This window comes from Numenius arquata, chromosome 2, assembly GCF_964106895.1.
Source record: "Numenius arquata chromosome 2, bNumArq3.hap1.1, whole genome shotgun sequence".
In the NCBI taxonomy this organism is placed as follows: Eukaryota; Metazoa; Chordata; class Aves; order Charadriiformes; family Scolopacidae; genus Numenius; species Numenius arquata.
In genome coordinates this window covers 104,804,765-104,876,853 of record NC_133577.1, presented here as the reverse complement: position 1 = coordinate 104,876,853, position 72,089 = coordinate 104,804,765, and the positions used below count along the sequence as shown (strand labels likewise).

General features: G+C 39.9%; 1 protein-coding gene across 1 annotated transcript; it reads right to left on the bottom strand.

The window, feature by feature from the left end:
• Nucleotides 1-27,335: 27,335 nt before the first annotated feature.
• On the bottom strand, nucleotides 27,336-55,793 carry TES (testin LIM domain protein). The gene is made up of 7 exons (XM_074168307.1): nucleotides 55,612-55,793; nucleotides 44,456-44,541; nucleotides 35,934-36,186; nucleotides 34,441-34,776; nucleotides 30,708-30,923; nucleotides 29,983-30,141; nucleotides 27,336-28,816 (listed from the first exon to the last, which is right to left on the bottom strand). Exons 1-7 carry the CDS (start codon nucleotides 55,636-55,638, stop codon nucleotides 28,625-28,627), a joined length of 1,269 nt encoding a protein of 422 aa, XP_074024408.1. The 5' UTR covers nucleotides 55,639-55,793; the 3' UTR covers nucleotides 27,336-28,624.
• Nucleotides 55,794-72,089: the final 16,296 nt, after the last annotated feature.

Below are 72,089 nucleotides of genomic sequence, written 5' to 3'. Positions count from 1 at the left end.
TAACCCATGCATTAGTTAGGAGAAGAGAACTGTTCTTCCTTTCCCAGTTCTTCTTGTAGTCCCCAACCACATCATTCCCATTGCCATTCTTATTCTATGGATGAACAAATCTGACATTTTTTCTAATATCTGTGTGCATTTTTCAGTTACTACATAAATAGGGCTTCTCCAGTGAACTGTGGTTAAGGCATTCTGCTGGCTCACAGGCTGAGCTTTTCCCACAGGGATGTTTAAGTTAGATGAAATGAGAAGATGATGTTAGGTGAACGGCTATTCTCTTCTGCCTGCTTTGAGTTCAGTCCTGGCTACAAGTGCACTCTGGTAAGTGCTCATGTCCTCGCTGTGGCTCACATTCCGGCTCTTTGGGTCGCTGACTCAGGCTTGCCAGCTGAGTCAAGGTGTAGGAATGGTTAGTGAAGGCTGCCAGCTGGACTAGTAGGAAAAACACTTGGGCTTGAGTTTTACAACAAAACGGCAAAGCAGTTGAGCTCAGATGGCCTGACCTTTCTTGTCCTCGAATAAAAGTCTCAGCTGTTGCACTTTCCTTTTGTATACATGTTCATCAAGGTTTGAGTCTCTGCTGTTCTGAAACAGAGCTGACCTGGGCAAGGACATGGTGAGACTGGGAAAAAGTCTCCCTCCACCAAAAAAAATCTGTGATTCCCACAATGCAGTGTCCTTTCCTGTCAGAATATTTACTTCCACTATCCATGTTGCCTCCTTTTGATCAGCACCTCATTCTGCTCTTTCCCATGCAATATGTAGGGCTGGGGACATGAGCATATGCCCCAGACTATCTGTTCATGGTTTTATTACCATTTAAAGGTTACTGAAATAAAGCACATAAAGAACAAAATTCTTCAGAGTGGCAAAAGTCCATCAGTGTCATTTTTCAGCTGGGGAGGATTTCTGTAAAGTACTTGTGACAAGGCTCATTCCTCAGAATACTCTTCATAACAGGGTGAAGGCTCTGGCATTTCATCCACAATCCATCTCCAGTGATTTGTCTGCAAAGAGAACACTTTCAGACAGGCCTGTATGAATCTTATCTTGGTCAGCATCAGCAAATAAACCCATGGCTTTTTCAGCTAAAACACAGAAGCCTTTATCCCTTATGCTGAAGAGCTGGTAAATTCGTAATTTTTCTAGACTCACATCCTCTGTTATTTGGAAGCAGTTACACACACACACATACCAGTGGCTTACACAAATGAAACAAAATTATTGAAACATGATTCCTGTTCATCAGGAATTCTAGATTATTTCCCTGATTTTGGCATAGGAACAAGGTTTATAGCGGGCAGAGGCTGAGTACTCATAACAGACTGCATAAACTATACATTAGTCTTCAAGCCTGTCACGATGCTGTTAAAACTGACCACATTATACAGCCAAAAGATGTTCCTTTATCTTGCAGAACATATTTTACATGTAGATGGTCTTCTGATGGGTTTATACAATGTTTTGCACATGCAACATTTGGGCCAATCAATTATATTGCTCCAAGGCTGAGACAAATATTTAGAGATCTTGCTGGGTTATTGCTTTTGGAAAATCAGGTACTTCCCAATGGCAATCCGGTTTGGTTGCAGGGAATGCACAAAAAATCCTGTTATCCTGAAGTCAGTAAGGAAAAAGAGGGGCCAGTTCTCTCTCTTCACATTGAGCAGCTACTCTAAAAGAAGCCTCTTCTGGCCTTTTCCTCCATGACACTCTCTCATTGCTTGTCTGCTTCTCTGATCCTGGCTATTTCTACTGTATAGACGTGGGTTTTGAACATACAGTTCACCAGTTGATGCCAACACTTGCCCCGTGGAAGGCTATAGCCAAGCTTCTTCCCCTGTCAGTAGTTTGCACTTGAGAGCTTGTTCTCATTCTGACAGGTGCTTCTCAGAGTGAAGAGCAGAAATATGTTGAGGTTCTGATTGATGCCATCAGACAGTAAAAAAAATATTGTTGGATAAGTGAACCAGCTGTTTTTTCCATGCTGCTATAATCTGTAGGTGGACACATACCCTTGAAAATTATATGAGGGATCAAATCTGCAGAAAACCAGTATCAAGTAGAAAAATCACTTGGCAGGATTCAGCCCAATAATAAATAACAATAGCAACGGTAATACATAACACTATTTTATTCTATTAATAACTGACATTGTCATTATATTATTCTAAGCTGGATTTAATTAGCTGCACTTTCTCTTCTTCTCTTGTGTATTGCTTAAGGCAAATTGGTCATACTTCATATCTACCGTTGCTGCTCCTTCTGTTTGCTTTATGATTTCCGTTTTCTTTCTGTGCCACTGCCTTCTCCTTGTGCCAGGCCCTAATCTGAACCTTATTAATAATTTTTTTTTTTTCCTGCCATATAATCCAACAGTATTGGAACAAATCTCTGCTGCTTTTTTTCCAGTGTGGTCAGTTCTTTCTTTTGCTTTTTCAGCGTTAGTTCTTTGGCAATGTCCTTTCAAATGAACCCTTGGGATATCTTTCCTGTTTTCCTGTTTTCTCAGACATAGACTTTCCTTTGAATTCTTACTATTCTTTTCCACTGTCTTCACCTTCATCTACAGCCCTATTCTTACCCCAAATGGGCTTTCATTCTCATCCCACTACTGTTATGGTACAAAAAAATTAATTACATGTGATGGTTGCATAAATCAGTAGTTTATCTAGTTTGGCATCATGCTGATCTCTACATGCGTATAAACGTGCTTCTCTGATAAAACATTCTTTGCAGTTATTTTTTTTAAGAACACCTTAAGGACATACAGTTTTTCCCTCCTGCTGGAGCCCGCAGCTAAGATGTGACAACCCTTTATTTTGTCACCCTTCTTTTCAATTCCATCACAGTGTTGCAATTTTGTGATTTAGAGCATATTCAGAAATCTAAGGTTATCCTGTTTCCATTTCAGTTGCTCAAGCCAGGAATCTGATATGCCACACTGTATTTTTCCCTTTCTGTCCCATTTTCATTTGCCAAGCGTCCCGAAGGAAGCAGCTTATCTCGACATACTGCTCAAAGGCAAGCGAGAAACGGAGGCGCCAAGAGTAAGAAACTTCAAGGCTTTATGCTGGCTTTATCCTTCTCCTGAGAGAGGCCAGAATGTAGTGGTAACTTTGTGGCAGATAATCACACAATGCTCAGAGAGCACTTTTCTCATCGACGTTGGCTGTAATATCCACAGTAGCAGGGCTGTTGCTGCCACCGTGCACCTTGCCCTCTCTCAAAGAGCACGTCTTGAAGGTAGCTCCCAGAGTCTCTACACCAGCACTGCATAAAGCTTGAAGATCTTAGAAGCCTGTCACCTTTACAACCTCTCTTGGCTTGGGGAAGACCGTGCACCATCAGGCAATCATTTCACTGCTAGCAGTAGATTTTATACTCCTACCACTTCTGTTGTGAATATTACTCCAAACTCTCCTCTCTGATCAATCGGTTTTATTAAGGCTTCTGGGGCCTTGCTACACCTCGTACACAGAGATGCACTTCACAGTTCTGCAGAAAGAAGGCCGTATTCCAGCTAAGTGTTTTTTGGCAGAATTACAACTTCTCTTTTTTGGGAGGTGGCAAGTGGGGTTGCTGGAGGTTCTTTTCGGTGTTTTTTTTTGCTGTTGTTGTTTTGGTTTTGCTTTTTTTTTTGTGTGTGTGTGTTTGGTTTTTTTTTTGTTTTGTTTTGTTTTGTTCTGGTTTGGGGTTTTTTTGTTTGTTTTTAATATATATCTATATCTGCTGCAGTGACCCTCAAACTTGCTGCAAAGAAATCATTAGGCTCCTTGTATTAACCATGAGGCTGCTTGTCTTTGGGCCTCATAAACTGAACTCACTCTTCAGCCTCCCTTGGTCCACAGTGTTCTCCTGCTCTTTTCATTTAGAGGCCAGATGCACGCATTGCATTCTGTTTGCTTCTTCTTGGTGGAAGCTGGGGTCCTGTCAACCATGGAAACCCAGTAGTAATCAGGCGCCAAATTCATGCACATGGCTCAAAACTCTCGAGCCTTGTGCATTATCTGGGTTTACAGCGTACCTCTTTAGAGGCTTACGATACCTGAAACAAATAGTAGCCTCAAAATTTCTAAAACCTATACTTTATTCCTCACTCCAGATAACATAGAAGTATGTCACCACGCACACAAAGTTGTAAGACTGGGCGCAACCTTCTTCGTTACTGGCACTTTTGGCTTCTGCTTCTTCACACTCCTAGGTCTTTTCTAAGTTCAAGGCAGATTCCTCTACATGTCTGTCATCCTGCCTCTGCAAACGTATCCCTCTGCCAGGCCCTGGGTCTCTATCTCTCCCAGCGCCATTTCCATTGATGGAGTTCAGGGCACAGCCCCACTCCTTCAAAGGCTCACAGCCGTGTCATGCTTCAGCCTGCTCTCTAACGAGCTCTCCTGAGCAGCCCGAGCCCAAACGTGTCTCCAGACATTTAATGTGGGGAGGTGGAAATAATTTTTAACTTTCAGAAGAGACATGGAAAAATTGAGTCCAGAGACTGAGATCTAGAAGGAAAGAAGAACAAAATAATGGAAGCCAGAAGAAGATTTCAGTTATTTCTCTTCAGGTCAGCTCCTCAGCAGTAAACCCATAGTTTATTTCCCATGCCATAGGTCTCCATATACAGCCAAGAAGATGAAATTTGAAATGAATTTAACAATCATCATTTTATTTCAGCCAGTGAATCATTTTTATTTGCCTAGTTATTGTTATGGCTCCCTTCACCATTGTATATGTAAACCTCTCAAATAATTATGGGTTTGTCATCAAAATACTTCTCCAAGGCAGAGAATTATTATGAGCTTATTGTAACTGGAAAATTGAGGTGCAGAAAAATTAGCTACTTGCTCAAGGTCAGGTAAGGAGTTTCAAACAGAGACTCAGTCCCAGTTCACTGACTTCTCTCCCCCATTTGTACAGATTTTTATATATATATATGTATATATATGTGCTTTTGTGATTTTGAGAATTTTATAACTGTTAAATGACTAATTAATAGCACTTCATTCATTTATTAAAAAAAATAGAACATTTAGTACTGCCGACAGACATACTGAATTGGGATTCTTGGCATATGAGTCACAAATTGCATGTATTATTCCGAGGTTTCATAGACAGCGATATGACTGCAGTTTATAACCCTGCTCTCCCAAGGGACACACACTAATTTGTTCTGATGGAATCACCAGGAAAAAAAAAAAAAGTAGGTATTTATATCCAAACTAATGCTAGGAAGACAGGTGGTTTCGGTATCTGAACTTACTCTAACTTTTTGTGACTGTATAGACAAAATATCTCACTGTCCTCTGCATACTTCTTTATATTTCATTACATATCCAATTGTCATTTTTGCGACAATAGTTGAATGTGAAAGGTTGCAATTCTAGTAAAATAGTGTAATGATCTACTTTGTAACCCCAGTGTTTTCCATTTCACTACAGACCAAACATTAAAAAAATATAAAGTACTTTTAATAGACAATAGGTTCTCTAGAAAGGTGAATCAAACCAAACGTAGCAAATGTATGGAACAGTGCAAATAATACTTTTTTTGTTCAAAGGCTGAATTACAAAATCTAATGGAAAAAATGCTATCCTTAACATATTCATTTTTAAAATGGTAATAAAAGTGAAATTAATTTAAAATATTTGAACTGAACAGAACAATGCATAATTTATAGCATTTCAAATAAAAGCAAACAAAATTTAGTGAAAAATAGGATACCATTTTCCAGTTTAGCGCTGCTAGCCTTACTCTCCAAGGTTACAACATTCAATTACAGGGCAGTAGAGAACACAGGAGTACCTTCTCTAACTAGTTTTAAGTAGCGATTGCAACTGTGTCAGTCTGAAACAGGTTGAAGCTATTCTGCTTTTTATCTCCATGTATGATCTAAAATGGTTTGCAGGTATCCACATCTTCCCTGCTCATCATTAAGCGTTTGAGTACAGTGTTCTCTTTCTTTTTCTGACTGGGACACCCTCACCAAAATTATTTCTAATCAGGTGACTAGATAATTAACCTAATCTATGGTGATGATCTAGTTTTTCTTTTTAATAAATAAAGGTCAAATTTAGGGGCTCAGCTCCACCCTAGGTTTTGGTGCAGAGGGCCCAAATGCAGTGAGGTACCTGCCAGGCTGACAGCATCAATACTTATCTGTGGACTGACAACTTCTTTCATCCATAAGCAACTGAGATTTCTTCCTCATTTCATTTTCAGTTCACTTTAGATGACTCTCCTTCCATGTAATTTCTGAGTATTAACCAGGGACCCTGAGGATGCGTGGCTGAGGATGCAGGAGAGTTAATTCTAGGAACAAAATATAACACTGCTGAATTAAGGAATGACAAAAATCTTCCTTATCTCTCTGAAGACAATTTCTGTTGGGTTGTGATGTGACTTGGTAGCAAGAGATGTACTGAAACCCAAAAGTCTTAGAACATTAGATAGTTTCAATGAGTTACTAAAATATGCAATTAAGGAATGAGTGAAATTTCATTTGGTGAAATTCTGTCCTAGTCACTGTGACCGGGAATTTTGTCAACAACTTTAGCAGACTAGCAAACTTATCTGTTTAAAGAAAGGAAAAGAATGAACAGACAAACCCATATCTTTTTTGTAACACATTTTTCTTACATAATTTTCAAAATACCAAGCAACCATTTAATTTCATCCAGCTTCCACAGGCCTCTTGGAGTGTACCTATAGAAGACCCATATTCAAACATTAATCTTTAACTCAACCTCCTCTGGCTTTCTCTGAACCAGCCTCCTCAGGTTTTCCTGTTGAAAAGCCTCCTCCTGCTGTCCAAGTGCACGTCACCGGGGCTCCGGGAGGAACCTCTGGTTACGGCATGTTCTGAAGGCAGCTCACCCAGAACAGGGCGGGAGGGAGGAGCGGGGGGTGTTTATTTCCATAGTGGCGAACTTCCCAAATGAAGAACCTAATTATTCAATTCCCACACTGAGTTTATGCCTGTGAATACAGTAAATGTATGTCAGTAGCTGTGATAGAGAGGGTTCGTGGTTCTGAGGAGCAGATGCTGGGGTGGTCCCTGCTCCCCAGGAGCACCTGTTGGACTGGGGTCTGCTGTTGAGTAACGCTTCCGCAGTACAAAGGGAGGTTATATTATTGGGTACATTTTAATTCTTGCTGGTATTAGTCATAGCCTCGGTGACTCATCAATCTGGCTCACAAAGTAAAAGCAGATTTACCCTTTATAGGGTTTGGCAGTTGGCAGATGATTGTTTCCCCTCTGTGAATCAGACTTTTATTTATTTAGTGTAATCAAGAAGGAACTGTCTGTTTTGTGACCTTCTAGGTTAGTGAAAGGGAACAAAGGATTTCTCTTTATTATTATTATTTTTTGGCATCACACAGTTAGCAGAACAATGCAAAACTATGATAAAGGATCATACTCTGGTTGGCTGACTGCTTGGACTGTAGCTGCATGTCACATTATTATTCCAGTTGCTCTGAAAAATTCTTTTACGTGAGCAGAAATAACCATTTTAATACAAATAAAGTAGAATCCATACTCTTCAGAATCAGTTGGGGAAATTTACTCCCCTCCAGCAGATACCTAGATAGCCGTTTAACATGTAAGACACTGGAAGTTCCTCGAATAATTTTGCTAAGCTAGACAAAAACAGTAAGAGAATTTTGCAACATGCCTGGGTATTGGACAGAATACATCCTGCCAGATTACAGACATATCTCATGCAAATTACAGGGAAAAAAAAAAATCAGATGGCAGGCAGGGACTGTGGTAAGCAGCTTAAGGACAGCAATCTGGGTAACAGACCTAAAATACATATAAAGATTGCTCAATGATGGTGAAACTGAAAGAAATTATAAAAAGCTAAGAGTAACTAAGCAGAAATAATTAATTGGTTACTGCTTGTTATCCAGATAAGGAGAAAATGCCATTTGGAAAGTTCATGCAGTTCCTAAACTTTGTATTTTGTTTCAAGAAAATGGCTTCACCAGCACGAAGCACACTAATTCACTCCCTGCTCCTGGCACTCTGTAGGCATTTTGCTGAGACCTGTAAATGATCTGCAATATGTTCAGAGAGTGCCAACAAACATTATTCATGACTACAGCTGCATTTGTTGCACAGTTTTTGAAGCTGGTTATTTCTAAATGTTTTTCCCTTCTATGTTTAGCTAATGAAAGGTTTTTAATGCAGTGAAAAGACATGGTGCTCCGTGAAGCTAAGGTAGATTGAACTGTGCTGAATGAAACATCACCTACGGTGAGGGAAAAAAAGAGGGCTGTTTTTTTTTTTTTATCAAGTTTATTTCAAGCGATTTTCATTAGCGTCCCCTGTGGAAAGTTACAGCAGGACCCAGTGTCCCTGTGGGGTGGGCAGGGTGCATGAGGCTGTCCCTGCAATGGAGGGGGGCCACCAGCCTCCCCAGTGGTGATGTGGGGGCTCTGAACATTGCATCCCTGAGGAGAGGGCTTCTTCCTTGCTGCCTTTCTGTGCTGCCACACTGTAAAGGTCATAAATATGCTGTTTTACTAAGAGCCTTGGTGGAAGAAGAGTATATTTGGAATAAAAACTAGAAAAACCCTAGTTCATCAAGTTACATACTTAAAAAGGTATATTGCAGAGTAATCTATGCTTCTTTTAAATCAACACCTCCTAGGAGTGCGTTAGGTACAAATAAAGCATGACTGCCTAATCAGTTTAGCGGGGCTGGGGTCATTATTGTGAAAGCTCCCATGAACAATTTCTTTATTAAGCAGATCTAACTAAGATTAAATTACCAAATCGAGAGTGTTTTCCAGCAAAGAGTATGCTTTGCTTAGCAGCATATTCTCAATGTATCAAATAATCAAGGCATAGTGCATGTTACTCTTCATTGGGATCTATAAGGACAGGATAAACAGTCGTCTGTGGGAGACGGGTTCAGTGGAAGGTAAGTGATCTCTTAAGGTCTCTTTCACCCTTATATGTTTATCTGTTAAAGGAAAGATAAAATGATGGAAAACCATGTCAGTGGATCTAAATGCAGAGAGGCATAATTTGAGCTGAAAAAAGATTGATTCTGTTGAAGCCCGTGGGAGATCTCTGAATATACCACAATTCACGCTCAAAGCTTTTTGACTTAAAGAAGTGCTTATCTTGAAGAATGTACTTAGACCACATTCCCAAATTTTTTATTCTGACACTGATAATAGTGACACATCACTGTGATAGTGTGGCTTCATCTGAAATACTCTCAAAGCAAATGTTATGGAATTTCGTAGTGTGGGCTATGAGATAACCTCTTGCAGGTAAAACTATCAAGAATACAACTAGGTCGAGGAGAAAATTACTTGTGGACACACAAGTGCTCTTTGTTCTTTTCCTACTAAGCATAATGCTCCTGAGACCAGCAGCTGTTGACAATATAAGAGTAAAAATAATACACAGTATTAGTTCCCTGTTGTGTTGGGCACTATGTAAAGACAGAGAAATTGAAGTTAGAAATAGTAATGATTTTATTATGGCTTTTTTTTTTTATTATGGATTTTTAGTGTTCTTCATCAAGCCTTTTTTTCCCCCCCCCATTTTCTTGTGCTATGTGAGTCTCAACTATTGCTTAAAAAAAACAAAACAAAACAAAAACCCACCAAAAAACCCCCTCAAAAAAACTCTGCAGGAAAACTTTGAGTCCAAAATCAGACACAGAGCAGAAAGAAGACAGACTTTTTTTTCCTTTTTTATTTCTTAAGTGACACAATTTTAAAGTCAACCTCAAAGTTTATTTGCGCTTGCTCTGGATTTGAGGGACTATCAATACTAAGAAAAAAGCAGACCCTCTGCCAGACAAACTATTCTGCCTACATATACAAGATAAGCAAGGGGTGGGGGAAGTTAACTATTGTTAAGAACATGGAAATTAAGCATAAGGAGATTAAATTGCCAGCACTTTCAACACTTGGTTATGCAGATAAGGTCAGTGCCCAAGAGGGCCCGGGGGCAGCCTGCAGGAGAGCTGGGAACTGACCCTGGTGGCTCCTTGGGAAGGGAGACAAGTGGCATCAGGTGTAAATGAAGCAGCACTCACCAGTGCAAAAGCTGAATCAGCTGCAAAGCTTAATACTTTCTTAATAAGGTAAAGTCCATGGGTAAGAAATCAGTAAATATTACCAAATAAAACCAAAACAAAACCAAACCAAGCCAAACCCAACAACCCATCAGTATTGATCTCAGGAAAATTAGTTTAATTTTATCTGAAAATGACTCAAGTGTGAGAATGCATTTCAGCGAAATATCTTATGTTTTCCCTGTCCTCACATCTGTCCTTAGATGCTGACTTGACTGCTGTTGGAGACAGGATGTTGGTCTAAATGGGCTTTTGATGCGACCTACCACAACTGTCCCAAGGGCTATAACATTATGAGGGACACTTATTGACAGCAGCCGAAGATCTAAGCCACCAGCTGTTGGAAGTTCTCTTAGATGTTACGTGGTTTTTGTGGCTATCAAGTAGTTTCCAGAGATGTCTTTTCCCAGAATCTCTTGGCCCCACAAGTGAAGCAATTCTGCATGGTTCTAGCCACTTCAGACTGTCTGTGAGTCACTTGTTGGGACTGCAGCTTATGGAAGGGGTCAAACGCTTCGTTAACAAGAGTAGGATGCACCACACTGGAAAATCTTTTTTCCTCAGTATACCCTTGATAGTTCTAAAATCTAAGAAATGGGTTTCTACAAATAAACAACATCTGTGTGTTATCAGTATTATCCATCTTCGGGATGGAACACATTCCTCTGGGCAGAGCCTGAAAACCCTCCCAGGAATATTTCAAATCCATTTCCTAGGTAAAGCAAACAGATATTAATGCCCCAGCCCTCCCTCCCACACCAACTGCTGCATTCACAAGGAACCCCAGTGACATCTCTGGGTCCATACAGGCTAACCATACTGCAGGACAGTGCGCCGCCTTTTATAATTAGTTCAGTATGGTTTTTTGATGGCCATACTTCAATTTTGTCACTTCTTCCTAATAAGAAAATTCAATTTTTAAATTGACAACCAAGAATGAATTAAAATGTACAAAGGGTCTTAAATGAAAAAGTGTCAAGTATCCATCTAAGCTGAAATATGGTATCTAAATTATCAGATGAGAAATGCAGCTCTTGAAAACAAAGGTGCACCAGCAGATTTATTTCAAACAAGTACATTTCTGTGTGATTAAAAAAAAAGATCTGGAGCTGCTGTAAATAGTTTAGAAGTAAAATAAACCACACTGTAGTCATATATTAAAAAGAAATATGTGTGAATCTCAATGATTTGTAGAAATATAGTCCAAATCTGGGAAGAAAAAAAATCACAATTTTACTAAAAATGAAAGCTTTATTTTAAATATTGCAATGTTTAGGGAAAGCAAAAGAAAATGTAGGTAGCACTTCAATTTTCAGTCTTCAGAGGAAAGGCTATGTTTAAAAAAAAGCTAGAGGATGCAAATCAATTGTTTTCTTGAAGTGTTTTTACTCAGGTAGGAGTTACTCCTCCTAGCAACTAACGATGTGTGACATTCCTTAAGCAGACTGACTGGTGGATTCAGAAAATTTAATCAAACTGGATCAAACTTATATTGTAATGTAATTATTTGCAGAGAAATGGAGTAAATGGGAAAATCCTACCTTTCCCCCCAGCCCCTAATCCCTTGGTGAAATGGTCAGTAGTTCTTCTGGTTCCCATTTCTAATTCCCTTTGCCTTCTTGACCGCAAGATGTTACTGCCTTTCAATTAACTGGTAGTGACTGCTCCAAGCACACTGCCAGCCTGTTACAAATGCAAGGTAAAATGGGTTTATAAGAAGTCACCTGTGAAGAGTGGTTAAGCGGCCTGCTTGACTGGCGGTTTGCAAAGGGCTAGGACCGTGTGCACAACATCTGATTTGACTGACAGGCAATTAGGATGTGCTAATTTGTGCTTGTGGGAACATATCATTAAAGTACCTTACCCGGTACTTCACCACATTAAAAAATATATTGTGTTAAGGTTATCGTAAAAGTGTTATTTTATTGATACTACACGTAAATTAAAAATGTAGCCATGTACCAAGTGAAATTTTACATTTTCTATCCCTGTTTTACTCATTCTAGTTTCTTATTATTAAGCTGTGTCTTCCTTCCAGTACCAAGTGTACTTCCAGAGAAAAAGACATTAGATAGTATCACTTATTTTAGGATTTTTATTAACATTCAGAGGATCTCAGGACCACACAAGATGGTCCTTGGCAAATGTCAAAGACAGAGTTTTCCACAATGCTGGGTGGTTGCCTTTTGAGAATCTTTCAGTTGTGATCAACTAGTTATGAAAACATTTTAATATGTATGAACTGAAGTGCTGTGCTCTTCTGTCTCAACAAGTTATTAATACATTTTTAGTTGAGACTCCACATCTAGATAAGAGTTCCACTCCTAACATGAAGCTACCTCTCCCTGCCAGAATTCTTTCCACCAGAGAACTAGATATAAATTTACCTTTTTTTTTTTTTTTTTTAATCACCGTGGGTGTGACAGAAATCTGTAGATTCAGTAATAATAGGAAGAAAAAAAAATTACTCCTCTCTGACAATTTGGTGGCCAAGTGATTTCATCCCTTCTATTTCTGCATTCTGTTTGTGTAATATTAAAAAATAAATAGTTTAGGAGACTGATAGCATTAATTTTCTGCTTACATGTGACAGCAGAGAAATGTAGGTCTTAACTCTGTATTTAAATTTTATCAACATTTTGAGCTGATAAGGTTTAATGTTTTAAATGTAATCTGTAAAAGATGTGCATTAAATGTGGAATCAGTTCAAATTCTGTAGAAACAAATAGATAATTAACCGGAATTACTTTGACCCTCTGAAAGCCAGTTGTCTAGTCTAAGCTAAAGAGCTACCATCAAGAGAGAGTGAGGAGGAGAGAAACGTGTGAGGTATGATTCAGTCTATTCAGAAATATGTCTAAAGTAGGATCACGCTCTGGAAATGCTTACCTCCTCTCATTAGTAATGGGCTGAGCTTTGATGATCAGCTTCAATTTGACACCTTACTTTTAAATGGCTAAAATTAGGTGACATGAACCTTAACTTGCCATTATCTGTTTCTACCCAATAGAGCAAAGCATTTAATAGCAAGCTTATACTTAAACGTAAGACAAGTGCCATAAATCTTTCTAAGTGTTTTGCTGGAGCAGGTCCAGAGTGCTCATCAGTGTGCAGGACCAAACACTGTGTCCTTTAATGGTGTTCAGCACTTGAAATTCCTATTGATATCATTACTCTAATGTGCAGTTAGAGCTTTGAAATGTGAAAGCCAGACAGGAAAGGATTTGTTTATCACTCGTCCATGCTGCTGTCTTTACCAGAGGGAAGTGAAGGTGTAGAAAAGGAGCTTGCACATCTCACATCTGGCTGAATACTGAGCATCTGAAAGTTATTTTCATTGAGGATCTTCTTAAAAAGGCACAGACGCTGAAGTGGGAATAGAATTCACATACAATTATTGAATTTACTTAATGATCTACTAAGCTTACTTCAGGCATCTGCTGTAGATGCAATTCAGGACATATGAGTTTAGGAATCCAAATTTCCTTTATAGTCCATGGGAAGAGACACTCAGAGGGCCAGTGGGAACATCAGTGTTAGCTGCCCGTAATCTCTAGTGTTGCCCGTTTTACTGTTTAATTGCAACATTTATGCTTGGTTGTTTCCTGGCAAGGTATAAAGTACACATGGAAAAATGAGATATTGCAAGAACACAGAGCACCTTTTTGAGCCCATTTAACTCCCTTGTAAATTGGCAAGCAAGCTCTGCTTTCACTCAAGTCTTGCGTCTAAGCAGCACAAAAGTGTTTTTCACATGGTATTTACCATATTTTACAGTACCATTTCACAGCAATCTGGATAAGTGGCCTATACAAACTGTGTTGCAGTTTGAGTATGAGAGGCCAAACTCTATTTGTGTACATATCACAAAGATAAAATAGAAGTCACTTAACAATGTTATGCCTTGGCTTTGAACATGGTCAGTATAGCACGTTATCATCCTGCCGAAACAAACATGTTGAATTTGTGACAAATTTCCAGAAAAACAGGTTTTGACTCACTTAGCCACCCAATTTAGTTTCCAACATGACCTGAAAGAGTAAAATACTTCTCTCGCCTACATTACTGTTGTTTTAGGCCAAGGAAAGGATTGGCTTAAGCAGCTCTGCCCTGACTTTCATTATACTGTTTGACTTATTACAAATCTAGTCAAAACAAAGGAAAGAAAACATTTCAGATTTTGAAGACTATTACATAGTGATTTATTTGCAGCTTATATAAAACAGGACTTTGCTTTTGCTACTCTGGCTCCAGTTGCCACAATAGGTGTTTGGCAGTGCTGCTCATTCAAGATGACTCACATTTTTTGTGAGGCTCCACTGCAAATAGCTTCGTTCCGAGAAAAGTCTTGTCTAAGACAGTGGCCTAAATTTTTTCTCTCCCACCCATGGCAGGAAGTGAATTAATCTGCTTAAGGTGGCAGACATTGACTGGTCAGTGTGCTGGACAAGCACACTAGCAAAAAAAGAAATTTTGTGAGGGATGGACCAATTTCTACATTTGTATCACTTTCTGACACAAAGGGGAAGGGAAATTACCACCTTGATCTGTTTGTTGATGTGAAACATTGTTTATTAGTTTAAAGAAGAGACCTTATCCTGACATGTTTATTAAGGTAAAATGAGTATGTTAGTATTTCTGGTAACAGAGTCATTGATTTTACAGACCACTCTCGTATACTGAGAGTTGAGCTCTGAAGTCAAACAGATGTCTGACAAAGAGCCACCTTCACCATGCTCAAGGAAAGACTGGGAGCACAGCAGACCCACTGCAGTTACCTGCGGGACCCTTCCACCACCTCAGGTATGGCATTATTAGCAAAAATGTAATAAAGGACATGTCAAAAAGGACCTGTTTTGCAATATACAGTTGTAAGTGAGCCCTGCATACAGCTCTGTCCTTGCAGAGGTGCACAAGCTGGTGTGGCCAGCAGAGAGAAAGAAGTGCTTGCTGTGGTAGGAGGGTTACAGTCCAGTCTCAAAACTGAAATTCAGTGGTTTGGATTTTCACATCGTTTCTGACACCAGAGCCATCAGACTCCAGCATAGCCTTTGAATCAGAGTGAAACACAGATCTTTAGATGTTTGTGTTCATTTATACATACCAAAACAGATGATGTGAAGTATCACCTCAGAAACTTGCAGATAAGTTTTCTTCATCTTATCCTTGCAGGTAAGATTTCCTCATCAGCAGCCCATGATCTATATGTGATTGTGCTGACATTTCTGAGGGGCTATATAGTCAATCTAATGTCAGGTCATGTCTAGGCTGCTAAATAAAAAAGACCAGAGACAGAAGTAGAGCGCTTGTCTCCATGTCATCCACCCTGTTCAACATTTTTTTCCTTGCTCTGTTTTGGTCATGTTCTAACAGCTCCTTCTAAGTTAATACTTAGTGCAGTCTGATGGACTAAGAGACAGTTCATTTTGGGGACCCGAAAGGAACATTTCCCAGAGGAAACCATTTTTGGCTTATTCCCAACACAGTTTTCTACTATTACTTGCCAGACTTTGCGTCTTATCACTTATCTCCAAATGGTCTTATGCTACTTTTCCAGGCATGCAGTGCGTACAACCTCAATGTCAGGCTGTAAGTAAGCTGCTGCACAGTCTCGAGAGTAGGAGCATCTAGCAAGCTTTGTTTTAACACAAGAGAAACTGCCAGCTGCATGCAGACGTTCTGGACAATGGGCTTTTTGGCCTTTTGTCCTTAGTAAAGCAAATTCTTCGCCCACAATGTTTTTTGATTTAAGCCCAAAAGAAAGAAGTCCCTCCTACACCTGAGAATTGTCAGGCAGTTAAATCGGCTGCAGCCTGGTACAACGATATGTGTCTGCAGCTGGGCAGGTCTCAGTTCTGACAGTTGTTCTTGCAGGGGTCAGTACTAGCAATAGCAGAGGTGATGGCATTGGTTTGGTGTAAAAGAGCTGTGCTTAAACAAAAATTATACCTTCACATTTTTTTGTCCACTCTGTGTGAAGTGGAGAATCCTGTGGAAAACAACTTGCTGGATTCGATTACTCAGACCTCCTGTTGCTTCATTTACGGATGACAGCCCTACCCCTATGAATGTAAAGTGGAGGATGCTGTTAGCTAATGGGGCGGGGCTTTGACATTCCTCAGAGGCTTCTAATTCCTGTCCTGTTACAGGAGTCTCTAGGGGACCCTTCCAGTACAGCTCCCTCTTCCTGTTACCTCCACTAACGGGACTGAGACCTGTGTACCACCACCTATGACAAATGCTGGCAGGCTCCTTTGAGATGGGAGCCTTAAATTCCACATTCTATTCCGTTCTCACAGACTTCTATCAGTAGCAAACTGCTCTAATTGATTTGAAAGATAAGGAACTTGTTCCAGATAACAAGCTTTTCCTGTGCTAACACTGTCTCCTACCCTATATGATTTCTGTGAATGATTAACAGTAATAGTGCTGTCATAGCAAACAATACTTGCAACAAGGCAATCTTAAGAAGACCATTTTGGATTATTTCGAATTAAATCATAGAATCATAGAATGGTTTGGGTTGGAAGGGACCTTTAAAGGGCATCTAGTCCCACTGCCCTGCAATGACCCAAGACATCTTCAACTAGATCAGGTCGCTCAGAGCCACGTCCAACCTGACTTTGAATGATTCCAGGGATGTGGCATCTACCACCTCTCTGGGAAACCTGTGTTTCACTACCCTCATCGTAAACAATATTTTCCTTATATCTAGACTAAATTTACTCTCTTTCAATTTAAAGCCATTAACCCTTGTCCTATTGCAACAGTCCCTGATAAAAATCTTGTCCCCATCTTTCCTGGAGGCCTCCTTTAAGTACTGAAAGGCCACAGTAATGTCTCCCCAGAGCCTTCGCCTCTCCAGGCTGGCTGAACAACCCCAGCTCTCTCAGCTTGTCTTCATAGGAGAGGTGTTCTGTCCCTCTAATCATTTGTGTAGCCCTCCTCTGGACCCGTTCCAACAGGTCCATGCCTTTCCTATGTTGAGGACTCCAGAGGTGGACACAGTGCTCCGGATGGGGTCTCACAAGAGCACAGTAGAGGGGCAGAATCAAATCTCTTGCTCTGCTGGCCACCCTTCTTTTGATGCAGCCCAGGGTATGGTTGGCCTTCTGGGCTGCGAGCACCCATATTCAGCTTTTCATCCACCAGTACCTCTAAGTCCTTCTCGGCAGGGCTGCTCTCAATCCCTTCATCCCCCAGCCTGTATCGATAATGGGGGTTGCCCCAACCCAGGTACAGGACCCTGCACTTGGCCTTGTTGAACCTCGTGAGGTTCACAGGGGCACACTTCTCCAGCTTATCCAGGTCCCTTGGGATGGCATCTTGTCTCTCAGGTGCGTCAGTTGTACCACTCAGCTTGGTGTCATCGTCAAACTTGCTGAGGGTGCACTTGATCCCACTGTCTATTGCATTAATGGTGATATTACACAGTACTGGATGGATTTATTTATCTGATTACTTATTTATTGATTATTTAAAATGCTGTCTCATGGTAAGTAAATAAATAACTGGAGTGAGCCTGGTGTGCAAGTTCAATTGGCTGAACTAAGTAGTGAAACTTACCTGCAGTGACAGCATTAGGGTATTTCTGAAACAAGAAACTGCACCTTGAGCCAAGATTCAGAGCACAGGAGCCGAGAGGCAGGATGCCACAAGAGTCTCAAGGCCCATCTGCAATGGCCAGGTAATGCTGGCCAAGAAAACCTCCATACTGAGTTAGGTAAAATTGGAATTTTGAGAATGTAAGCAATCACCTTGAGTAGAACATTTGCCACCTTCCACCTTCAAATTATTTTAAAGTAATTAATTGACTCCAGAAGGTTCCAGAAACATTAGTGCTACCATCCTCATTTAGAAAATGGGACCACAGAATTAGAAAAGGTAATGGCTTTCTGTAAGTGGTTAACAGTGAAAGGAAGAAAAGCCAGCCCCAAAATGGTACCTCAGAAGTTCTGGTCCTGCATGAACACCATTAATTTTGTAATTATCACTGAAAGTAAGTGTGGTATTATTATCTTTCCCCAGCAGTGCATTACTCTAGCTCTAATGAAACTAATTAATTAATGAACTGATTAACTAACATAGCCATGCTTGAAATTCAGAATTCCCTATCCTCTGTGGACTTCACACTTTATACTACAAATTTGCTTTTCTGACGTAATCAAAGCTGGCAAAAGTGTTACTGAATTTGATCCTACAATTTTGATTTTCTCTCTGTATCTTTCACTGTGAGTAGATTCCAGTAAAAAAAAAATAGTATTTCCTCCAAACCACTCACAATACAGCCAATACTTCACCTTTTCTTGCTAAGCAGAAACAAATCGTCAGTTTAGGGTATCAAATTTGGGTCAGGTTTGGATGCAGCACAGCCCCGTCCCGCTCTGGAACAGTGTGTGCCTTCCAAGTCTGGTCAGATGCACGTTGTACAACTGTGCCTGAAGGCAAGTGGCAGCGGTTTACATTAAGAGCAGAACTGGGCTTGGGACAGTGAGTTCAACAAGCATGAGAATAATGCTTCTTTCTTTAGCGATCTCCAGGCTCCACCCCATTTCTGAAAATTGCTGAACTATTTACAAATGTTTAAGAGAACCTCTGTGTTATTAGAAGAATGTTTACACTGCCATGCATCTCAGATGCAGGCAGAGCTATACAATCAAGGCCCACCCCTAAGACAAGAGCTGCGCTGTATTATCAAACTATGTACTGGTTCTACTCTCCACCACCATACAAGGCAGCTCTGCATTCCTGCTGGTAACCTTCTATTACCTCCTAAGTTTTCCAGATCACTGCCAGATTTCTTGAACTTCATAGAATGATTACAGGCTTCATAAATATAAACCTCAGATTCTGTTTGGCATTTTGTATGGGAATGCCAAAGTGAAAAAAACAAAAAGTATTTCAGAAAAGACTATTAAGGCCATTTGCCCACGGTAACGGCTGCAGTTATACAATTTACAGCTTCAATAAACTTCACCAGTTAGAGTGAACCAAGCTTCAAAATATCACAGTGATGTTGCTATTACACCCATCTTACATAGGATGTTAGCTGAGGCACAGAATGCCCAAGGAATTTAGACAACATCCCGTTGCATTCAGCCAAGGACTAGAATTAGATGTCAGATGTTTCTGCTTTGCAGTCATACTCCGCAGTCTACTAAACTATACCAACTCCTTATGCCTTTGGACAGGAAGAAAGTATTACACAAAAAGGATTCCAAATAGCTTATATTAATACTCCCAATGCATTATGACTAAATTACAAGGGAACAAGAGTCCATTTGTTTGTTGCAAATAAGAAATTTGTAGAGGAATATTCAGTTTTAGAGACAATTCCCCCCTAATATATGAAAAATGAAAAAAAGAAAGAAGGGATGGAAGAGATGCAAGTCCACAAAAGCAGTCTGAAAAGCTTCTGAATGCGTATCATATAGAGACTTTTCCAGTTGAAAAATGTGCATTGAATTCCTGGAATGAGAGAGATGCTGTTTGTATTCTGCCCACAGTGTTCTGGCTTCCTATTCTGGAAGGTCATTAAAATGCTTTCCAAGAACTGATGAACTGTTTACTGATTTTTTTCTTACTGATTATTCCTGATTTTTGTCCTGATACACTCTCAAAGTTATTCATTAAAAATGCCTCCCCGCTTGTTTCAACTGGAACTTTAAGCTGTGCTGTTGTTATTTTCTTCCATGTTTTCTTTGCTGAAGATCTGTGTCCAATTCAGGCAAGTTAAGCCCCAGCAGCTTCCATTGAGCCAATTTCCTACACAATCTAACTCTTTTCTTTGCACCTGGAGACCACATAAAGGTGTCAGTACCTAAAACTTAGCTGTCAGAATGCCTCATTTTTAGGTCCAGAATTTGAAATGCGGAAAAGGTTAGTGCCAAAATAACCAGCACGGGGAACAGAGGGTCACCCCTCCAAAACACACCAGTAGGAAATGCTGAAAATGGTGAAAATGGATTTTTCAGCCTATTCTGAAGCTTACTAGTGTCAGATAGAAATGGGTGAACACTCCATCAAAGTACTAGTTTGGGCACTTTTAGAAAGACTTTTCAGACTGAGTCATCTGTGGATGCATTTTCCATGGGGGTGTGTGTGTGGGAGAGAGACAGAGTGACAGGGAGGGAGACAGGGAGATACTTCTGTAACCTCAGCCAGACTTGGCAGAGGGATGGAGATCTAAGATGTATTAAGTTCCTACAAGTGTTGGGAAACTTGCGAAACAAGTTTTGTCTGTTAATGCTGAGCCTCTGCTGAGCCTCAGCCTCTAAAAGATGAGAGAAAATTCACATGGGTAAATGAGATCTAATGAATTCCCTAACCATGGGAAATGCTTTAGTCAGAGTTTATATGTTAAATGGCAGAGAAACCTCAGACTGCAGTTCTCGCCTGTATGGAGTCTCTGCTGCCTAGTGAAATGCAAACTAGGATAGAAGCAATAAATATATTTATAAGTGCAGTTTCCCAATTAGATTCTCTGAAGTCTGAAAGGGATAAACTCCTGCCGCAGCTTAATATAATACAGTTAGATTGTCAATTAATCATAAAACCACTGGGAGCTAAGTTTGCTTGCTTTGCTTCAAGTACTCGGGAATGCTTGTTCCCAGGAGCATGTCCTTGCTGGGAGCTTTAGGCTTAATTAGGGAAAACACAACGGAGCGATGATCTCAGCTAGAGGGAGAAACAGCACCTTGCAGGTACCTTTTTGTGATGTGTGATAGTGAAAACCAGAGCAGGCCATGAGACGCAAAGAACTAAGTGACACCTGGTTTTGGAATAGGCAGGTCGGTGACTATAACCTGGTTGGACAAGGCCCTCAGCAACTTGATATACCTGTGAAGTTTCCCTGCTTTCAACAGGGAATAGACTAGATAACCCCCAGAAGTTTCTTCAACTTAAATCTTTCTGTGATGTTATGAGCCCTCAACCGTGACTTCACAGTTAAAAGAAATGTAATTTTCTTGCCATTATTTTGCTGGAGTGTTACATTTGGCCTGGACACCCTTAGCTTTTGGAAAATTTAAATAGCCATTAGTGTCCTGCTTGTTTGGGAACAGAGGAATTGTCTCAGACTTTTCCAAATACCTGCTATCGCTATCCCTGTGTTTCACTCCTGATCTGATTCTTCAGAATCAGATACACTTCCTAGAAAGTGCCATAAAGTTACCCTCACACAGCAGATTTCAGCATAGAATATCAGCCCATTATAACACAACAAAAAAAGTTTTGCATTTTTTTTATTTAAGTGGGGCAAGTCTGTTAATCAATGCACAGGTGTAACTGATCGGATTTTAGATATACATAAGCATGCAGTGTTCGGAGCTGAAGAACAACCCTTCCTCACCACCTGTCCTCTTGATGTACTCTCTCCTTATCTCACAACCTTAATTATTGCAAGCTGTTCCCTAACCTCATGGTCTCTGTTTTCTACCCATAGCAATTAAAGTACATTATCAACTTTCCTTACTTAGAGCAATTGCCCTTCACCACATTTAGTCTTCTACCTTTTCTTAGTAAGTCAAAATTATTCCAGAGTGCCTCCATGATTCAGCATCTCTCTTTGCTTATTTCACTTTTTTCTGCCTTTTTCCACTCTACTCATGTTCACCCTAAAACACCTCCTCTGTGCCTCTCCCTCCCATCTGCACTCACGATCATGCTGTCTTCCGTTTTGGTACAGTCTCCTGGACTTAGAGCCCCCTCCTCAGCTTGTTCCTTTCTTAAAACCTTCAGAACTTCTCTCTTTCAGTTCAAAACTACTACTTTTTTTTTTTTTTCCCTGCTGAGTATTTCCCAGGGTCTTGCCTTGTGGGTGCAGCGCCCGTGCTCAGCATAGCACAGACGGCATCTGCTGGGTAACTGCAGAACATCATGTGGCTGCTGCGAGTATTTCAGTCACTGCGAACATAAAAATCAAGTCTTGATTCATGTAAACGACTCATCCAGGGCAACCAATAAATACTCTCGTTATTTTATTGTGAGGCTACTTTTTTTTTTTTTTTTTTTAACAAATGAAAAGTTAACAAATATATGAAGCTTGACTAGTTTCTCATAAACTGGGTGCAAAAGTTTTCTATGACAATGCTAGGCTGGAAGCCAAATCTGAACAATGCTAGGCTTAATCTGTAGCAGAAACATCCTCTTATTTGGGTCGTTTTTCACTTGTTTAGGGGCGGGGGCAGTAGGGGAAACTCTGACCTGTTACATTTTGTTGTGATTGCTCATAGCAACGACAAAACTCAGCATTGCTGCTCTGGTGGTGGCACAGGGAAGCAGGTTCTGCCTAAGTGCTCATCAGGGTGCAAGGTAAAAAATACCTGGCTCATTTTTGGTGATTTAAGGGTGGCAGAGGGTGGCAATCTACAATCTGACCCCGGTCCTGGCTCAGATGGTTTTGGACTTTTGTTCCCTCAAGCTCCTTTATCCATCGTTTTGTTAACAAAATCATTGAAAAAAATGAGTAGGTCATTTTCAGTACTTTGTTGGGTTTTTTTGCTCCACTTCTGGATTGTTGATACTCTTTAGATAATTTTGTTTCCATTTAACACCTACTTCTGGGACATCTTTGGCAGTACACTTAATTTTGTTAAGTATCATTCTCAAGCCTTATACTTAATTAATAAACTCAATTTACTTAGTTACCGAAGGAGCAAGTAAAGACAGACTCGGAAGGTGCTGGGCTGTAGGCTTTTTTGGCCTCAGCACTTAAAAGCGGTAGAGTAATAGATGCAATACATGAAAGTGGATGATTGTTTACAGCCTTTGTAAGTGTGGAGAGTCTCCAGCTTTATGCCATTAGCAAGCAGATATTTGGAAAATCACCGAATCTAGCTCTGCGTGATCCTACTCACTGCTGATGCTAATGACACAGCTACACCATTTTAATAGAGTATTTTGGCTAACATTCAAAACCAGGTGCTGGCTGCCTCCTGTGTAGTTAAGGCTGACTATGACATTCTTAATTGCCATGGCCTAGCTCCAACAGCTGGCGTGAAGAGTGCCTGCCCAGAGGTGACACCACAGCTCAATGACTGGGACCTTCTCACCTTTCAGAAGGTGTGAGGCAGAATTTGGAGCTGAAATGCTTGAGGACAACCTCTTATCCAGACTTCCCACTTGTGGAAGCAAACACTTCACTCATCCAGACATACAAAAGAAGGTGAACACACCCTTCCTGTGTTTCACACAGAAAAATATAATGAAAATAATGTTTGTGCTCAATGGAGTATGGTGGGTATGTGGGCAGCAGGCTTTACACCAGTAGCTGGACTGGGTTCCTGTCAGTTTTAGGATAAAACAGGGCACTCTACAGTCCTGGCACGTGAAGAGGTGTGGAGGCCTAGCAAAATATTTTCTATTGGCCTGTCACATTCTTTTCCACCACACACAAAAGCATTCACATATATTAATGTGAATCAGACTGGAATCTTCTCTTATAGTGTGTTGCTTGGGCTGAGAAAGACCACATTGGCCCCAGTGACCCAGTGGACTGCTCTTGTGGAGGTGGTTTTTATGATGGCTTTCCACTGCGATGCCATGAGGTATGGGACTGCCATGCTGAGAGCACACCCAGGACCTGAGAACATCATACAGGAGTTCCTTACCTTGAACTGCTGCATCCTCATACTAGCACCCTTGGTCCTGTTCTTGCAGGACAGCCATTGTGCCCCTGTTCCCATGGAGAGCCTGCTGCTAGGCAAATTTCCTGGACTGCCAACGTCCTCTTCACCACCCATTGCTAGCTCTAGCACCCCAAACCCATGCTAAACTCGGTAGAGGTTGTTGAACCAAGCATTACCATTCTATCACCCCTGCCTCACCAGCTCTGGATGGTCTAGAGCTTCCAAGCACCTCAAGCTAGTCCTGAATGTAAATAGTTTTATGCTAGTAGTAATTGCTTCAACAAAGCCTTCAGTAATTATGCTTCACACCATCAACTGTGTTCCGTCCCACTCAAAACCTAAGATTCTGCAGGAAAAAGGGAAGTTACTGTGTTGATTGCTCATTAGTATGTATTTTAAGAAACACAGATGTTAGATTTCCAGAGGTAAAACATACCTATAAAAAGCTGCTGAAAGTATGTTTTTCTTTTCTTTCTAGCATAACTATAATAACCTCAGGATACAATCTTAATCTCAATAAAAGTTACAGGTTATTCCTACCGTTTATAAATAACTGTTACTAACTCAAAGATGCATTTATTTAACTTTGTTTGTTTAAAAGTTTTGCAAAGCCTTTGCCAGCCTGGAATTTACAGACCCACAGGATAACGCTTCCTTAAATAAAAGGCAATATTGGATTCTAACTGTATAATAGGAGTAGCGGCCTCACAAAATCCAGCTATGTCTGTATGTAATGAGTCCTCCATCGCATATAGAACTGAGTTTCCCTTGACTTTACCTCTTCCCAGAGAAAGGAAATGTTTTGCCTAGGGTTCATATAAAATGTACTTTTGTAGCAGTAAATCATAAAAAAATTTAAAGAAAAGCTTGCTTTTCTTACCATAAGGGCTACAATGGCATTACCACTTTTTCTTCATCCAGAGCATAAAGACCCCAATTAATGCACTAATATTTGGAATGACATACATAAGTAAATTTTACTGTATGAATAGATTAAAAAGAGATTAAAAAGAGATTAAAATGTAAGTGTGCTAAAAGCTTGTCGTGTGCATAAACATCTATATCTCCTGAAGAGCAAGAGAAGTTGTGCATACTCAGAGGGCCACAGACCTCCTCTGCTCTCAGGCTACGGAAGAGGCTGGGTTGCAAGGCTTGTATAATGGACCTTCTGATGCTGGTGAAGGCTCCTGGGCTCTGTGGACACCCAACAGGTAACAACTAGATGCTCCAGCCAAGGTTACAAACAGGTTGAGTGAAGCAAGACTTAGCCAGAAGCTCACTAGCACTGCACCTCCTCTGTAATTTTTGGGCACTAGGCAAATTTCAAAATTTCAGGGAGCGTTAGAAGCGTAAGTGGACAAAACCCCAGTAATTTTAGGGGTTCTTTGAAAAGGCTGACTGCCACATAGAAAAGAACAATCAAGTTCCCAGGTGTCTCCTAGGTCAGAGACAGGATGGTCTCTTTGGTGCCCTCTCCTGTCATGTTTTAAACTACACCCCACTTTCATTTAATCCCTATTGTTGAGTTGTTCTACCGTTTAACCCTATTTGTTCTTCACAGCCAGTCGCTAAAAACACAACTCCACTCTAAAAACTCACACTTTGAGTTATAACAACGTACACTGTCACAGCAGCATCATAAAACGCAACACAGAACATAAAGCTGTGACAGGTGGAAAGTTACATCCTGAAGGTAAATTTGGGTTTTATCATCTCACACATGCCAATAGCGACAAGGCCAAATTTGTCTTCTGCTGTGAGTCTTTTGTCGGCATTTGGTGCTGAACATGCGAAGAGTTAAAATCAAATATGTCACTCTGGCAGTGACATGATAAATAAAGCTGGCTAAGCACCTCTTCAGACTGTTTCTTGCAGCCAATTAACTCTTTCTGAAAAGAAGACTATGTTGTTATAACGAGTGCTTATAAGGCTTTCTTATCAAAAGTTTTACTCCTAAGGGTAGAACTTCAACTTTCATACTTTAAGTTCAAAATTTCATCAGCAAAGTATGTGCTTTTATTACTGAAGTATGCAAAAGCTTCCAGCTTCTATTCGTGGCTTACTAAGATAAATAGATCCCAAGGGACCTCCATGATAAAACAGCCAAAAACCACAAGAAGTAAAAAAACTAAACACCACTTAACTGCCAATATTTTTATTATAGCAGCAAGAGAATGAAGTCTCCTTAATGCTTGTTTTCAAGCTCCATTATGTTGATGTATCTTTCAGCTCACACCAAAAGAATTATCTTCAGGAACATGAATTCCTTCCAAGCTCATTACAAGAACTGTTTAGCGCTCCTAATCATCTCCTGATCTATTATGCAGCCACACAGCAGTACCTTTGTCTCACCTCTGCCTCATCTGCACATTACACTTGACCTTCCTATGACATGAGCCTTTCCAGTTACTGCACGGACATAGATTAAACTTTGGCTACCCAATAGCAGAGACACCTTGATGCATCAGGTTCCAGGGAAGAGAGCCAGAAGGGATCTAGCAGGCAAGGGAAGATTAAGCTTCTCAAGAAGAGACAGCAAGCCAGCATGCTCCGGAAGAGGCATGGGAAAAGCCAGGCCCAGAAGATGATGAACTATTGAGATGTTTGGTTCGACATGAAATTTCCTTACTTATTCCATCAGGACAGAATTGCTAAGTCCCAAGGTAATGCCTGCTCATCTTTTTAAACGAAGGTTACGCAATAATGAAGTTTTACAAACAGAACTGCACAGAACAAGATTTGAAGTGAAAAGTAAGACTGCTATCAGTGCAAGCAATCACATTAAGGAGAAATAGAGCAGTTTCATGGGGTGGCAAGGGAGGGACAGGGAAAGTTGCACAACAGCTTTTCAGACAGAGCTCTTTGTAAAGATCAGCTGCATCTTCTTGTGTAGATGTTAGTAAGTGGGTGAGGACAGATACACTCAAGACAAGTAAAACCCAGGCAATATTGAGCCAGACTTATAGATAATTAAATAAGACCTTATCACACCCCCCCTTAATGGCATTCCCACAGCAGGTCCTGCTACAGATTAAGGAGCACTTAAATGGAAAAATGGAAATACCTTCTCTTACTGGTTTTCCTTGGTTTAAAACCGCAAATCTGGTAAGAACACAGCCCCACTGGCATAAGCTGGAAGACACCCACTCTTTTTGTATATCCTGAGGATCCCTGAGAAAAGCTGTGGAGGCTTCCAGAGCATGGACCTAAAGTTAACAGCTTAATTTAGACAATGTACATATCTCACATCAGTGTCTTATTTTTGCAGTATGCGAAGGATCACAATGAGCTTTATTTTCTCAGCACATTAGCTCACCTGTGTGAGTTCAGAACTTCCCTTAGTTAATATAATTAAGGTCACATTTTACATGAACAAAAAGTAAATTCACACTGAGTTCCAACAAATACACAACTTCAGAACCAGACCCATTGTTTTGCACCTATAAGCACATCAACAATATTACACAAGACAGTAAGCTCAGTACTACAGGCCTTAAGTTTTTTTTTCAGAAATAGCGTCAAAGCTAAAGGAAAGTATAGAAACATCTCCCCTCTTCTTTGACTCCCCTAAAGGGGATTCAACAAAAAACAGAATCAGTAGGCAACTCACTCGAACAACACAAATTTTTATTTTTAAGTGTTACAATACAGCCACCATAAAACTTAAAAAAAAGAGCTGAACATAAGACTTGCATAGATTATTTTTTTAATTTTTTTTTTAATTTTTTTTAGGCCAAAGACTCTTCATTCACTGGCACAAAGATAACTAACAGGTTTCAGTGTATATCTGTAATTGTTAAGAAAAAAAAAAGAAAGAGAACCACACATTTGGTTTATCTAGTAAGCAAAGGGAATATACACTTGTGACTGTTTTCATTCAAATACTGGAAGTCTTCTGAGAAAGACTTCTTTGTGCTTTGGTTAAGAACTTACAAATCAAAAGCCTATGTATGATCCCTACTGCAGAATACATTCTTGGAAATGCATACAGTATTGTGTGCCACGTCCCTCTGATAGAAGGCACAATTTATGAAAATAATTCATAAAAAAACAGAAGCCAGTTCTGAAAGGATAAGAGTGACACCCACTAATGTTGGTGGATTTGTTAATTTTTTAAATCTTTAATCTAGGCAAGACATCCTCATATTTTTTGCACCCTGCCCCTCTCCCCCCCCCAATCTGTAAAGTAACTTCAATATTCATGAAATGAAAACTTTTCCAGGCATGAACTTTTCTAAGAAAGTGAAACATGAGCCAACACAGTTTTCTACTGGTGCAGAGTTACTTTACAAACTGGATGTGAGAGTGATCAATATCCCTCAAGAACCCACGTGTCAACAACAAGCAAATGATTACAGGGAACCTTTTTTTTTTTAAGCTTCATTCTCCCTCCATACTTAAGGTCAAGTGAGCAAACCGGTATGTGGTGGTAAAGCTGATCATTCTGTCTAAAGTGCTTGATGAAAGCAGGGAAACTATAAAAATGATAAATTAGTGAAACCACAAGTGGAAGAGTTACATTTATTGTACAAAACAAGAAAGAAAAATTGGAGCATTTTCACATTTTCTTCTTCCATTAGACAACATACAGCAAGAAGATCCTTCACAGTGAAGAACTCCCTTAAAGTGTATATTATTCATAAAACACATTTCCTTACATTTCTGGGATACAAAGTCTTTTGACATAAGACTCAGGAATGATATTACAAAAAAGAAAGCATTATTATGGCAAAGAAATGAAGGTTACATAGCAAGTTTTAGTCATTCAAAAAAATCTTTGGGAAAATGCTATTTAATACTTTCAATAACTTTAAATGCCCCGATACCATGTATTTTACAGTAGAAATGCAAGAGCCTTTGGAACGCAGCAATGCTTGGTTCTGTGTACATCTTCTCTTAAGACATCATCTTTTTCTTACATTCCACTGAGCAAAAGACCATCCCTTCCACCGGTATGAACTTCTGGCCAATTAGACACTTGCTGCAACAGGAACACAAGAAGCACTCCTGCGTAGCATGCCAGTTGAAGTTGTTGTACGCCACACGCTGAACTTCTGGATCTATAGCATTATGACAGCCTTGGCAGGTCTGTTTAGAAACAAAATGACACTTAAATGAAGCATACACACTCTCTCTACAAGTACAATAAAAGCTGGGATCCTTAAATGTTTTTGGAGAAGAGACAGGTGTTAAAAGAAGCCTTTGAAATAAGTCTCCAGCTTTTGATTTTCCTTTAAAACAGTTTCTGATCAAAATGCAGCTGAGGACACAAAACAAAATAATAAAATGCACACAAATAGTTGCTATTGGGACTAAATTTAGACAGTTATGATAGTTAGAATTTCTCAATGCCCAAATAAAGATAAAAACTTGCCATGCCAAACAGCACAGATCTTCATATATTAACCCATGCATTTGAAGAGATTAGTTACAAATCTTCCTGTGCATTGGCAGCTGCAAAGCAATGCCAAAGAATTAAAGGTTACTAGAAAGTCTTGGATGTAATTCATCCTAAAATCTGGTTGTCAAAAAAATAATTTAGATCTCAAAGAAGTTAACGTTCTCGGAGAAAAAAAAGCCTCTCCAAAAGATAATTCTTCACACCTACCTCAGAAGATTATTAACTGCCAGCTAGAGATAATAGTTTTTCCCCTCCATTAACTATATAAACAGTCTAGATGCACATTAGACAGAACTCCCAGTGACTAGCTAGTTAACTGGTTCATACGAATAGACCATCATCTCAGGTTAGAGCTCCTAGCATAACTAGGCATCGAGAACTACCATCCTTTCCCAAACTTCTGGCTCTATCCCACCAGTCACTCTCCTTTATAACTCAGGCAGCTAGAAATATAAAGAAACAAAGTACCCATATTGCAGTTGCCACTACAGGCTTTTAAGAGACAAACTGGTCTCAATGAACTAGGACACAAACTAAAGGTTTAGCAGTGTTACTCATCTTCACCTACTTTGCTCTTGTTACAAAATCCTGCTTCACCACTGGCAAAGTGAAAGGTGTTTTCAGAACAGCCTCCCCCCTCCAGTAGTAGCTTTTATTCAAGTTCATGATTTGACAAAATCCCTGTCTGCTTTCAAGTCTGTTTTCAAATAGGAAAAAGATCACTGACTTGATCCTAAACTTTCATTCCGTTTAAACTCTTCAGATAAGCCCCCACAGGGAGAAAACAAGAGTTTCAGGCTCCACAGCTGTATGCTCCCTTCCTCCACAGCACCAATATGTGTACGGCTCTTACCGCAGCATGGTTCTTCACGTAGCAGGGTTTGCAGACTGGGTTGTCCTTCACCATTACATAGATTTCCCCAGCCAAAACGCAATCACAGTCAAAGCAGCAGAAGTGTTTCAGGTGCCAGTTTTGACCTTCCGCTTGAGTATATTCATTGCTGAATATAAGCTATGAGGAAGATAGAAGCAAATATTAACATATGCATTTGAATGGTATTTCCTTTGATAAAGCTAGCCTCAAGATATTTCGTAATTTCCAAGAAACTCCTGGTGATTCCACTGTTTCAAACTATTCCAACAATAAAACTGAATGCATTCCCTTGTTACACAGTTTTCCAAACACTCCATTCTGTTTATTAAGAGCCAATAGATGCCAAAGACATCAGGCAGGCTGTTCTCCGTACGCTGCACAAGGTGTAATTTAGTCAGGCGCTCCCCCTAGTGCCCTTCATGAGGAAACAACCACATAATTGGGACTTCGTAAGAGAATTAGCACCCATATGTTACATTTCACATCCACGTAGACCACAAAGAATCCCCACCAAATCCAAAGTAAACTATGGATCTTCCCGAATGTGGAGTGTGCATATCAATTTAAAGTTCCTTGCAACTACAATCAGCTCGAACTGGTGAAAGCGCATCATGTCCCTGCACTGAAATATTTTACTAAAAATCATATTCATTTCTCAGACAAGCAAACTTCTGCGCTAAAACAAAGGACAAGGCTATTATTACCTCATCACATCCAGCACAGCGGGGTTTTTCGCTATCACAATAATGTCTTCCACAGTACAGGTTGCCATTCTTCCAGAAATAGATCATGTCTACTAGAAGTTCGCTGCAGGTGCAACAGACAAAACAAGCTGGGTGCCATAATTTGTCATATCCAGCACGTTCTGCGTAGACAGCTGGGTCACCTTCTTTCATGTTCTGTTTGCAACAATAGCAGGACTGGAAAGAAGTTGTTACCAAGTTAAATAAGTCTTTGAAGAGCTACATTTATAGCAATTACATATTAGAATCATAGAATGGTTCAGGTTGGAAGGGACCTTAAAGATCACTGAGTTCCAACCCCAATGCCATGGGCAGGGACACCTCCCACTAGACCAGGTTGCTCAAAGCCCCATCCAGCCTGGCCTTGAACACTTCCAGGGATGGAGCATCCACAACTTCTCTGGGAAACCTGTTCCAGTGCCTCACCACCCACCTTACTGACATACTTGATAATTTCAGTCTGGGAAGGTGGAATTTAAAGCATGAGTTTACTCCCATGATCAGATAGCAGTGTGACATGCCACAGTACAGGTTTAACTAAGCAATTCAAGATGATGTACATTCTACCAACATAACACTAGTGCTACTTAAATGAATACAGCAAAATACAGCAATTCACATTCCTGCATCTACAGTCCAGTTCTTAAAAAATAACCCCACACAGCTAAAATTCATGCCATGTTCCATGAGCCTTGCATACTCAAGAATAAGCAGAGAATAATAAGAAGCCTCCAAAGCTGACTAGACTATGACTAGAACATATGACAAGAAAATGGCTGTATTATGTAGGTCATGAGAAGATCAAGCAATAGCTGCATCACTAGTCACAAAAAAAAATTGTGAGTATTTCAAGCTCATTCTGTTTAAAGCTGTGTTCTAGGGATGCTAATCACTCATGGCTGTTGTCCATTAGTCTGTGATTAATGATCTTAGGATGGGGAAAGTGATTATGGAAAAGGGACTACAAAGCTTACGAACACAGCTACACCACAAACAGTTCCAAAACATTTATAGTCAGTCTTCTGCCCTATACTTGCTTACAGAGAGGGTTTTGTCATCAAGTAAAAAAATGCAGGTGATTTAGGTTCCTGAAACCAGTATTTTAATCTACAGTTTAATCACCAGTTTGGCACTTCCTGCACTCCAGTTGTTCTGTGGACTGGGTTGAACATCCTGGGAAGGTTTTCTTCTCCATGATTCACGTCACTACAAGCCCAGCCACAAATGGCCTCAGTTTTCAGTTTTGTGTGTGTATATATATATATATCTCTGTATTTTTTTAAAGGGTCTCAGCTGTAAGGCAAACTGATCAGATCTCCGCACTTGTTTTAGATAAGCAATTTCAAAATATACATAGAAAGACATCAAAAGGGGAGGAAAAACAGCTGGAACAGAATGAACACAGAACTAATGATAGGGGAAGCATAAATATGTATATAAATATATATTTTTATACATACATATATTTTTGACCCTTCTTTCTACTTCAGACCTCATACTCCAAAACGAGTCAATTGGAAGGTTTAGTAGTTGTACGGACCCAGATCAGGGCAAGACATTTGCAACATCCCCAGCATAGGTGGTTAAAAGGTGCATAAAGAGGTTTCCCTCTTTTCAAGATAAAAATATAAATATGCTGAATATCCATTTTTGTTATTCAGCTTTTAATCATGGTAAAAGATATGTATCTTTTTAAACAGAGGCATTATTGGTATTTCTACATGAATAGTGGAGACCTGGTTGGTTGTGTTTTGTTGTTGTTTTTAAAAAGAATGTTTAAAAGAATTGCAATCCATTCCTATAACGAAAATTAATTTTTCAAGAGATTCTATCTAGCACAACTACAGGAACACATGCTTTCAGATTCAGTCTGAAAGACAACATACAAGAAAATTTGGAGAATAAAGATGCAGTACCAATGGACAGAAAAAAAAAGTGTAGACAAGGATGGCAATTCTTCTGCAAGGTATTTAAAAGCTCTTCTCTGTATTGTTTTATTTTTAACTGTTGAATAAAAGAAGTTGTATTAATGCTGCAATATATAGCTGAGACTAAGTCACATAGGAGAAAACAGACATTCTTTTTAACTAATTTTGGGGGGTATCTAAATCTTGATTATTTAGCCGAAGATAAACCCAGTACCTAAGCAATTCAAATGTTCACTTACACTATTGTTATCTATTAAACATTTCTAAGCTTCTTCCTAAATCACTGTGCACAGTGATAAGATATGCCTGCTTGAGTAAAGAGAGCTTTGGAAGTGATAAATAGGTGTAAAGTAAAGACAAAGGACCTTTTGATACAATTGCTTAAGAGGGCAGTGTCTCCTGCCCTTGACTTAAGGTAGTCCAAGCCAGTTGGCCAGCAGGGTACAATGCAAGGTGTGTATTTCTGTAGGTCTTTCTCAAGGAGGCAAGGGAAGAATTGCTGTGAAACTGAAGTAAGCCAGCAGGAGAGGCTGGGTTACACAAAATGACAGCAACCTCATCAAGCCATGATAAAATAACTTTTTAGTATCTTAGACTCCCCACAAGAAGATAACAGTAAAAATAACTGAATAATTATTTTTAGAAAGTAGCTACAGGTAACCAAACGGCACAGCATATGACTGATTAAGGTAAGTGGGCATGTTCAAAGCTAAAACTTAAGTGTTAATTTTATATTCCATTTGAATTACACCAGAAATAATATGCTGTGCCAGTTACAAACAACAAAAACACACCAAAAGCAGCACACAACACCCTCCAATAACACTGAAAGCCATATCCTACAACCACGTTAACGAAAAGCCTTTTATCTCCATCTAAAACTCATATATTCATTTTCTGCAAGTAACCTGAAGACAAGTAATTTTTGTGATTCAAAAATATAATAGCAACATTTCTGGAAATCAAGTTACAGGATCTTTTGCCACTCTGAAGTGAAGGTCTACTTTTACTAAGCTAATTCAATGTTTTTTCAGTAATCCTACCCCTATTTTCTATTCGTAATTGGTAGTTGGGACATACACAGCAGAAGTTTGCAAGTTATATCAGAAATACTTTATTAAGGCAATGGTTTTAGAAATATCGATGAAAACTGGGCAATTTTACACACCTTATTTTTTGTTGAGCCATTGCAAGGCAGAGATCAGGTGCCAAAGAAAAAATAGATCAAAGAAAAAAATAGATCTGAATATGAAAAGAAGGCTACTCAAAACAGCTGTGATATGGCTTAGCTTGTTGAACACGGGAGGGAGAGGTGTTACTTTATTATTTTTTAGTTTCATTTAATTTTAAACAATTAGTCAAGCAGGTAATTTTGGTGCTCCTCCAAGAAAAACAAAAAACAGACTTCTATAATTAAACTCTTCAAGAGGAGAAAAGTGCAGCAATTAGTCTGTAAGACAACACAAGTTTCTTGATTATTATTCTGTAAAAGCCACCCTGCTATACTGTATCTCCAAACTAACATGTTTTTGCAATGAGGATGCAAAGGTCACTTGGGAAGTTATTTGCTGCAATACACTAAATACAGTCAGAAACCAGGGTTCTGTGCAGACACTCACAACATTTTCCAGTCCCCCTTCTTTCTTTCCCTCCCCAGATTTTCACCATTCCAAGTTAACAAGCAAGTTAGTTGGGTGAAAACAATCAAAGAGAGCACTCAGATGATAATATACCTTCTTGTTTTATCTTTTCTTTCTTATACTTACATACTGAGATGGCTTCTGATCTGGGGACTTGTCCTCCATCACTCCTACAGCAGCTGAGGCACCTCTGTCACCATTCTTCACTTTACTCTTCTCGGCAGCTCTCGTTTCCACCTCACCAGGGAGCTTGACATCTCCTACACCAAGTGCCTCGTTTTTGTACTTCTTCACAAATTGTTCCATCTGCTTAACTTCATTGGGGGAGAGCTCGTGGCATTTTGAAGGATCCTGATCGTGAGCAGGCAGCTGCTTCGCCAACTGCTTCTTCCTGTACTGCGCGCCTTCCGAGCCAGCAACAGGCTGCTTCTCCTTTGGTAGCATCTGCATATACTGCCTCGCCTGAACCAGGAGGAATTAGATATCAGATGCCACTTCAACTACAGACCCATCCTTTTAACCAAACACACAACTATAATAGTCTCTACTGTTGTTAGCGACAGTCAAATTTGTCAAAACCAAGGTTCCTTCCACAAACATTAAGCTCCCAAAATACAGTAGATGGAGATAAAAATATAGCAGATGCATTAACTGGCTTCTTCCCAGAGTAAGAGACAGGCTTCTTTTTAAGCCTTTTATGGAATACAGTTATTCTCAGAGTAAACAATAATTAACATTTGCATAGCATCTTAACTCTTCAAAACTAAACTACTAATTATCAGTATAGCTTTAAAAAGTAGAAGCTGAAGTTGTTTGCCTGGGGTACGCAGTCCATTGCAGAAACAATTCTAGCTAAATAAAGAAAAAAGCTCTGGTTTTAAAAAAAAGCAAGAAAAAGCCTAAAAATCAAAGTGGTAACTGAATGTTTAGTAACAGCTGATTTAGATGCACAAGGTTTGATTTATTCACTGAAAAAGGATATTTGGAGAGGTAGGTCAGAGAAAGTGATTCCGGCACAGATCACACAACAGTGCAGTACAGTAAATTAGCAATCAAAGTGTGAAAAGTGAAGTAAAACCCTCAGAAGGCTATCTACCATCTCATCTATTCCAGCTGAAAACATCCTGGAAGGGAGTTGCTCTTTTAGATGTCAACACTGACCTTGTTCTTACCATATACAGTAAAAGCTATATGCAAGACTGAGTGCTCCCCTTAACTTTAAACAATGACATAAATTGTTGTGGGTTTGTTTTGTTTTTTTATTTTTTTATTTTGCTTTTAAGGCCATACTCCATGCAATTTTTTCAAGTGTACTAAAAAAGGCACGTTAGAGAAATTGAACTCCAGGGACTTAGCAGATAACGCTTAATCCTACCTATTAAAAACCACCTCATCTCCCCAGTTCTCAAGAAGTTCCATAGACAAGCACCCATATCTGCATGATGACACAGGCAAAACTCATTAAACAGGTTCCATATTTTCAGGTTTTGAGGAGGAAGAAAAGAAGAGGTAAACACAGAATGACTCCAAGAGGCAAATTTATCCTTCCAGTAAGTTCTACTTTTCTATCTCTCATCAACTCCTGCCTTGAACATGAAGAAAAAGTGGGTTGGACTTACAAGTGTCTGATTCTGAACAGGAGGAGCCCACTCATAAGTCACAGTATTGATGGAGATGTTCTTCTTGGCTGGCACTGGATTAGTCAGTATCATTACATTGCGTTTATACATGGGAATGCCATCATTCTTCAGCTTTGCAATAAGGGTTGTGTACTTTGTATCTTCAAAGAGTTTCCCCACTTTCCGATCTTCCTCATTGCTTGTGAGGATGTCATGCTCTTCCTGGCCACATTTGCAGTTGCGGCATATTTTTCTGAAATTTAATGGAAACAGCAACAAAGTTACAGTCTCAGCTGAAAACTACACCTCACACCACCTGCATGCCTAGTAACAACATCACTGGGAACCCAATACCTTGTTTTCAGTGCTTTGACTAGGGAATATACATGTTATTCTGCAATATGTCAAATACCTCTTGAGGATATTCTTTATTTCTCCTTTTGTATTATTTACATTCTTTGTTCACGGAGATTATGATCAGATAGGTATCAGTCAGCTACGCTAATGCATTTTGAATATGATGCTATATCATTCCTTCAGTTCCATCTCAGTGCTGATCACACGCATACATGTCCATTATCACCCACCTACCAGATTTATTACGGGTAGCGACCCATGAGTTAACTTAAATGCATCAACATGGTCCCCCCTGAAATCATTGGTTTGGGCTTTAAGTTTTTCAGGTTTCTTTATACATGCAAAATTACACACGCTACACTATTTTCTTCATATGCATTTCACTGTATGCATGATATTTGGTTATCACAAGGTTGCTATCAAGTGGAAACAAATATGTTCTAGAAAGGAAAAAAATGCATACCGCCATATATACAGTGTAATTGCAGAGAGTTCTGTTCAAAGTTCAGCATTTAAAAGAGAAGATGAAAGAAAAGTGAAAGGCTTATATGGACAAAGCCTTTCAAACATCTCTGAACCAAGTCAGAGGTTCTCTGGCACATGCTGTACAAAGAATTTTTGCAGATAACATCCTTAAAAGGTAGAAGGCTTTACTCACTTAGATAGAGCTGGTATTCTTTCATATACAACACATTTTAACTCCTTTGATTAAGAGCTATTAGATAGCAATTTATTACTTTAAGCATAATTAAACAATTCACATATATTAAACAGAACCTTGGATCAGAAAAGCTAGTTTGCTATTTATTAATGGCTTCCCCAGAGCTCCAGTTCAAAGCACCCAGCCATAATCTACGGAAATTAGTGAAGCTGGATGTGAACTAGAAGTTCTTATTATAGAATAAGGAAACAGATCAAGCTTCTGAATCTCAAATCTTCTGAATTACTCTAGAAGAAGAATGAGTAATATTTTACTCCATTATTTATTCTTCATGTAGCAAATAACATAAAACTACAACCTATAAAATGCTTCTTAACCCTGCCTGCCAAACTCCATCGAATTCTAACCTTGGCACGCATTTTGCTTTCTAAAGTCTTAAAGGCAAGATACATACCTTATCTTAAGGCACCTGACAGGTACATGACAAGAACACGCCACAATTACAGCAGGCCCATTAGATGATGGCAAAGGTAGGAAGAAGGCGGCATTGCATGTAACTGGTTGTGTGAAGCAATGCACAGCCAGCCCCAAAGATACACACTACATACATACACCAGTTTAAAATGTATTAGCATTTTGGTGTGTGATGGATGCTGCCATGTGATTACATATGACTATAACTTATGGCTGCTTTAAGTTATGAAGCCTACTCCAAATAAAAATAGCTAACTCTGCAAAGCAGAGTCTGTTCTGCTTAACATTATTATTTTGCTCACTATTTTTAGAGTGGCTTATTTTTATTGCAACACATAAAAACCTAAAGAGATCGATTATTGAAGTGTAGGCTGTCTGACAGCTTGCATGACTTCCAATGCATACCCACAAGAGCGAAGATGCACAGAATTTCAAAGCTGACACTTATCTGGATGCCTAGTAAACACTAAGCACTTTGCAGTCTCTCAGCTTACTAAAACATTCAAGCATGAACTAGCATTGCCATTAAGCCTAAGCACTGTACTATGCATCACAAGCACTCACAACATAAAATTTTGCAAGATCTCTAGCATCAGTCTATGCATCCTTTACCTAGCTAATAGTTAGAGACTATCCAATATACTAATAAAGCAATTTATACTCATTTTGTTCATCTTTTAAGGTGTGCACACGATTATACCTTATTACCAACTCCCAATCACATCTTCTTTGAGATCTAATACTAGGTGACAGAATCAGACCTTACTTTTTGTAGGTTTAGTTCATTATTAGATCGTGACCATCATGTAACTATATGCCTCACAGCACACATGCAACTTGAATTCAAGCAGTTAGTCCACTTGAAGACTGGCTTATCGGATATATCCTTCACTTTTTCAACTTAAGTCTTTAGGAATAGTAAGCCCCAGTTTTAGTCTTGCCTCTTGACAGGACGTGATCCAATAATGTTGGTGAACAAACAGACATTCTGAGGTAACCTGCACAGACTCATGCAAGTCAAGTATAGTCTTGCTGCCCGGAACTGCTCTGCTTGCAAAACACAACTCATTAAGAATAATTCACATTGTCATACTGCCTGTATGGTCACGACAGCAGCGTGACAGTTTGTGTAGCTCTCCCCGATCTGTACAGCGTCCAACTACAGCGAGGCAGCATTGACAGCCTGCAGAGACCAGAGCCAGCCCCAACAAGCTGTGGTGGAATTCTTCCCCTGAGACTTTCGCACGTGCTGGAAAAGCCACAAGGGCACCTTTATTTTTGCTCAAGCTATGTCATGAAATTGCCTATTTGTTTTCTAGTAGTATTCTCTCAGAATGCAGAACAGCTTTGAGATCCTGTTTCCAACTAGGGTGGGACCCTGACTCAATTGCTTTTATCATCCTCAGTCCCACCTTGAAGGCTTAACACATTTCATTTCAGTATCCTTGACAGATTTTACTGTTGTTCTGATAAACAGATGAACAGAAACTTGCAAAGAAGTGAAAGCATAAACTTGCCCTCAGGTCCCTCCTGGCTCCCACTGTGAAAATCGACACAGTACTACTGTGCTTTACACTTGGATTGAAAAGAATGAGATACTCGCTAATCTTCCCCCACGCCAGATTTACTTAAATTAAGAATTTGACCGTGTACGCTTCAGTTTAATGTTATCTCCCCGTTCTTTCAAGATTAAGTGAAAGACTCTGCCTTCATGGAGTTTGCAAGAAGCTGTTGCAGGGGCTACGTTACAAAATTACAAGTGTAGTGGCCTGGCATTAGACCTTGTGGGTAATCAAGTCTCCAAATGCAGGAGAAAACAATCCAGAAAGAATGTGGAGAATGATGAGTCACAACTAATGTCAGCATATCTCTGCGAGTCGAAGGAAAATCCCTGAGGCTGCTGCCATCTCCCCTGCTCCCCAAGGCTCCCCTGGATCCCAGCCATATGAAGATGTCTGTTCACTGCTAACAGCCAAAAAAAGGTTTCCTGTCCTGGTTTATAATCCCTTTTCTTGAATAATTTCCAGTCCTAAAAGATATTCAGTTGACATTTACACACATAGCTCTTCCTGCAGAGTATTGTTTACAATTTAGTCATACCTTCTTCCACTAAGCTGCCACATCAGAGTCCTGTTCATTAGTCACTGTCCCTTCTGCAGAAGGAATATGGCCAATTACTTTTACTTAGAATAGATCTGCTAGTCATTTCTTTGACTACAATAAGCAACCCCATCCCACTACCTCAAACTTACACTTCAGAAGTCTGATAACTGATGCCTAATTTTTATTTTTGGTGTTAAAGCAAACACCTCACATATACCAGGAAAACCAGTGGCTATTGTATACACACACAGACATATATATAAACACATGTATACGTACAGACTTAAATTTATCTCATTTGGCTCTATTGAGAAGACAGTGAGATGTTTGTGTTCTCTCCATCTGCACTATCAAAAAGATTCTTCTCTTCACTTGAGGATGTTCAGATCCCTGCTGAAGGAGGTTATTAAGGACTCCTGCTTATGCGTTCACAGCTCTCAGGACTTCAGCAAAGGAGAGAAATGTTCCTCCAACCAAATCTCAGCAGTTTGGGAAGCTTTTACCATTGAAAACATGGAAGATATGAACGAAGCTTCAGTATTTGTGGAATTAAAAGTTGCATGTCACTGTAAAAGACCGATCTCGTAGATTGTGTCTTGCTTCCAGGTCTCAGGTGGGTAGAAAGAAGAAGGAAGATAAACAGATTCCATCCTCTCTCCCAAACTGGCGAATTCCTGTGTCCTGGATGTCTACTAACAGCAAGGATCAGAGACGTCCAGCTCCTCCTCCAAAACTAAATGTCAACCATCCTCCTGCTTTTCTATGTTTTGTTGTATGGAGAGGAAAAATAATTCAGATCATGGTCCTTCCTATACTGGCTTTACAGCAGCTCCTAGTGACTGGAGGTGTCAACTGCAAGCACAGAAAAGCTCTCAACAAATACCTGGCAAGTCCTGAGTCTTGTTTTCTCCATGCAGAAAGACTAACCTCTTCTTGCGATTCCTTCGGTTATGTTTTCTCACTACTAATGTGGCTAATTGCAGATGCTCTGAACTGTGCCTCAGTACTTGCCCATCAGCTGTATTATCAGAAAACATTAAAGCCAACTTAAAGCTCTCCCTGTCTCCCAGGGACTGTGTCTGTGCAGAGAAGCCAGATGCTGAAAATGGTTCTTCCCAAGCTTAAGATTCTTCTCTCCAGAAGCTTTTTAATATCTTGGCAAGCCACACCATAGGCAATTACCACTTTCCGGTATATACACAACCAAAATAAATCAGAACCTTCCCTCCTGCTTTTAGCAACTTCCAACTCCTGTCCCGCACTTCCCTCTAGTGGGAAACACATTCCCAAAGAGCAGACATTTATCCAGCTGACAGTCTCTTAGAGCCAGCCTGTCCTGCTAATTTTGCAAGGGCAGTTTTACAGTCTGAAAGAAGTCTAATACCCACACCGAGAAGACCCTGCCCACTGCTGCTGATACACTTGGATGGAAGCATGATTCTGAGGACAATTTTAAATGCAAAAGTTATTAACACAAAGATAAAGCAGGTAACTGTTCACTGTTCAGCTACTGTTACAGACCATGGCTCTCATTGTATTCATTTCATGTTCAGCTCACAACACCAAGGTTTTCAGAACTTTAAAATTTAGGAACAAAATTTTACTAAAGGCTTTGTTTACCACCATTTCTATACTAGCCTAAATTAACAGTTCTGCACCTATATAACCATCCCACACCCTGTGCCAAGAATTATAGCACAAAGAGCTTAAAGAGCACCTGCCACCTCAGAAGACATATTCTCCAAACAGTCCCAGTATAGAGAAGAACTGTGTAGCAACTCCATGCAAAACCCTACTGCTACATAGGTATACTTGGATTTTTTTCATGCACTTTCCAATCCGACTCCCCAAAGGCAGGATTGAAGGTTTTTTTGTAGAGAAATACAGAAAGAAATCACATCTTAGCTCTTCGAGTTACACTGGAGTTTTCATGTACCAGACTAAGAATAACATGATCTGTGGAAGCTCTTCAGCTCCACCCAGGAGAGGGCAGTGTCACCCTTACACAGGCCACAGCAAGAACTGCAGCCTGCAAACACAACTGCTGCCTCACTTACTGTACTGGTTCTGGCTCCTATGGAGGTAACATCCTTCATAACGCCTGTATGGTGCTGCACTTTGGATTTGTGACTAAAACGACATTGGTAACACTTGCTATTGCTGAAGACTTCTGGCACAGTGTCAAGGTTTCCTCTTTTTTGGACTCTGTCCCCTCAGCAAGTAAGCTGGGGGTGGGGCAAGAAGGTGGGAGGGGGCAATTCAAATGGGCCAGAGGGATACTCCATACTGCATAATGTCAGGTTCAGCAAAACGGCAGGGGTAAAGGATGAAGGCAGCAGAGTTTCTGACTTCCAAAGCAGACACTTCTTGGACACTGGCTGGGCACAGGTCTGCTGGTAGAAGGTGGTGAGTGACAGCCTTTGCATCACTTGCTCCACCCCCCACCTCACCTTCCTACATCTATAAAACTGACTTTATTTCAACCCATGAGTTTTCTCACTTTTGTTCTTCCTTTTCTTTCCCCTACCCTGTGGTGACGGGACAGAGGGTGAGCAGCTGTGTTCATGCTTGTTTGCTGGCTGTGGTCAACCCACCACAGTTATTCTTCCCCCCAACGTGTAACAGTTTTTCTTAAAACAATCCCTACTTCAACACCTATCACTTACAGATGAGTAATAGTGAGATCAGTGATTAAACTTGAACTGATTTCAGTCATTCATGTCATAAAAACATTGTCCACTTGTGCTACAGTTTGCTTCTACTTAAAATAGTTTCAGGTTTTAAGGCTAACATGACTAAGTGAACAAGTATTGGGATCCATCCCTTTCTACCAGAAAAGTGGTGGACTCCCAAAATCTTATGCAAAGAATATGAATATATTTTTTCCTTTGAAAACTGTTTGCACAAAACTGATTTCAGACTTCAGATTTACACTCTTACTTTCCCCCACAGCAGCTCTGCTGGAGAAACAGCTATTTTCTAACCCATTCTTGAATTACCTCAAAGGCTACCTTTCCAGCTGTTTCAGAGGTACATGCAACATTTGTCTGACACCTAGATGATGCTTCTTAGATTACTTCCAGCCACCTTGTTTACCTGTTCTATCCCATATAGATTAGATTTCCAAATTGTATCTTAATTTTAACTAAACAGCTACTGGTTTTATGTCTCTTACTTACTCTTTAATCTACTGCTGCCTACAAGCTCTTGCTTTCCAGGAGAGACAGTGCTCTGACAAGCTATGCATTCAGGACCTGGCATAACAAGCCCTAACCACAGGAGGATAGCGAAATGTGTATAAAGAAAGAGACACACAAAAGTCTCCCAATACACACACAGAAGACAACACATTCTAACTTGGTAATCATGCTATTATGTGACTAAATCACTTTAGGCATTTTATTTCTTTTTATCCCAAATTTTTCCCCTGTTAAAAGATAAGCTAGGAATTACAAGGTCAAAGAATAGGAACTAAGAAAAAGAGGACAAAAAGGAAGAGTTGAGAAAAAAAAAGTTAACTGGACTAATTTGTTTTTCTCACCCACTTATGATTTCCCCATCTATCTTTCTGAAGTAGGAAGTGACATACTTTCTCATCTAATCATGAATGAACAACACTATCTACTCCTGCAAATTTTTTATTCTGTTTTAATGAATTACCTGTTCATTAACTGTACTTCATTTTATTTTAGTACCTCCACGGGAGTCCCATCAGTGTCTGAGTGAGTCTTTTCATAAATTAATAATTTCTTTTCTGTTTAGATGCTCATGTTTATTCATTAGTGTATTAACACTTCTTGCTCCATGTCATTTGCAAGTTGTTTCTACAGCTACATATTACAGATACATAATCAAGAAGCTATGTCCCCATCAACTTACCCAAGATTTTGCTGTGTGTTGTTTGTCTGGTTATTTTCTAAACTGAGAATCAGCTGCAGTCAAACACTTGGGTAAAGACATGAAATCTCCTAGGCCTTATCTGCACCTGACACCACTATGGCTGGGATATAAAGACTACCTTAAAAAACCCCACAAAATAAAACCCTACTGCAGATACAGTTATGATTGTAGCTAAATAGCATTGGTGAAATGTAATTGTTTTCATTGCTAGTGTGTGCTAGTGCTACTAATGTTTATTTATTTTTCATGTCCCTTCCAGGCTGTTCCCTTTGAGAGATGTGGGGTTTTTTTATTTATTTAAATTAGAATCACTAAGCTACATCTTGAAGTACAGACAATATAATCAGTGAACTGAGCTAGATAGCTAGATACATTTATATACACATCTTGTTTCAGTAAAACAGGGAAGGTCCTCATGGAATACAAAGTTTCTGCAGAAGTCATGGCATAGACCACAGCATACACTATTTACTGCTACAATCACCAGCTCTTACTGGTTTAGGAACAGCATGTCATCCAAGGCCAAATGCTATCAAACTTATTTGAATTATGACACCTCTTCCCCCCCCTTTAAGTCATTTGTAGATGTATAGAAAGTTTCAATATCTTTCCAAGACAGATAAGATAATTTTACCTAAAATCTCAGATCAAAGCTTACGTATTTGGTCAGAAGCCAAGAAAGAATTTTATTACTGAGATAAAGCACACTTCTCTACAGTAAGGGAGAAGACAGGGAAGATGTTTTTACAAACCTACTTCAACTGTTTATTAAGCTAAGGCAAATGCTTCAATAGAAGTACTACCATTGACTTCAGTGGAGATGAAATGGATGTTTGTGATTACATACTTAAATACTCTGTTGTAACACAGCTGAGAAGCCTGGCCCTGAACCTAGACACAGCTTCTTTAAAGCATCTAAACAGTTTAATTGAAAGAGAGAACAAAAGCAGTTACTTACACATTTGCATACATGTGCTAAGATCTGCAGTGCTGAGTCACAGCTTAATAGACATCTGGTGTCACTTACCTCCAGAAATGAAGCTCAAATCCTTCACACTTATCCTTGCATTTTAAGCAGGGGGCACCAAATCCTTGCTCATGGCCCAAGCCCATCTGTGTAGAGAGCAATATGACTACAGTCAGCTTCAAGAAAATACACTGCATGAATGATCTTACTGCTGCCTTTACAATCTGCAATCCACAACTAAAGCAAAAGGTTAAGCTTTCAACTAAGCTGACATCAGGACAGTATTTTGGGGTCCACTCACCCTTCTATTGTACCTACATCAGTGGCTGTGTTTGCACAAACCTGTTCATAGGGTTCAGCTAGCAGGCTGAAAGTTAGCCTTAGCCTAAACCAAGTACGTTTCTGGTGATTTGTCTCCCCAGCTCAGCTCACCCTGGAAGCTTCACAGAAGCAAAGAAGCAGATTCTTTGCTGCCCTTCCTTAGGTCTGTGACTGTGAAACCACAGCGAGTGAGGCCATAAGACATCAAGTTAAAGGACATTTAATCCAGCTGTCAGGACAAAGTGATTTGCAGTATATGACTTGGCAAAATACAGGAGATCAAGAAATAAATAGATCCCACATTTATATGCCCTAACCTGGGCATCTAATAGGAATAAAGAAAACATTTAAAGTGATTTGTCTCCTATTTCCGAGTATATTTGATATGCCTGATAGTGATGGAGAGCAGAACATGCCCTTTTACAATTACATTTCAGCCAGACTAATACCAGCTTGCTTTCTGAGGAGGAGAAACAGCACAGTTAGCGAAAGCAATGACCATAAATGATATGCAAAGGGTTCCACTGTGAAAAGATTAAAAGGGCAGATGACCAATTCATAATGCAAGGGAAATATGTGTGAATATGAGAAATAGTGCAGAGTAAAGGCCAGGTATTCACACAATATATCAACCCATCAGCAAGTTTAACTGAGGAACAGCCACTGGAAGTTCGAGGTGAAAATCAGACACCAAGCACCATAACTTATGCACCCGTATAACACAGTAAATTTAAAATGCCTCACTCCAGCTCTTCAAACCTCTGGGGAATGTCGCTCTTAAATCAGATGGATGAAGGACTGTGGAACTGTGGTCATGGTTGGGTGTGCAGCCTCACACCCAGCAGGCAGAGGGGCACCAATCCCCACACTCCCACCCACCGCCCCAGCAGCATGAGGAGCACTCCCAGCTATCTGTGGGTAGATGCAGTGGGAGGGACAGTCATTGCAATGGAGATGGCTTACCTCCAGCTTGGCTTTTACCAGCAATGGTCAGCGAGCTACAGCTGACAAGCTCTGGTACTAATCTTAGTTCTGGCAAGTTATACAATGCCAGGGTTAATGAGATGCAGTGATATGGTTTTATTATTAACAAGTTTACAATTTACTCTGAGAAGTCATACCACTATTGTTGTACGTACAAGGATATAAACAGCTCAGCTTTCAATTTGTTTCTGCCCAAAATGAAGGAAGAAATTATTCACAAACCACTTGCTCAACACAAAGCATATAATAAGATCCAGGGAAGACCATGTTTTCTGTTATTTTATAATCACTGCCCCTGAGGATATTACAAAACCTTCCTACAGATTATAGGCTATTTAGGGAGAAGAGATACTTTGGCAGCTGTTAAGCTACTGCTTGCAACTGCAGGGATGGATAGAGGGACATGAACTTATTTCTTCCTTTCTTGTCTGGAAGAAGAAATACAAGCCTGCTGTGATCTTGGTGACATCTTTATCAGCCCAAGGGCTCAAGAAGTTCACGTTCTAGAGGCACTAATCTGAAGCCAGACCAGTAGAACACCTAAAATAAACATAACTTTAAAGATTAAGTTATCTTTCATCAACTAAATTTTTTACTATGTTGAATATATAAAGCTCACAGGTTTTATAAACTTTTTTAAAAGCTTGTCTCCACTGAAGATTGGTGTTTATAAGGGTCTTCTCATCTGGAATCCAGAGCCCCACTGTACGTCATACACACACTGGGTACCTCAGAAAACAACTAAGTGCTCTTGTCAAGTCATTGGCCAGATGTTCTCAAAAGAGGAAGCTAAAGTAGCACAAAACAATCACCTTTTTTTTTTTCAGGACAGGTTTTTTTTTTTTTGTTTGGGGTTGGTTGTTCAGGTTTTTTGGTTGTTTTTTAAAATCATCCTCTCTAAAAAGCTCCTAAACTTAAGATCCATTGCCATCAATAAAAAAAAAAAATCCAACATTAACCCATTTTCTCTAGCTGCTACTTCAGCTACAAACTGTCACTACTTTTTTATGCTTGGACTCTGCTCTCCTTTAAAAAGAGGGGAAGAAGGAGAAAGAGGAATAACGATAATTTCATTAGTGTTTTAATTATAAGGCTTAGAAACCTAGGATCACTTGTGTATAGAGCACTATTGTACAGTACACACAGGAATAGCCTTAACATTTCAAGAATTCCCAAAACAGAATCTGAAATGCAAGTAAGAAAGTGAAAATGGGTTTTGCAATTTTTTTAATATATTCTTTCCAAGCCTCCTAACATTTAAGGGTTTTCTGAGCTAAAAATACCTCTTTAAAAGGAAATTAGGAGAGGAAATATGTGCTTTCTAAATGTTCCACCCAAAACATGCTCCCTCTCCAGATTAGACAGACAACAACCAGTCAGCCAACTTGCATCTTCACAACCAGCAGTCTCAGTGCAGATTTCTTCAGAAACACAGGATTCCACATTCTTCTCCCAGTAGTAAAAAGCACACCATTAAGTAAAAGTTTCCTTACGCAACTTGAGACAAATAAGATTAATTAGCAAACAAGATAGACTTGTATTGAAATGCACTTCTGTTTCCTGCAAAAAAGAAAAAAGGAGACGACCTTTCTAGATGCAATGTCTGGTCACCTTATGGGAAAGGTTTATCTTGAAACTAAGGAGCACAAGATTCTCAAGAACTGAATTAGTCGTGATTCCAGATGCATGCACAGCCTCTGCCTTTGTTCCAACAGAAACTATGTGGCCACTTGCCAAAAATAAAGATATAAAATAACATTAGCACACCGTGCTTTTGAGTTTGACTATCTACAAGTCAGTGCATATCAAATATGCCTTCACAGTGCTGTACCAGGACCTGCTTCAGTGGTAAGGAAGCATCAGCCTCAGAAGTGACTTCCTTCTTCAGCAGCCGATTCTGCTGTAATTTGGGAAATTCAGAGATCCTAATGCTGCAGTGTGTTTCTTCATTGCTGCTGCCTACCTTCACTCCCCATGCTTTCCAAAGGACAAGGCTTGCTCCGTGCTGGGGCAGCTGGAGATACAGAGAGGGCTGGGCATGCACTGCAGCAGGAACGCATGCCCAAGAACAGGAGGGAATCCATTTTCCCCATAAATGGAGTTATGGGAGAAACGGCATAGATAGGTCAGCTGAAATACTGCCAGAAGAAGGTTCCTGCCTGTCTACTACCATTACGTTTAATTTTACAGCAAAAGCTATCCAAAACCATCTGGTATTACTAACATACCCAATATAGATTTAAGCAGTCTGAGTACAGAAGATGATATAAATATGATTGAGATCATCCTTTGCATGCTGCTTTCAAGATTAAATAGTCCTCAAGGGCAAAGAATTTTAAACGGTTACAGCTAAGTGAGAATTAGTGAAAGACTTCTCCATTTCAGTTCAGAACGGAATCCAGTGTCAAGAGTTGGCTATCTTTACATTAAGGAGCCATGGGCAGAAGCTTACTGTCATCTTAAAAACCCAAATGGTCCAGTCCAAGTGTCTAATAGTTTGTTCAGATGTGCAAAAGAAACAAAGCAGTCACTATGAAATAGTATAAAACTGGATTACCAGAACTGTTTATTGCTAAGTTTATTGAACATGCCCGAGAATGAGAGTCCAAAAAAATCCCCTTTCTCCCTATCAATTTAAATCCTCTTGCAAACATTGAAGTCCTGCTTCATTGCAATTTTAGAACACTAATTTCAGAATTTGTATTCCTGTAAACACAGCAGACTTCACAGAGCATCAGACAACAAAACATCTCCCACATGGGATGCTATGAAAAAAAATAAATCACGGATGCAAATAGACTGTGTATGTAGAGGTAGATAGCCAGTTTAATCTGCAGGCTGATACAAATGCAATTATATTGTCAGCTATGGTTTCTCTTACGTGGTAAGAGAAAGTCTGTTTAACAAGTTTGTTCCTACGTGGAATAGACTGTGCCATAGTTCACAGCGCTAGTAAAAACAATAACATTGTGATAAATAGAGTAGCAGCTTTTTAATAGTTAAGAGTGTAATGTCACAGAACTCAAGACTATTGTTAACAGTTACAGGAAAAACAAAGATAAGCCCTAAGAAGTCTTAAATGAATTAAAACATAAGACAGAGCAGTAATTTTTCAAGTTGCCTATACTTGCTTTTAATAAGCACACATTATTTCAAGTTGAAAGGGCTCTCTGGAGGTCACCCAACTGCCCACAAAGAGGAACAAAATCAGATTTGTCCAGGGCCTTGTCGGGATGCAGATTCAACAACCCATTACAGTATTGGACCACACAGAGGAAAGAAAACCTATATGTTTAATCAGAATTTCTCATACAGCAGCTTCTGTCTACTGTCTCCCATATCATAACTGAAAAGTGAATAGAATTCAATTCTGTCTTTTCTATTCCCTCTCACTAAGCTGCGGGGTGCAAACGATAAAAAGAGTAGCCAGACTAAGTTCCGCTGGAAATCTTTAATTATTTTAATAGTTGCCATTTAACAGTCATCACATCCAGCACAAATATACCCCCCACATAAAGCCAACTGCTCTGACCTTCCTGCCCCTTTACAAAGCAACCCCAGTGGGAAGCAGAAAGTAAAAGATTAATCCATAATAAAATGTAGAAGCTCTACTTGGCATTTCTAGGTCTCCCTCCCACAAGATTTCTTCTACTTCCTCAGTCCCACCAGAAGCGAACCACCTCAGTTCCACCACTCAGGGCTAACTTGGGTCCTTCCTCCCCCCGAGGTGACTCCTGTTCCACCAGACAGGCGAGCTGTATTAATTTTTTCACCTTGCCACAGGCAGTAAGACACAATACCAGTACTTAGCCTTGGTAGATCAGAAGTCCTTCCACTGTGTGAGACCCCTCTGGAATTTGAAAGGTTGTGACTGTACAGTGAGAAAATTATTAGTGGGCTGCAATAATTAACAATTATTAACAGTGAACCCCAGAACAGACTTAAATCCTCTTCACTGTCCTTTTTGCAGATCTGTCTCCTGTGCCTTTGAGTGCTCTGTGGTCAGGAGTGCAGTGTGGTCAACGCTAAAACTATTCTTGGATTTAGCATAAAATGGGAGGGATCTTCCGGTTTTAAGATTACCCAACTCTTGATCCATTTGGATGTTTCAGGGTCCACAGCAAGTCATATTGTTTTCCATTTCCAATGCAGGCTTGGGAAAAATACCTGTATAGCACAACAGAACAAATTTCTAGCATATCCTAATGTACTTCAGGATTTTCCACAGAACTCAAGGTAAAATCTAGTATGCAAAAAAAAAAATCCACTGCCCTCAAAACTCTGAGAACAGGATACATGAGAAGTCTCAGGTGCTGTGCATGCTTTATTGACAAGATGTTATCTTGGACCACTACTTTTTGTACCAGCAGAAGTCTTCTCTACTAGGGAAACAGAACAAACCGGAAATTATAATAGGTTACAGCATTTAAACCTTTAAGACAGAAGAGCCATATTGTTTCTTATGATTCCAGAATAAAAAATCCAAACACAAAAGATGTGATTATATCTGGATAATGCTCTTCTAAGACTTCTACAGACACTGTATGAGAAGAGAGGAAGAAGTTTCATCCGTAGCGAAGACCAGTATCCCACGGATCATTCTATATTTGTTATTATTTAACATCTCTATTAAGATTGATGGGAAGTCTGTCCTAGTTCATTTTTTGGCTTTTTTCCCCTCCTCAAATATGCATTTAGATTTAGGGAAAAGTTGACTGGGATTAAGATGTAGAAGCCTGGGTAAGGAAGTCTACTTGCACAGAAAGAAGGATGCCAGAAAGTAGTTGCATCCAAGAAAAATATTTGAAAGATGATCAGGGCAGGACGGGCAGAAGAATAAATCAAGGAGTTGTAGCAGCCTATGATAGTAAACGAGTACTAAGAATTTCTTTTATTGTGATGTCTTCAACTAAATATCAAACAGCTCAGAACACAAATATTTAAGACTGCTACACAGTCTACTGTCAAAAGACTAACAGCTATTAAAGATCTCAGCTAGATAAAAAGCAAGTGGTGTTTATTCACAAAGTCCAGTATTACACTAAGTAAGTTTGAATGCAGTTGACACGCACTATAACACTGTCTAAACCTCCAATACAGCACTATCCATCACCCAATGCTGCAGAGGCATTTTCACAATACTTGTGTATTTTGTTTTGACATCAGTGCTCTTGCCCATCTGCATCTTCTATTATTAGGTTTTCAGAAGCAGACATGGAAATCTACATATTTACTTACTAGGATCTTTAGTCATGAAGGAAAAGGGCTTTTTTTTCAGCCAGTGCTTTTAGAAGCTGCAGCTGAACAGCCTCAGACTGAAAACAATGTAGAGAGAGAGGGTTAGGGAGACTTTAAAAACCAAAAAGACCAGAAACACACATACAGCAGTACCAGAGTACAGTTACGTTTGATGTAATCCAGAATGGTCATGACAGAAGCCCAGAAGCCTCCTTGCTCCCTTGATGGGGTATATGTATATATTATACATACACACACCAAACACACATATCTATTTAAAATAGACTGTAAAAACCTAATTTTTAACTACAGTATAATATAGATATATACACCCACCCCATTACACCTGTAAACTCTGTATTTGCTAGGAAGACTCCATTAATTTGCAAGAAGTGTTCCATATACTTCAAGGTAGAAGAAATGTGATTGTAAGCAACTTTTACCAATAAAATTTCATTCACAATTTCTCGTCACGCCTATTATTAATTTTACTTAGAGGAAAAGAAAAACATTTCTTTTTTTCCAGGAACACTTGCAAAAACATATCTTTGTGCCTTTAATGACGGAAAACTAACTTTATCTTAAAAGTATTCTATCTCACTGTTTAATTCTTGGCTTGGAATTATGACATATCCAAGAAAGTTTCACCTGATCTTAGAAGTCATGCAGCCATGCATCCAAGAAGTCTCTTGGCTTGCTATTCAGGCATTTCTTTATATTTTATGGTCAAACACCTGGGGAGTACATTCACCAGAAAAAAAGGTCAAGAAAGTTTAACTTAGCCTCACTGTCTTTGCCAAGCTGATATGCAGGAATAAGGGACAAGTAACTAGGGGTGTGCCTTCAGGCAGGTGTTCCAGAAAACAACTCACATCAGTGTTTTGAGAGGAAAAACCCAACCACAACACATGCAGGAAGCAGTTACTCAGTTTCCTTGTTACTAAACCTGAAGTAGTTCCTCTCACACCTCTACACTTGTTTCATACTTCTCCGTGCAGGCAAAGTTCACCCATGAATAAATTTGCACTTCCTTGATCTTACTATACATAAAGGAACAGCAAAAGAGCTCTACTATCGTGGGTTTCCATGGCAGTAACACCAAAACAAACAGTGACCTCAACAGGAAGCAGAGGCCCACAGATATTACTAAATCATGCTTTGCAAAACATGAAAAAGTTTACTTTGCTCCTATACATACCTTATTCACCATTCATTTATCAAAGAGCATTACAGTTGTTGACTTAACGATGTCTAAAGCACTCCGGTTTTCCACCGTAACAGAACAAACCAAATCTCACGCCCATAGAAAAACCACACAGACGTTCCACATCGAAGGGAAGAGGGGCAACTTCTCCAAACTCCTCTGCCCCTTCTCCATCACAATCAAAGTTCCTTTTATAAAGCAAGTATTATACTGTGAAAGCTTATACAGAACAGACTCACTGTCAGATTCTTATTTTCTCTAGTGAAGCACAAGACCGTGCTGCCAGCAGGACTGTGACCTACTGATTCATTTTACCAAGTTCACAGAGGTGACAGACAGGGCAGGAATCCAGACCAGTAGAACTTTGTTCTAACAGTCTTCAATAAAAAGCATTCAATCTTCATTTTCCCTATACCCTCTAAGCACGATTTGAAAACACAGTGTGTACTGTATTTGGGAGAATTAGTAGTCTGTTTGTTGCACAAGTACTTTTCAAGATGGAGCTACTGTTTTTTAGGCTTCAGCTCTGTTGTGCAGTCTCCTTTTATATACAGAGCTATCTTTATGGTCCTCTAATGCAACAATAAGTCTAATTCCTCCTAAAAAGAAGGACAAAACTACAGTCAGCCTTCAAGTCCCCTTGAAGTTTAAAGGCAGATTATAAGAGAGTAAGGAATCAGACTTCATATTTCCATAGTAGCTAAAAAGGCTGCCTTGCAACTCCATTTTCCCACACTATTCACTGCTAGATATGTGTCCAAGTTATTTCATCTCCACGAAGCACCTGATTACAGAAGTGTTACACGCTATTCCACATATATGTACATGTCCTGTATATATTCTCAGTGCTGATAATTCATTCTGAAATTTGTCTTTCATGCAGACTGTGGTTGTCCAGAAGCCAGGATCCCGATTACTTCTGCCCAGTGTTCTTGGAACTTCCTATCCAATAGGCAGGTCAGCCACTCACTATTCCCTAACATTTACCAGGTGGTAAATAGGTACAAGTCACTACAAGATAAAAAGTCAACATAAGATAGCAAGCAGATTTTGTCAAAGGACTCAAGTTATTTCAGCCCAAGGTGCAGGATATAAAGATAGGGGTGAGAACCGTGACATGTGATTAAGTTACCCATTAGTGCTGATGGACCAAAAATCTGACAGGGACATCTCTACCATCTACCACAAGTTTCTCTTAAAGGCCAAGTAGTTCACTGTTTTTGATAAGCTTGACTGGAAACTTCCCAGAATATTCTTCCATTTTTCATGAGAGAGGGAAGTTGACAAAAAGAGAGAAGTAAAAGGTAAGGAAATAAACAGGTTGAGAATAGGCATTAAAGAGTGGATACTGAAGACATGCAGCTATTGCAGAGTTGACATGAACTGTTACTCATTTATTCCAGTGTACAAGATCTGAGGAAGTCTCAATTAAAGTAAATATTGGCAGTCAAAAAAAGGAGGAAAGGATTTAGTAGCAAACACACCAATACATAGCAAAGCTTCCCAGTTCTCCCTGCATTAACTTCTCACAGAACCTTGTCTGTTCTCTTGGGAAATGAGCTTCACACAAGTTGGAGAAAGATGATGATGAGTAGATGTGAACAAAGGAGGGGAGACAGAGGAAGAATGGAAGTAGTTTGTTGAACATATGTATAATAGAAACAGAGAAAACGTGAAGTTCTTCACATCATACACATCTCTTAGCAATATTGATACTAAAGCTGAACAGAATAGAAAATACAGATCACTTTCTACAAACAGAGCTTTGCTGGTTTCTTTTGTGGCGCTAGCTTCCATGTCTGTCTGAGCAGGTTCTAAAAAGTCTTCAGGAATCTTCAAAATCAATGAAGGGGAAGAGTTAAAAATGACCAAATAAAAGTATGACAAAAATAGTCAGATAAACTTACAACACACACAACTACCCAATAACTACAGTGCAATTTAAAGCAGCTGTTCAGCCACTATAAGTTCACTCAAACAAACAGTCCGCTATCAGCAGAATTTTATCAGTATTTCACAACACATTTATTTCCTCTTTAGATGGAGAAATTCTGAATAGGAATGTTCTGCCTTCCACAACTATGCATCTCTCCCCTCTCTGGAGTTTAAGTTTTAAAGTGTGCTTAGGAAAATATAAGCAAATCCACTCAAGAAGCTTGTTTTCATTACATACAAGCAGTCACGCAAAGGGGACAACCCTGTGCACACAGTACTTAGCTACACCCATCTACACACAGCTATATACACATCTATATAAGTTGACCAGGGTATGAGATATGTAGTTTCTCTGAACCAGGACACTCATCCAGGTGACTTTATCACATGTTGTGACATCACTCTGAGAAAGCTGTGACTCAAGGCTAGCCTTCTTCAACAGGATTCAGCCCTAACTTAACAGGAAGCCTTCCAGACTGCACAACTACTCCCATATTTGAGCTGGTTTCTAGACTGCAAGTTGGAAAAGCAAACAGGTATACAAAAGTGCATATGTATACTTTAAAACAAGTTAATACCCTTAAATATAACAATTCAGGAATACAAACCATGCATGCCCATATAACATGAATTTCAAAAGACTAGTTTTGATACATCAATGAGGGTTATGTACAGATTTAACCCATGCCCATATACAGTGCTCCTCCTGCCTTTATCATATAGTCCCATAACAGATACTGTAAATAAGTTCTTAATAAAAGAAGCGATCACTTAAGTGCTGCATTTAATTTGCAAAAGCACTAGAAGCACAGATTCAGAGGTGCATCCCACATGAAATGAGTTCTACAGATGAAGTTTTAAACGGCAAGTTTTGGAAAGAGACCTAATATAACTAGATCAATTACCACCTTCCGTTACTTACCCTTCACCCCTTGCCAGTTTGACTCTAAACTAGCTAGTCGATATGCTTAAAAAAAACCCCACAAAACAACCCCTAAAACAAAAAAACAAAAAAACAAACAATAAACCTAAGTTGCTGTCTCAGGAAGGTAATCCGTACAAACCCTGACAACACACTCGCAACAGGTCACTGACATCAAAGGTCAGAAATTAATCTTTAGCATATCCGTGAACCGCCTTCTGGCTGCGTACAGCTATTAGATTTCAGGGTTTTGGGGGGAGGGCACGTTTTTACCTTAAAGACGGCAACGCCTGCACGATAGGGCAAAGGGCACCACTTGGCTACCTGGGGAACAAACTGCGGCGTCTTAATTAGAGGAGCAGCTTTTTGTTCCGCTTGAGGCCGAGGCACCAGGAGGTCATTTCAGAGGCAGCACACCCTCCCCCCCCAACATTGGGATGCGGCGACGGAGCCCGGAGCGGCAGCAGCCGGGCGGCGAGAGGGGCCAACCTCAGCGGAGGCCCCACCACGGGCGGCAGCGGCCAGAAGGGTTCGCGGCCGTTCGTCCGTCCTCGGCGGGAGGGGGCCGCCCGCCGAGTTACCTGCCGCGCTGGCCGGCGGCCCACACCTTACCTTTTTGACTTTAGTCTCCAGGTCCATGCTGCCACCTGGCCGGGCTCCGGAGCGGAGCGGGACTGGGCGAGGTGTGAGGCAGCTCCCGTCCGCCGATGCCGCGCTGGGGCGAGGTGGTGTCCCCGCCGCCGCCGCCGCCCCTCACACCCGCCGCCGCCGCGCTCAAACTTCCGCTGCCCTGCGGCAGTGGCTGCAGCCGAACAAAGGCAGGGCGGCAGCCAATCCCCGCCCGGCCGCCCGCCGGCCACCAGCCAATCCCCGACCGCCGCCGCGCCGCCTGCCCCGCCCGTCCCGGCCCGTCCCGTCCCGTCCCGTCCCGTCCCGTCGTGGTGCCGCCGGCGGCGAAGCAGCGGGGACCGGCCGGGTTCCTGCCGGCGGGCAGGGCTTTGGGGTCATTCCTGGCGGCGTGGTAAAACCGGTGAAAGTTTCACCCCGCTGGGGCTGAGCTCCCGTTGAGGCGAGGGAAGAGGGCTGGTTGTGCCCGCTGGCACGGGGGGTGGTGGGGAGCAGGGCTGCTGTGTGCGGGGCAGCCCAGGCGGACGCGGCGGCAGGGGCGGGTGGTGGGACAGGCCCCACTGGCGACCCTCTGCCCGGCCCCGTCCCTCAGGGTGGCGTAGAACTGCTCTTCCATCCATGTCGCGTGGTCTAGTTCTGCTCCCTCTACCACAGCTCCCTCGGGAGGACATCACTAGTTCTGGACAGGTGGGTTTGCTTCCACCTGAATCTTCTCAAAGAGGTTTGGATGCTCCAGAACCTGATCTCATCGTGGGTGACCGCACATTCTACAGTAGAGATTTTTATCTATTCATTGAACTGAACAAAATTACGTTCTCCTGTTGGAACTGGTTGAGTGTTGTGCAAAAAATTTGGACATTGATCTCAGCCTTCAAACTCACATGGATGTGATCAGTCCTGGGATGTCAGTGATAATATAAACTTTTTTATATATAGTGTGTATGGAATATAAAATTAAACAGAATAATTAAGCATTTGCAGGATTGAATACTTCCATAAATATTTTCTTTCATGTTTTCTTTTGATCTTTAGAAAAAGTAACAGACATTCATACAAAATTTATAGCTACCCTAGGCAGTGGTGATGAATAATTTGATAGATTATTTTGTCATTCATCTGCAGAATCTAATCTGTTCTCTCCACACATACCAACTTTTCTCAAGTAAGTCTTAGGTCATTTTGTTTCTTCCCCGGAGGCCAAATATACTTCTCTTTCAGTGTTTAATTCTTTTATCTGCCATCACTTGTTGAAAGATGCTTGCAACAAAGTGAAAATGAGACTAGGTCTGTTCGTTGCCTGTTAACAGGTAAAAGCAAAACTCTATTTGACTTTTCTGCTGGGGTCAGCAGCATGGTGTATGGCACGGGCCAGCAAAAGAAATGTAAATCAAAATTTCAAAACCCAGCAAAATTCATGCAACAGCCCTTATTACTTATCTCTCTGCAGCAGACATCAACCAAGAAGTTCAATACAAAACTAAGAGAGGATGGTCTCAAGCTGTAACGTTAGAAAAAATGAGAGAACATAGAGAGAACATCAGGTCTGCGCTTAGTGTGTGTCTGTTCCGGAGAGGTGAATAGTAAGGGGTGTTGCATGAATTTTGTTTAGTTTTGAAATTTTGGTTTTCATTTCTTTTTCTTGTTCTGTTTTCTTTGGTTTAGTGGTTCCTTCCCGCTGGTTTTGGGGGTGAAAGACAAGGGGGAAGTTAGAGGGCCTGAAATGTTGGGATGCCTGGGACCAATATAGTTTCAATGCCATCCATGTTCTTAACTTCCTCAGGCTAAGATCAAAGGACTAAGCAGGAGATTTTTCCTGTTCAGTGAATGCGCTGTCAAGTGATATAATGTAATAGTGAAAAATGCCAGGGATTACAAAGACTTGCTAGGTACCTTTGACTGTGCTAAGCAGAGAAATGAAAGTATAGTCCTCATTATATGCTTTTCATATGGGAATGGATGTAGAAGAGTCTTCATTTTAGGAAGCTAAAAAAAGTAAACCAAAATGTATGATTTAAGTGTATTTTGCGTATTCTTATCTCCCTGAGAATAACAGCATAATAATAGTTTTGATTATGACATTTTTCTTCATTTTTCCCCCCTACTAAGATATGACACTGCTGGGTTAATAATTTCTTTTTATTATATTTTTCTTTAACTTCTTGAGTTGGAGGTGCTCTGGTTGTGATTTGTGCATCTTTCAATTGTGTAATTTAGTGCCATTAGTTTAGTAAACTAATAACCTTCCTAGCTACGAATTTGTATCTGAAGCCTGAAAATTCATTTATGTAATGGAAAATGCAGACGGTAATATAAGATTTCTGTTTTGCAAACCAAAAGGTTGCTGTTGGAACACACTTCATCTGAGCCCTGGATCAATAAAGAATGCATTTTAAGATTCTGACTCTTTCCTGTGTTTTCTATGACTTTGATTAGTCTGGCAGAAATAGCTTCCTATTCTGTGAATGTGATCCTGTATAGCTCTTTCCCTGAAGGATTCTGAAGTTGCCAGGCACACAGCATTGAAGTCTGCCAGGGCACAGATCTGGACTTTCTCATAACTGTCTAGGAAAGACCAAATGCCTGTTTTAAATATTACGATTTTTTGAAGAAAGAGCAAGGCGCTTCCCAGCATTAACTTTGCCACAATAACCTTCATGGAGACAACAGGCAGAAGATGGGAAGAAGCTAATGCTTCTACCATTCACGCTTCTGGGAGCATAGACAACAGAGAGTGGACGATTTGTCAGATTGTCTTCCTGGTTTTACAATTTTCTTTGCGCTCAGACACCGTGACGATGAATGCATTTGGAGTAACTATATATCTCCAAGCATTAGGTATGTAGATTATATAGATGATTTATAAGTCCGTTCTCGAATGAGAGATAGTATCATAATGACTTAGCAATGCTGAAAATTTGTTTCTAGTAAAGCTGTTATTTAATAAACGGATCATTTGTTTAAACTTTGAAGCAAATACTTCAAACTAGCTTCCAGCTAAATTCTTCCAGTTGCGCTGTTTACTCAGTGCTTCTTATGTTATAATTAATGACACTGTGTGCTTTTAAGATTTTTCCTGTAAGTATAATCTTAAGTGTAATATAAATATAGGGGTCTGTCTTGCCTCAAAGTGGCTTAATACACTACTTCAGTTTTCAAAAGCATTTCAGTTTGAGAAAGGAATAACATTTACCTTGTATCCATTTGAATAAAACAAGGGAATGTTGCATGGAATGTCTTGGGTAGGTCCAATAAAAAACCCAGAAGGGTACTTGGGTGCCTAAATCAGAAGTTGCAAAAGTTTACTGCATTACTGATTGTCTGCCTCTCAGCTAAGTGTATACTTAGTTCTCCATTGTACGTTAATTGTTTTACTTTTTGCTTACGTAGATTTGAGATTATCTGAGTATTAGTATTGATAAAATAAGCGGACACCTGTCTCATGTTTGGTCCATTCAACGTCTAGAGACTAAACTTCATTGCATTGAGCTCTTCAGAGAGGCTTAATGTGTTAGGAAGTTTCAGACATTGTGTGAAATAGAGACAGATGTAAAATCCTCACAAAATTCAGAAATGGCTATTGCTTTTTTAAAATAATATACAGAGAAGGGCATTCACCCTACTTTTTCTCTAATGCCCTAGTAGATAGCAAACTTGCGCCCAGGTTGGAATACGGAATATGAAGTTGTAAGCTTTTCTTAGCCTGATGGGGATTCAAGCGACAGTTTCCATCTGTTAGGGCTGCAGCCTAGCTACCAGACTTTGGCCACGTAGTTAGATGAGATGTTTTAACTATGCTTTTGAAGTAGTGCCACTGTACAGAACAGAAAAAGAGGCCCGTTGAAATAGTGAGCAAGTAGTATGTCTACCTAAGTTAGTGGTTATGCAGTCCCAAGACCTTTTTTAACCAGATACCGGGTAAACCTACCACAGTTCTACAAGTGAAGTTGACTTGTTATCCAAAGAACCCTTAACACAGGATATAGTCATACTCTTTCTTGTTCTCCCTCTCTGTCCCTGTGGGTCTTCAGTTCTTGAAACAGCAGCAAAGCAAAATGGTGGGAAAAAGTGCCATAGCTTCATTGTTATGGCACTTGCTGGGAAAACCAAAGCTTCCTTGGATCAGAAGAGGAACTCAAACCTGTATTTTCTACCTTGCGGACAGTATTAGAGGCAGAAAGAGAAGGGGAGAGGGGAAGACAATAAAAAAAACCCTGATCAGAAAGGAAAGAATGGGCTGTGCTTTCTCCTTGGAAAGGAGATAGGGATAGGAGGAGATTGGGATAGGAGGAGGCTCTGTTTCCCAACAGGTCGAGATGTTTTCTATCAAGTGTGGGTGATTCAGAGAAGTTGGGAGGCAGCTGCTTGCTGACTGTGGTTCCTTTCTCACTCAGTGCGCTTTATGGCTTGGAATCTGTTCTGGGTTATGGAACTGCTCCTTGAACTCTTTGTGCTTTAGATGCCCTAGCATAGAAACCAAGCATTTTAATGTGTGACTTTTAGGCTTTTAAGTCCTTTGCTGAATATAACGCAGAAATTATGTAGTGGAGAATGGAGCTGATTCTTTATTCTATCTCTGCTCTGTAGTCCCAGTCAAAAAATCAGTAGCTACAAACATGCCAACCTGAAGAAGGTTCCTGCATTAGTAAATCTCTAATTGAAGTAAATTTACTTAGACCAAAAAAACGCCAACACTTACTCAAAATGTACCATAAATTAAATTATAAATAAATTATAAACATGGTAACAGAAAAATACTAAGGCCAGAGATACGCTTCTTGTTCTTTGGAAAGTTTATTATACAGTAAGTTTCCATAAATATTTATTCATGGATGAATAAAGAGCTCCTGGCAAAACTCAAAAAGGGTGTGTACAGAAGGTGGAAGCAGGGACAAATAACCTGGGAGGAATATGGAGGCACTGTCTGAGCATGCAAAGACATGTTTATGAAAGCCGAGGTACACCTGGATTTGAACCTGAGAAATGATGTCAAAAGCAACAAGAAAGGGTTCTTAAGGACACAAGTAGCAAAAAGAAGAACAGGGGAAATGTGTACCTGCTGCTGAATGGGGTAGGGGTCCTGGTGACACAGGACGTGCGAAAAGCTGAGGTACTGAAAGCCATCTTCACCTCACTCTATGCGAATAAGACTGGCCTTCAGGGAGTGTGGCATTAGGACGAGGGGTAATGGTTGTAAACTGAAAGAGGGTAGATTTAGATTAGATATTAGGAAGAAATTCTTTACTCTGAGGGTGTGGAACAGGTTGCCCAGAGAAGTTGTGGATGCCCCATCCCTGGAAATGTTCAAGACCAGGCTGGATGGGGCTTTGAGCAACCTGGCCTATGGGAGGTATTGCTTCCCGTGGCAGGGGGGTTGGCACTAGATGGTTTTTAAGGTCCCTTCCAACCTAAACCATTCTATGATTCTAAATCCCAGAAACCAGGAGGAAAGACTGAAACAAGGAAGATGTACCTTTGGTGGAAGAGGATCAGGTCAGGTCATACACAAGCAAACTGGACACATGTAAGTCTATGGGCCCTGATGGGAGGTACCCATGTCTGCCTGGCGAAGGCCTAGGGAGCATCTCATCAATATTTGTAAATATATGAAAAGAGGGTGCAAAGAGCCAGGTTCTTTTCAGTGGTGGCCAATGACAGGACCAGAGAGATCAAAAAAATTGATGTTTATCTATTAGCTGCATTGACTTCATCTAAGTCAATGAGTTTAACCCTTTTTTGTTGTTAAAACTTATGTCAGTGGTCTCTGAATGCCCAGCAGCAAAATTTTGAAACTAGAATTATTTGGAAATTTTATGCCAAACATTTTATTTTATTGTGAGAACTGGCTAGTTCTTAAAAATCAAAACTTTCTGCAGGAATTCAAACACTTGAAGTGGAATTTATGATCACAGTGAGAGAACACAGGAAAAAGATTTCCATCTCACCTGGAATTAAGGTATTTACATGAGTTACACAAGACCAATATCTGATCCTGCTCTGCCTGGCTCAGGCTAGAAAAATGTAACCATGGTGAATGCTTTCACTACAGGAGTAGTTCATTCAGTAAAGGGCAAATGATGTTTCTGGCAGGTTTCTCACTTAGAACATTCTTGGTTTCATTCCAGTGCAATGCAAGACAATTTTTGATCTCTCAAAAAACCGTGGGATGGGAAATAATTTCCTATACAGCTCTGCTAACAAAGTAATATTATGAGCACTTGTTTGGCTTCTTTCCCATGCAAGAGAGCTCCATCCAGCAAATGTTCCCTGGTTCTCAGCTTTTCCATTAGTAATAATTTACATAAAGATTGTATATAATATCTGAAAAGGGATAACATAAGTACCAGCTGGATAGAAACATAGCGACTCTTTTGCTATAATGTAAATTTAATAACTTCAGCCTAGGCTTGCATAGATGATGTCTAACACTATTGAAAGAAAGGAGTTACAGTATATGAGATCATGCTTTTATGGCTACAAATGCCAAGGAACATTAATAGGTAATTGAATTCTTTATGTGTCCGTTCGTAATTACAGACATTATTATAGTTGCCACCCACATCTGAGAAGAGCAAGCCCGTTAAGTCTTAGGAAGCAGGCACTGATCATCAGCTTTGCTGCATACTAGACTCCTTTTATAGCCATTAAAAAACGTGGCTTGGCTCTGCAAACAGAAATTTTTCTCTCAAGTGGATTGAGGTTGTCATTAGGGTCATACATCTCCAAGCTGCCACTTCAATAGATCAGACACTCTTGCTTTTTCTGCTACTGATCAAACCCACTCTTAGCCCAACCAAAGAGGTATCCATTTGAGATCTTACCAGTAACTTACAGCTTGTCAAAGGACTACTTGCAGTGGGAATGATTTATAGTTTCTGGTGTTATGTTTGATATACAGTAAGAATAATTAAAATTAGGACAATTATCTAGACTACAGTAAGTAAGCTCCCTGCTTGGACTTGCTACTTCTCTTTTTTTTTCAGTCCTGGAAGATTTTCTACGGAACTCTAATCCTTCTTCAGAATTAAGTGGTGTCATATAATATAATATGACTTTGCAATGAGTCTAGCACTTGCCGCCTCTATTTAAATACAAGTTTAGGCCCTAGTCCAGCAGATGGGAATACTATTTGAGATTCATAAATCATCCATGGAGAGAATTTCCCTACATTTGTGCCTTTGTTTAAATTGAAAACGTGTCATTTATGTCTGTGGCAGCTGTGGAGTCTGTCACATGCAATTCACTTTGGCCGTTGTATCCTCATGTTTGATTTGGAGGCCTTTGGTGTAGAGATTTTCTAGCTCTGAAGCAGATGAAAAGCATGGATCAAGAGTACAGATCTGCCACAGTGGTATTCACTACAAAAAAGGTGACATTGTCTCAAGAACAGATCAAGAATCAGAGCAAACTGCATTTTCAGCAAATGAAAAGAATTTTCAAAAGCTTTTAAGAAACTTGATTTCTTTTCCCGTGACTACAAAGGGCCTACAAAGGCATGAGTTCAGCCACAGGTTGATGCTTACATACACTTACTGCATTTGGTCTTTGTTAGGCCTTGTTCTAGAAGTAGTTTGCCTGTGTGTTTAGCTTTACACAGCCACACAGTGCCAGTGACTTTAAGCAGATTATTGGCTTGCATACTAACTAACTAACTAACTAACAAGTGTGTTCTGGGGAGAAATAAAAAGATTTCCACCTAGCTTATGAAGACAATTCACTAAAGATACCTGTGTAGCTGAGGAGCAATTAGAGAAGACAACTGATCGTATCTAACATTTCTGACTATAGCAGCAGTTCTTCTTCTTCCTCCTTCTCTCCCTGCTGCCTTTTGGGCAGACTCATGACCTTCCTTGTGCCACCTCTGGTGCTTCTCCGATTCCTTGAGTAGCCAGTTCAACTCAGTAGAACAGAAGAAATATATTTATGTTTAGATTAGTTAGTTTCCCGTTCAGCTTAGTGAGCTGAATTGGTTGTGGAGGAAATCAAACACCAGAGGGCACAAGCAGAGGGGCAGGATGGCATAGCCGGGAGCAGAGAATTTCTCATGGAACTCCACGAGTGGGGCAAATAAAGAGAGAAGTCATTGTGGAAGTGGAAGTGGTAAGACTATTAAATACAACTGTGAGACAGCTTTACTACAAAATGGTGTCCAGAGGGGATTAGGGATTGGGCCTTGAAGATGGGACAGGCAGAGGCAAGCATGGGTGGCTGGTTGTTCAGGAGACATTCTAGAATTCACGTCTTCTGTACTGTGCGTACCACAGAGCAAGAAACAAATCCGTGAGTCCCAAAGTTTGGGTCAGTGTGTTTGAACACCTTGAAGTACAGTACCGACTAGATTCTGGCTTGTTCAATGGGCAGTAGTAGAAGATTGCAATATGTAAGCTCAGGACTGAAAAAGAAATAATTCATGGTCAAGCATCTAGTTCTAATGAACAATGGGTGTGTTGCTGTCTCAAAGCTGTTGGAATGAATATGGTGCATAAATGCTGAAGAAAACAGAAGCTGTTGAAATTACATGGCATTTTGTGTTTTCCCTTCTTCATTGCCCATATGGTGTATTTCTTCTTTTCTGTATGTATTAGGCATGAAATATTACAGCAGAATTTCTGACAGCTGTTTTATATATGCATCAGTTGTACTCCTTTACTGGTAAGGACTAATGGATTCACAAGATACTAATAAAAAGAAACAGTATGAAAAATATGGTTCATCAGATTAGAGCTTTTAATATATTTTCCTTGTTTTTTTCTATGTATGCATTCTCTTACTCCTTGCTGCTCTGTCATTTGGTTTCCATCTTCTACCCACTCCCTTATATGGAGTGATCGAAGTCTTTGTTTACTTTTTTCATCCATGTTTTGCCTTCCTTTCTCAAAAAAGTATTTTAATATAGCTTGATAGCATCTTGTATTTATCTGTTACTAAGGGAATATACACAAAAAGGTACACAAGAAAAGAAAGTCAGCAGTCAGTGTGCCCAAGTACATGTCTACCTCTCAATGCTTTTTTCTTTCATTTCTTTCTTTGCTCATTTTTCCATGAAATATAGTTGGATAGCCAAGGCTATCCGACACTTCCCGGTACAGGGTCTATTTTCAGTTTGTTGTAACTTTGTCAAACATCAATGATTTGAGATGAAAGCTTCCCTGCCTTACATCCTACCCAGCATCTTTCTTTTTTAAAAATTTGTTTATTATTGTTTCTTTTTTCTTTTATTTGCTTGTAGAGGTAGAACAATAGAGGAGAGAAAGAATTGATTTATTGTTAATGCCAGATAATTAAGGTGTTTCCTGGAACTTGAATTCTGGAGAATATTTTGCCTTCTTTTGTCAGAATTAAACACTCTTGTGCCTGTTTCACTGGAAATTTTACTGACAGCTAGAGGCTCATTTTGGAGGCATTTTGAATAGGTGTCGATAGATACATCCAGAAACAAGCTAAGTGGATGTACTGATCTCTTTCTGAATAGTCTTATGGTTAGGGCCTTCCACTGTACAAATATGGGAGATCTTTGTGTAATACTTTGTCTTTTTATACTGAATCTCCCAGACAAATCCTGTGACCTATACAGTAAGGGAAAATTCTGTCTCACCAAGTATGTAATTAAAATATTTTGTACTGAACAGAACAGCTTTGACAAGAAGTGTTCTTTTTCTGATATATCCCTGTTTGTGCAGAATCCCTGCTGTGAAGGAGCAAGCCCTGCTCCTGAATAATTATCCGTTCTATTTCTTGTGGGATGGTTGTGAGTGTAGTCACATTTAGAATATATAAACTAGATGATTTCTATAACCTCAGGAAACTTTATTATGCACTAGCAGATAAGATTTGGCAAGAAAATACATCCTTCTTGCCATTTGTTAATGTACCCTGTGAATGTTGTTTGTTTTTTTTTTTAACTAAAACCTATTTGTCAAGTTCAGCCCAGCTTCACAAATACAATCAGATTAAGTAAAACTGCCTTTTTGTTAAGTCAGTTGTTCCCTCCAAAAGTGCATCCAACTGTAAGTCTAATATTTCTGATCTGTGCAATGAATACTTGAATTTTTGCTGAAAGTAAGTCTGGATTCTCTCTTTTTATGTTTTGTAAAGAATAGGTGAATTTGATTCTAAGTTTGCCATATTATAAACTTCTGAAATTTTTTTTTCACAAAAACTTGTCACAATTTGGTAGCTCAATTTGAAACCTGTCAATACAATATAGCTCAACAATCATTCACCTTAGGCTTAGTAACCTGAAATGATTACATGACTCTGAATAATGTATTGGAGATAAAAATTTCAGAAAAAAAGCCAGCTAACATTCTTCAAATCTTATTGATTTCTCTTTTGAAAAATCTGATGTTTTGATATCTCAGTATTCATGTATAAAATATGAATAATAATTCTTCCTTAAACCCATATGACATTTGAAAAAAAAAATTCAAGAATCTAAGAGCTTCATATGCAGCAAGGGAGTAACTTTATAAATACCTAAAATAGATATGTTGCTCTTGGAGCAGTCAAATAGAGACTCAGTTTCAACATTTTACAATTTCCTGATGTTATTTAAGTCAAATAACATATCTCTATTTATTTCTTCCGGACTAGCTTATCTTTTCTGTTGAGAGGCTGCCTTGTTTAAACCAGATAATTCCCTTAAGATTTTGATCCACTCAGACTATTAAGAGAAGTTTTTCTGTCATCGGTGTGCTTTGAATCAGATGGCCAGTTACATCAAGTAACGACAAATTACAGACTTTTTTTATCAAGTGCTGCTATGCTTTTAAAGGTCTGCTTAGCACTGCAAATAAAGATTCTACTCCTTCTGGCAGAAAAATGCTGCTTTTGCAGTTGAATTCGATTTGCAATTCAAATCATGTCTTCAAAACAGGATTATCAAACATCAGGTCTATGCAGGATTCCTAAAACATCTTAATGCAAGTTGGCAGTCACTTATCACGCATTATTAAACAGTTTTCAAAAATCACAATGTTGTCACTGTAATTAGAAGCCTCTTTATATTGTACTACATAAGTGGCTTATTAATCTGAAAAGAAAGTTATTAATAGAAGAGCCTTAATTGCTATAATTACATTAAAAGTAGTCTTGTTGTGAAGTCTGAGAATGCTCTAGTTGCTTTACAGACTTTCACATCTTTGGATGATCACTGTAAAATGCCAGTGATTTTGAATTAGCTTTCAGAGATAATTATGATTTAAATTGTAAATTTTAGTATAGTATAGCATGAGTATACTTTCTGCTTTGAAATTCTAATATAAGTAAGGATGAAATTCTACTATGGCTGCCATTACAATTTTGGTATCAATTTTTTTTGTGGGAAAAATAATTAATGATTTTCTTTTTCTTTTGAAGGGGAGCTGAATCCGGTGAGAAGCAGATCATCAAACTACAGTGAGATCTTAGAATACCACAGGTTGTAATCTTGGCCTACTTAAGGGGTCAGTGAAGGGAAGGTGATAGTATTGTCAAAATATTCATTTCTGTAAGTATTTTTAAGGTTCCCACCTATAAAGAAAAGTAAGAATTGAATTTAGAAAGCCAGATGGGATTTCCAGAGTAGCTGTTGCATGGGTGGGAGTGGGATCCTTGCTGTTGTCAGTTATGTCTGCTCTCATTCAGTGGGTTACCCATGATTTGTCACTACATACAAATGATGGAGAGGGAAAAGAATATTTCACAGAAACGTTCAGATTGGAAGGGTGCTCATCTACTCTAACCTTCTGGTCAAAGCAGCATCCACACTCAAACTATATTGCTCAGGGCTTTGTGCTGCTGGGTCTTGAAAACCTCCAAGGGCAGAGTTTATGCAACTTCTGGGCAACCCGCTCCAGTGCTTGATTATACAGTGAAAAATGTTTTCCTTGTATGTGGTCAGGTCATCCCATCTTTCAATTTGTGGGCACTGTTTCTCATTTTCCCACTGCACCTTAGTAAAAAGTCCAGCTCTGTCCTCTTGATGGTCCCTAAGTTCCCCTGAAGCTGCCTCTTCTGAACAAGCTGAGCAAGCTCAGCTCCCTCAGCCTCTGCTCACAAGGTAAATGCTCCAGTCACTGTCTATCTTGGTGGCTCTTTGCTGAACTCTCTCCAGTTGGACAAGGGGATTGAGTATACCCTCAGCAAGCTTGCAGATGACACCACGTTGGGTGGGAGCATTGATCTGCTTGAGGGTAGGAAGGCTCTACAGAAGGATCCGGACAGGCAGGATCGATGGGCTAAGGCCACATTCCTTACCACCCATAATCACACTTTCTCAGGGCCTGAGTGATATTCCTAAATAGTTAGGAATATCCTTAGAATAAGCCAAAACAGTATTCCTAACAAGTATCAATAGGAGTATTTTGGTTACCCAAGGATGTTCAAGATACTGAAGAGCTCTTGTAATAAGCGAGAAAACATCACAGAAGAAGTGTGCAGTCAGCCACCTCACCCCACAACCCCTTTACCTGGCAGCCTCAACAGAGCACACTTCCCACAGGTGAGACCAGCATTAACCCCAGGCCAGAGACTCTCTGCAGCCTGTCACTTGGCCATACAGCATGGCCACCTACCCTAAAGACTGCCATCAGGGTTGATGTCTTTTATGTCCCAGGGTGCTTTCTCCAGCTAGTGACAGAGACTGCACCACGTGGCACATCACCACCATTGCTGGACAGTCCCACACCACCTGGAGCCATTATTTTTAAGCCTTCTTTAAACAAGCTGCCCTACAAACTAACAAACTCCGCCACATTCCTATTTAGCAGCTAAATGGGTATCCCTACTGTGGATGAACAGTAGGTTGCTCCCTAATAAGTAGGAAGCCAATGACTAAAGAGGTAGGTGATTTTCAATCATGAACCAGCCTACAAAAGCCTCGGTCACCCAGACACTGTTACCTGTGGATATTCCTAGAAGCTACAAGAAGCAGCAATCTGAAGACATATAAGAAACAGAACAAACCCCAAGCTGGAATAAGTAAATAAAAGAACAAACCCCAACTAGTGGGGTGAAAAGAGCTATGAGCGGAAGGGAAATGTAGTGTAACAGCACTGCTGCTGATGACAGTGCCTGCTTTTAGCACACATCATTTGCTCAGTAGAAACCTGTCCAATCATCATTATTGCTCAGGAAGAAATACAGATCGTAGGGTACTCTACAACTTCTTGTATTCCCTCTGAAGACAGATACAGTTGTCTCTCATTATCAAGCAAGAGCTTTTCATCATTCAATTTTAGATGTGTAGGAGTTAAATGTATGAGTCACTCTGAGCTGCCTTTATAGTCTACGGAAAGAAATAAGTACCACTAGTGCATGATTCATCTGGCTTACTTAGGCACCAGTCTTGGGATGATATGATTCAGCCTTTAGAAACAGCATTTTCTTTTTATCTGTGATGTTTAGTTAATCACGCTCTTTCTTCTCAGATCACCCCTAGCTGTGGTGAGTATTTGCAGCCTTGAGGCCAGAGTAGTTTAACTCATTTTCACAGAATCACAGAACAGGTGAGCTTAGAAGGGCCTCTGGGCACCCGTTAGAGCCAAGCAAAGGTAGCAGGAGGACTGTATGAATTAACATACAGTTACTGGGAATAACCATTAAATAAGGTTCCAGGAAATGTTGCTTAATTTGGCCATCTCAGGTATTATTAGGCATACAACTTTCTCTTCGAGTCTTTCATAAAAGGTAAGACTATTTGTAGAAGCTCAGAGGAAGGTAACCGTGAAAGCTCCTTTGAGTTGGAGAAACCCAACCAAACAGTTCTACCAAATTACTCATAAGACCGAAAGATAATCTGGGTACTGAGTCAGTAGTATTTGATTTATCTAAATGTGAGCAAAATGCTAAGGAATTTAGCCAGCGGGTTTCATCATACATGGATGACTTTGGTTTCTTTGCCTCTTATTCCTGCACTCCTCCTAAACCCCTTCCCCCCACCAAATTTTAATCAATGCTTGAGTGAGTTAGTGATGACAATACTACTGTCTTTTATTTTTTTTTAAGACTAAGGGATTGAAGTTCCATTTGACTTCGATAAAGTAATGGAGTAAAATTAAGATTTAATTACTATCATGTGAAGCAGAAAACCAAACAAATAACATCATAGGCATTAGTCAGTCATTTACAACTCATTGTTGGTCTCCAAAGCTTCCCAGCTCATCTGTCTAAGTGTTGTAAGGTAACAACTTATGGTTCCCCTCACCCCCAGACGCCTTCTTCCCTTTAAAAACCACAGACTTGTTTCCAGTGAAATGCTGCCCCTTTTCACTTCCCTTTCCACATCAGTTTGAGCTGATATAACTTGGTATTAGCTGGAGGCTGCCCCACACCTTCTGGCTCCTAGTTTCAGGGTTTTACCACCTCTCTAGGAAACCTAGACAAGGGTAATGTTCTGCCAGTTGACCTGTTTGGATTAGTTGACATTGGTGTTGACATCAGGGGACGGGAGGAAACAAGCGACCAGAGGGAACTGTGATACCTTTGACTTAGGCCGAAGCCATCAAAACAGTATCCTCAAGTTGTAGTTTGAGATACATCTAAATCACCACTGACTCTCCCAAAGCAGTCCCCTTCCTTCTTAAGTGTGCCCATGTACACATTTCTGTCCCCACATTGGTGTGGGTGAATCACAGCAGCCTCATTTGTCATGTGGCTCTGAAAAGAATTTAATTGGTGCAATCCATCAGGCATCTTAGAAAGCAAAATGTACTGAAAGGGTGAGGCTGATAACTTCTTGCAATGGTAAGAAATCCAGCTATGGAATGCTGTTCTCTGTTCTAAAAACATATCAACCATTTCAGCTGAAATTACATACAAACAAAAACTCCAAGATGTGTCTTGCTTAAAAAGCTCAATTTTCCTAAGGCTTCAGCTTATGTAAATAAACTTGAGATTGTTACAGCTCACATGGAGAAAAGGGAGAGGTGTGAAGGAACCACTGATGTAAGAAGTAGCACTATGAATGGTCCATGTTTTCCATTGCCCAAGAAGGCAATCCTAAAAGCTGTTTCTAGTTCTGAAGGAACCAAATTACTGTATGACATCAGAGAATTTCTTTGTGTCATTGATTCATATATCTTTAAGTAAGTGCTGAATGAAGATGTCTTTCCCATGCCATGATTTTATTCCATGTATAAATATTTGTATATTCAATATATAAAACATTTCAGAATTAGACCCCTGTATTTTTTATGGTTTCATTAAACCATTCCCAAAATATGTATGTGTTAAAGCAGGAACGTCTCCCAGCCGCCCAAAGAATTATTCTTTGTTACATAGAGAAGATGTTTTATTACTTATTTTGTTTTGCCCCAAGAGTCAAAGTTAGTTTCGCTCTTGAACAAGGTCCAAAGAAGAAAATATAGTGCTAACTAAAGCTCGCAGTTAGCTCACAGCTGGTATCATATTAATTTAATGACCAGATGTGGGACTTCTTTCATTCTGTTTCGTTTTCCTTCTTTTGATTTAAAATAATGTAAAGTCATTAATATTAGTGCCTTAATTGTGACAAAGTAATATACGATCTTATGGAATCAGGAAAGCATAAAAACAGATGGCTCACAGTAATGCATGAAACTCAGACAGAAAAGGGTGTCATTTTTGAAGGTCAGAGGAATATCCTGACACTGGGTATTTCTATATCAGCGTAGCGCGCACTGACTTCTTTTGTCTCAGCTGACAAAATGCAACATTCAGTGACTGTAAGCAGAAGCAGGGAAACCAGTGTCTACTCAACGGTACAGGAACGAAGTCAGGAGAAGTGTAGGAATAGGAAACACCTGTAAGAAAGTCAGGAAATGGCAAATTCAATCCTCCTCGCTCCTTCACAGGCAAGGAAAAGGTGATGGTTGTTAAAGTTGTAGATGTAAATCCTGCATCCTATGAGGCAGTGTGATCTAGTTCAGGTCTAGTTCCACAGGCTGCTGTCTTACTGTTATGGACCTCCACAAGTCGCTCATTTGTTAGTTTGATGATGAAGCCAAGGAAGGCTCTGACAACTCAAAAATGCAAGTCTTCATTCTTGCTATGTTTTACAAGCTTTTAACTGGCCTGATTTGCAAAACTCCAGGCTGATATTGCCAAGGTAGCAGGCATAAAAATAATCTTTATTTGAAAACTGAAGAAACAAGCTCTTGCTGTTAAATATGGACTCCAGTAACGTGGTTAGGCTTGTGATGTTATGACGAAAATGAAAATGTCTTCTATGTAACCTTAACTATGATTTTTTTGTGCGTGTGTGTTTGTTAGTGTGGCTTTTCTACAGTGGGTGCTATAGGCTAGCATTTGTACAGAATCGGGAAGTATGATGAAATTATGGGACTGTTTGTGCCATATAGATTCAGTGAATCAAACGCTTCGCAGAAGCACCAGGCTGACTATATGTGTACTGAGATTAGGAATGTATATGCAGAGTATCCAGGTCTGGAATTTCTGCCTGGTCAGGAGTCTAGCCATAACTCTGTGCCTTGCTATCCTTGACAGCT

Coding starts and splice junctions, on each gene's coding strand:
- TES (XM_074168307.1), bottom strand. CDS start 55,638: ATGGACCTGGAGACTAAAGTCAAAAAG. Junction 36,187..44,455: donor TTTGAGCTTCATTTCTGGAG/GTAAGTGACACC, acceptor ATTAAATTTCAG/AAAAATATGCCGCAACTGCA. Junction 30,142..30,707: donor GCTGTGCTGGATGTGATGAG/GTAATAATAGCC, acceptor TCTTCCTCATAG/CTTATATTCAGCAATGAATA.